The sequence below is a fragment of the Brienomyrus brachyistius genome, unplaced genomic scaffold (genome assembly GCF_023856365.1).
Source record: "Brienomyrus brachyistius isolate T26 unplaced genomic scaffold, BBRACH_0.4 scaffold42, whole genome shotgun sequence".
NCBI classification, from domain to species: domain Eukaryota; kingdom Metazoa; phylum Chordata; class Actinopteri; order Osteoglossiformes; family Mormyridae; genus Brienomyrus; species Brienomyrus brachyistius.
This window is the reverse complement of record NW_026042317.1, coordinates 816613-888701: the sequence shown is the minus strand read 5'-3', so window position 1 is coordinate 888701 and position 72089 is coordinate 816613. Positions and strand designations below refer to the sequence as shown.

The window sequence follows — 72089 nt, the reverse complement described above, 5'->3', positions numbered from 1 at the left end:
AGTGGGGTGGGGGTGGCAAGGGTGCCTGGGCACCCGCCCGTTCTGTCTGACGGGGGCATAACCAGATCTTTTACAGTAGGGTGGGGGTGGCAAGGGTGTCTGGGTAGCTGCCCTTTTTGTCCGACGGGGGAGAACCTGACCTTTTACAGTGGGGTGGGGGTGGCAAGGGTGCCTGGGCACCTTCCTATTCTGTCCAATGGGTGAGCAACCAGACCTTTTACAGTGTGTTAGGCAGGCAAGGGGTGCCTGGGCACCTTCCTATTCTGTCCAATGGGTGAGCAACCAGACCTTTTACAGTGTGTTAGGCAGGCAAGGGGTGCCTGGGCACCTGCCCATTCTGTCTAACGGGGGCATAACCAGACCTTTTACAGTGGGGTGGGGGTGGCAAGGGTGCCTGGGCACCTTCCTATTCTGTCCAATGGGTGAGCAACCAGACCTTTTACAGTGTGTTAGGCAGGCAAGGGGTGCCTGGGCACCTGCCCATTCTGTCTAACGGGGGCATAACCAGACCTTTTACAGTGGGGTGGGGGTGGCAAGGGTGCCTGTGCACCTGCCACTTCTGTCCTATGGGGGAGTAACCAGACCTTTTACAGTGGGGTGAGGGTGGCAAGGGTGCCTGGGCACCTGCCCGTTCTGTCTGACGGGGGCATAACCAGACCTTTCACACTGGGGTGGGGGTGGCAAGGGTGCCTGTGCACCTGCCCCTTCTGTCCTATGGGGGAGTAACCAGACCTTTTACAGTGGGGTGAGGGTGGCAAGGGTGCCTGGGCACCTGCCCGTTCTGTCTGACGGGGGCATAACCAGACCTTTCACACTGGGGTGATGGTGGCAAGGGTGCCTGGGCACCTGCCCGTTCTGTCTGACGGGGGCATAACCAGACCTTTTAGAGTGGGGTGGGGGTTGCAAAGCTGCCGGGGCACCAACCCCTTCGATCCTACCGGGGAGTAACTAGACCTTTTACAGTGGGGTGGGGGGTGGCAAGGGTGTCTGGGCACCTGCCCCTTCTGTCCGACAGAGGAGCACCAAGAACTTTTACAGTGTGGTGGGGGGGTTGTCAGGCTGCCTGGGGACCTGTCCGTTCTGTCTGACGGGGGCATAACCAGACCTTTTACAGTGGGTGGGGGTGGCAAGGGTGCCTGGGCACCTGCCTGTTCTGTCTGACGGGGGCATAACCAGATCTTTTACAGTGGGGTGGGGGTGGCAAGGGTGTCTGGGTAGCTGCCCTTTTTGTCCGACGGGGGAGAACCTGACCTTTTACAGTGGGGTGGGGGTGGCAAGGGTGCCTGGGCACCTGCCCATTCTGTCTGACGGGGGCATAACCAGACCTTTTACAGTGGGGTGGGGGTTGCAAGGCTGCCGGGGCACCAACCCCTTCGATCCTACGGGGGAGTAACTAGACCTTTTTCAGTGGGGTGGGGGTGGCAAGGGTGTCTGGGCAGCAGCCCCTTCTGTCCGACGGAGGAGCACCAAGAACTTTTACAGTGTGGTGGGGGCGTTGTAAGGCTGCCTGGGCTCCTATCCGTTCTCTCTGACGGGGGCATTACCAGACCTTTCACACTGGGGTGGGGGTGGCAACGGTGCCTGGGCACCTGCCCGTTCTATCTGACGGGGGCATAACCAGATCTTTTACAGTGGGGTGGGGGTGGCAAGGGTGTCTTGGTAGCTGCCCTTTTTGTTCGACGGGGGAGAACCAGACATTTTTCAGTGGGGAGGGGGGTGGCAAGGTTGCCTGGGAAACTGCCCGTCTTGTCTGACCGGGCTTTAACCAGACCTTTTACAGGGGGGTGGGGGTGGCAATGCTGCCTGGACACCTGCCCCTTCTGTCCTATGAGGGAGTAACCAGACATTTTACTGTGGGCTGGGGGTGGCAAGGGTGCCTGGGCACATGCCTTTTTTGTCCGACGGGGGCATAACCACACCTTTTACAGTGGGGTGGGGCTGGCAAGGGTGTCTGGGCACCTGCCCCTTCTGTCCGACGGAGGAGCACCCAGAACTTTTACAGTGTGGTGGGGGGGTGGCAAGGGTGTCTGGGCACCTTCCTATTCTGTCTGACGGGGGCATAACCAGACCTTTTACAGTGTGTTGGGGAGGCAAGGGTGCCTGGGCACCTGCCCGTTCTGTCTGACGGGGGCATAACCAGACCTTTCACAGTGGGGTGGGGGTGGCAAGGTTGCCTGGGAAACTGCCCGTCTTGTCCGACGGGGGAGAACCAGACCTTTTACAGGGGGGTGGGGGTGACAATGCTGCCTGGACACCTGCCCCTTCTGTCCTATGGGGGAGTAACCAGACCTTTTACAGTGTGTTGGGGAGGCAAGGGTGCCTGGGCACCTGCCCATTCTGTCTGACGGGGGCATAACCAGACCTTTTACAGTGTTGTGGGGGTGGCAAGGGTGTCTGGGCACCTTCCTATTCTGTCTGACGGGGGCATAACCAGACCTTTTACAGTGTGTTGGGGAGGCAAGGGTGCCTGGGCACCTGCCCGTTCTGTCTGACGGGGGCATAACCAGACCTTTCACAGTGGGGTGGGGGTGGCAAGGGTGTCTGAGTAGCTGCCCTTTTGGTCCTACGGGGGAGAACCAGACCTTTTTCAGTGGGGTGGGGGTGGCAAGGTTGCCTGGGAAACTGCCCGTCCTGTCTGACAGGTCTATAACCAGACCTTTTGCGGGGGGGTGGGGGTAGCAATGCTGCCTGGACACCTGCCCCTTCTGTCCGAGGGAGGAGCACCCAGACCTTTTACAGTGTGTTGGGGAGGCAAGGCTGCCTGGGCACCTGCCCATTCTGTCTGACGGGGGCATAACCAGACCTTTCACAGTCGGGTGGGGGTGGCAAGGGTGTCTGGGCACCAGCCCCTTCTGTCCGACGGAGGAGCACCCAGAACTTTTACAGTGTGGTGGGGGGGTTGTCAGGCTGCCTAGGCACCTATCCGTTCTCTGTGACGGGGGCATAGCAGGACCTTTTACAGTGTGGTGGGGGTGGCAAGGGTGTCTGGGTACCTTCCTATTCTGTCCAACAGGAGAGCAACCAGACCTTTTACAGTGGGGTGGGGGTGGCAAGGGTGCCTGGGCACCTGCCCGTTCTGTCTGACGGGGGCATAACCAGACCTTTTACAGTGGGGTGGGGGTGGCAATGCTGCCTGGACACCTGCCCCTTCTGTCCGAGGGAGGAGCACCCAGACCTTTTACAGTGTGTTGGGGAGGCAAGGCTGCCTGGGCACCTGCCCGTTCTGTCTGACGGGGGCATAACCAGACCTTTTACAGTAAGGTGGGGGTGGCAAGGGTGCCTGGGCACATGCCTTTTCTGTCTGACGGGGGCATAACCAGACCTTTTACAGTGTGTTGGGGAGGCAAGGGTGCCTGGGCACCTGCCCATTCTGTCTGACGGGGGCATAACCAGACCTTTCACAGTGGGGTGGGGGTGGCAAGGGTGTCTGGGCACCTGCCCCTTCTGTCCGACGGAGGAGCACCCAGAACTTTTACAGTGTGGTGGGGGGCTTGTCAGGCTGCCTGGGCACCTATCCGTTCTCTGTGATGGGGGCGTGACCAGACCTTTCACAGTGGGGTGGGGGTGGCAAGGGTGCCCGGGCACCTGCCCGTTCTGTCTGACAGGGCTTTAACCAGACCTTTTAGAGTTGATTGGGGGTGGCAAGGCTCCCTGCGAAACTATCCGTTCTGTCTGACGGGGGCATAACCAGACCTTTTGCAGTGGGGTGGGGGTGGCAAGCGTGCCTGGGCACCTGCCTGTTCAGTCTGACGGGGGCATAACCAGACCTTTTACAGTGGGGTGGGGGTGGCAAGCGTGCCTGGGCACCTGCCTGTTCAGTCTGACGGGGGCATAACCAGACCTTTTACAGTGGGGTGGGGGTGGCTAGGGTGCCTGGGCACATGCCTTTTCAATCTGATGGGGGGGAACCCAGAACTTTTACAGTGTGGTGGGGGTGGCAAGGGTCCCTGGGCACATGCCTTTTTTCTGACGGGGGCATAACCAGACCTTTTGCAGTGGGGTGGGGGGGGGGGGTAATGGTGCCTGGGAACCTGCCTGTTCAGTCTGACGGGGGAGTAATCAGACCTTTTACAGTTGGGTGGGGGTGGCAAGGATGTCTGGGCACCTGCCCCTTCTGTCCGACGGGGGGGTACGCAGAACTTTTACAGTGGGGTGGGGGTGGCAAGGTTGCCTGGGAAACTGCTCGTCTTATCTGACGGGGCTTTAACTAGACCTTTTACAGGGGGGTGGGGGTGGCAAGGGTGCCTGGGCACCTGCCCCTTCTGTCCTACAGGGGAGTAATCAGACCTTTTACAGTGGGGTGGGGTTGGCAAGGGTGCCTGGGCACCTGCCCGTTCTGTCTGTCGGGGGCATAACCAGACCTTTTACAGTGGGGTGGGGGTGGCAAGGGTGCCTGGGCACCTGCCCGTTCTGTCTGACGGGGGCATAACCAGACCTTTTACAGGGGGGTGGGGGTGGCAAGGGTGTCTGGGCACCTGCCCGTTTTGTCCGAAGGGGCAGCAACCAGTTCTTTTACAGTGGGGTGGGGGTGGCAAGGGTGCCTGGGCACCTGCCCGTTCACTGACGTGGGAATAACCAGACCTTTTACAGTGGGGTGGGGGTGGCAAGGTTGCCTGGGATACTGCCCGTCTTGTCTGACGGGGCTTTAACCAGACCTTTTACAGGGCGGTGGGGGTGGCAATGCTGCCTGGGCACCTGCCCCTTCTATCCTACGGGGGAGTAACCAGACCTTTTACAGTGGGATAGGGGTGGCAAGGGTGCCTGGGCACCTGTCCGTTCTGTCTGACAGGGGCATAACCAGACCTTTTACAGTGTGGTGGGGGTGGCAAGGGTGTCTGGGTAGCTGCCCCTTTTGCACGACGAGGGAGAACCAGACCTTTTTCAGTGGGGAGGGGGTGGCAAGGTTGCCTGGGAAACTGCCCGTCTTGTCTGACGGGGCTTTAACCAGACCTTTTACAGGGCGGTGGGGGGTGGCAATGCTGCCTGGGCACCTGCCCCTTCTATCCTACGGGGGAGTAACCAGACCTTTTACAGTGGGATAGGGGTGGCAAGGGTGCCTGGGCACCTGTCCGTTCTGTCTGACAGGGGCATAACCAGACCTTTTACAGTGTGGTGGGGGTGGCAAGGCTGCCTGGGCACCTGCCCCTTCTGTCCTACGGGGGAGTAACCAGACCTTTTACAGTGGGATAGGGGTGGCAAGGGTGCCTGGGCACCTGTCCGTTCTGTCTGACAGGGGCATAACCAGACCTTTTACAGTGTGGTGGGGGTGGCAATGCTGCCTGGGCACCTGCCCCTTCTATCCTACGGGGGAGTAACCAGACCTTTTACAGTGGGATAGGGGTGGCAAGGGTGCCTGGGCACCTGTCCGTTCTGTCTGACAGGGCTTTAACCAGACCTTTTAGAGTTGATTGGGGGTGGCAAGGCTCCCTGCGAAACTATCCGTTCTGTCTGACGGGGGCATAACCAGACCTTTTGCAGTGGGGTGGGGGTGGCAAGCGTGCCTGGGCACCTGCCTGTTCAGTCTGACGGGGGCATAACCAGACCTTTTACAGTGGGGTGGGGGTGGCAAGCGTGCCTGGGCACCTGCCTGTTCAGTCTGACGGGGGCATAACCAGACCTTTTACAGTGGGGTGGGGGTGGCTAGGGTGCCTGGGCACATGCCTTTTCAATCTGATGGGGGGGAACCCAGAACTTTTACAGTGTGGTGGGGGTGGCAAGGGTCCCTGGGCACATGCCTTTTTTCTGACGGGGGCATAACCAGACCTTTTGCAGTGGGGTGGGGGGGGGGGGTAATGGTGCCTGGGAACCTGCCTGTTCAGTCTGACGGGGGAGTAATCAGACCTTTTACAGTTGGGTGGGGGTGGCAAGGATGTCTGGGCACCTGCCCCTTCTGTCCGACGGGGGGGTACGCAGAACTTTTACAGTGGGGTGGGGGTGGCAAGGTTGCCTGGGAAACTGCTCGTCTTATCTGACGGGGCTTTAACTAGACCTTTTACAGGGGGGTGGGGGTGGCAAGGGTGCCTGGGCACCTGCCCCTTCTGTCCTACAGGGGAGTAATCAGACCTTTTACAGTGGGGTGGGGTTGGCAAGGGTGCCTGGGCACCTGCCCGTTCTGTCTGTCGGGGGCATAACCAGACCTTTTACAGTGGGGTGGGGGTGGCAAGGGTGCCTGGGCACCTGCCCGTTCTGTCTGACGGGGGCATAACCAGACCTTTTACAGGGGGGTGGGGGTGGCAAGGGTGTCTGGGCACCTGCCCGTTTTGTCCGAAGGGGCAGCAACCAGTTCTTTTACAGTGGGGTGGGGGTGGCAAGGGTGCCTGGGCACCTGCCCGTTCACTGACGTGGGAATAACCAGACCTTTTACAGTGGGGTGGGGGTGGCAAGGTTGCCTGGGATACTGCCCGTCTTGTCTGACGGGGCTTTAACCAGACCTTTTACAGGGCGGTGGGGGTGGCAATGCTGCCTGGGCACCTGCCCCTTCTATCCTACGGGGGAGTAACCAGACCTTTTACAGTGGGATAGGGGTGGCAAGGGTGCCTGGGCACCTGTCCGTTCTGTCTGACAGGGGCATAACCAGACCTTTTACAGTGTGGTGGGGGTGGCAAGGGTGTCTGGGTAGCTGCCCCTTTTGCACGACGAGGGAGAACCAGACCTTTTTCAGTGGGGAGGGGGTGGCAAGGTTGCCTGGGAAACTGCCCGTCTTGTCTGACGGGGCTTTAACCAGACCTTTTACAGGGCGGTGGGGGTGGCAATGCTGCCTGGGCACCTGCCCCTTCTATCCTACGGGGGAGTAACCAGACCTTTTACAGTGGGATAGGGGTGGCAAGGGTGCCTGGGCACCTGTCCGTTCTGTCTGACAGGGGCATAACCAGACCTTTTACAGTGTGGTGGGGGTGGCAAGGCTGCCTGGGCACCTGCCCCTTCTGTCCTACGGGGGAGTAACCAGACCTTTTACAGTGGGATAGGGGTGGCAAGGGTGCCTGGGCACCTGTCCGTTCTGTCTGACAGGGGCATAACCAGACCTTTTACAGTGTGGTGGGGGTGGCAATGCTGCCTGGGCACCTGCCCCTTCTATCCTACGGGGGAGTAACCAGACCTTTTACAGTGGGATAGGGGTGGCAAGGGTGCCTGGGCACCTGTCCGTTCTGTCTGACAGGGGCATAACCAGACCTTTTACAGTAGGGTGGGGGGGGGGGGGTAAGGGTGTCTGGGCACCTGCCCCTTCTGTCCTATGGGGGAGTAGCCAGACCTTTTACAGTGGGGTGGGGGTGGCAAGGCTGCCTGGTCATCTGCCCATTCTGTCCGACGGGGGAGCAACCAGACCTTTTTCAGTGGGGTGGGGGGGGGGGGGGTTAAGAGACCCTGGGCACGTACCTTTTCTGTCTGATGGGGAGTAGCCAGATTTTTTACAGTGGGGGGGGGGTGGGGGGGGTAAGGGTGCCTGGGCACCTGCCCGTTCTGTCTGACGGGGGCATAACCAGACCTTTTACAGGGGGGTGGGGGTGGCAAGGGTATCTGGGCACCTGCCTATTCTGTTTGACGGGGGCATAACCAGACCTTTCACAGTGGGGTGGGGGGGGGGTAAGGGTGCCTGGGCACCCGCCTGTTTTGTCCAACGGGGGAGCAACCAGACCTATTACTGGGGGGTGGGGGTGGCAAGGGTGTTTATTATTTTACAAATCAAATTTCTTTATTTATTTAAATATATTAATAATACTTTTATTTACTTTAATCCACTGAACCAGGACATAATTATATTTTCCAGTTTTTTTCAGTCTGTTATGTCTCTAGTTAAATGATTATTATACACATTGATTGACAGTCATTATGTCAGTTATGTTCAGCTGCAGTAATACAGTGAATTTAACTTAATCCATCAGACTGTGGTTTCATTATGTTACTCAGTTATGCTTTGGGTGACGCTGAAGCAGGACATTAATAGGACAGAACAGAAAGCCTTTATTGTCACTGTACAGGGAGGGAATACAGTAAATGGACATAAATATATAAAATGCACATTTACAGGGAAAGCCCCCCCCCAATCAGGATTACATTTAATTACATTTTAGTCAGAGAGAAAACGTATAAAAAACAATATTTTTCATGTTTATTCAGCTCACTGAACACAGTCATTTATTTTTTGTCAAACACACAGTACTGTGCAAAAGTCTTAGTCAGTCCAAAGAAATGTTTAAAGCTGTTTATCTGGGTAGCAAGTGTACTTTGGCTTAGAAAAAAATACACAATTTAACATTAGAACGTGTGCAAATTAAGAATAACACAATAAAAACTAGTAATAATTTTTTCTGTTTCCTAAAAAGTTACTGATATCTAGTTGGATGGCTAGATGAACACCGCTTCAGTTCCCAAACATCTCCTCAGGGGCACCTCAGCCGTTCCATGATTTTGTCAAATTTCACCAACAGCTCAGTTAAATAATTAAATATATTGGTTTAAAAAGTCAGTGAGAGATTGACTAGCTGTATGAGGTGTGCTAGTGGCCAAGTCAAAAAATACATGGCTGCACTGGACGGTCACTGCAAATACTAGGATGATTTTAGCAGAGGTTCTGAAATGGCGAAGCTGACACACTTTGACAGGCATCATATCATAGTTTTACACCAACAGGAGGATAATCTAAACATCATTTTATTTGTCTGCCTAAGACTTTTGCACAGTTCTGTACATTTCAGACTAAAAAGGATAATAAAGGTTAAAAAGCAGAGATTTTACCTTTTTGCAGGAGAACCAGCAACACGTCACAGTGACACAGAGGAGTTTCTATAAACCCAAAACCCTGGATAGAGGGACTCAGTGAATGAGGAGGTGAATCTGTACAGGGGGGTCAGTCCATCAGAGGAGACTCTGTAGAAGGACAGAGCACCAGCCCCCCAGTCCAGATACACTCCTACTCTGCGGGAGCCTGAGGGCTGTATGGGTATGAGAGTCTCTTTATTATTGTGCAGGACAGAGTAACTGTCAGTATCACACCACAGACTCCATGACTTGTCATTGTATCCAAGCCCACAGTCATAACTCCATCCTTTCCTCCCGATCCCTTTACAAGTCACTCCTATCAGGACTGCATCTCCATCCCACTCAGCCTCCCAGTAACAGCGGCCAGTCAGACTCTCTCTGCACAGAACTTGGGGCCATCTGTCAAATCTCTCTGGATCATCAGGATATGGCTGCTCTGCCCCCCCTGTCACCTTCCTGTTCCCCCCTGACAGAGACAGGAGTCTGTTTGCTGTGTTGGGGTCCAGCGTCAGCTGGCAGGAGTCTGTAGGCAGGAGGAAGAATTATTAATCCCATCAGGCAGCCTGTACTTTATGTTTCTGTACGATATAAAAACAGCACAGCTTCCCCTAACGAAGCGGGAACTGAAGTTTATGAAACATAAAGAGGGCGCGCGACGGCGGCGGGAAGAGCCGCCAAAATGGGGCGCGAGCTAAACTAACAGCTTAATTAATTTAATTAAAAAATGACAAAGCAGCGACATTCATCAGACATATTCATCACAAGCATATTTACCACAAAACGGCACCAGAGATCAATACTAAAGTCAGTGTCTTTCCTTCAAACCGCTAATTCCGGCGCATCCGGCTCGAAAATGGCCATCGATAACAGAATATTTAAGTAATATTATTACACGTTTAAAGTGATATTTAATAAACATTTGGATCTGGATTCTGATATAAACGATGATTCCGGCACAGATCGTGCATCATAAAAAACAGGAAGGTTTTCATTAATTCAGAAAAATATTGCTCTGAAAAACGGGATTATTATCTCATTAATTCGGAAAAACAGAATTAATTTCCCCCAGATGAATGCAATACGCTTCCATAGAGAACCGCTTACCGCGCGCGTGACTGTAGATGCTGCGCCGCTGCCGCGAGGCGTGAGCCCCGCATCTAGCGCACGCACGCGGCCGCTCTAATCTGTTAAAATGGGCGCCGAAATGAAATTTGATATTTTCCGCCGCACATCCAGTGTGTCCTGGGCGCTAATTTCTTTTAGCACCGTGGATCAGCAGAACTTTTTAATATTCACGAGTGAAGCCCTACACGATTGGCTGGCTGATTAATATTTATGAGAGGGGCACTACCTCATTGGCCAGTTAACATCGACTTGTGCTGCCTGTTTCTTCTACCTAAAGCAGGGGTGTCCAAATCCAGTCCTGGGGGGCCGGTGCCCTGTGTAGCTCAGCTCTTTCCCTGTTCCACCATAAATAATTCAGCTCAAGAGCTGTGTGGTTATTAGCACAAGGAGATGATTCAGGTGTGTTAAATGAGGGGAAACCCAAAAATGTGCAGGACTCTGGCCCTCCAGGACTGGATTTGGGCTCCCCTGGTTTAGGTGATTCAGTGACCAATCAGTAATATTCTCTCATGAATTTTAAGGAATGTTCCAGAACCACCCTGTAAAAATGCAAATTCACATTTTGCACTTGAGGAGAGAGTCCGGTCTCACTGCCTACAGGTGCCTCCTTAGGACAATACTAACGAATCTCTCACAGAAAACACAAACACTCACGGCATCCGCAAAAAGAACAAATGCAAAGGATTCTTTTTTTGTGAAATTAAATATGTATAACTAATTCAGAATATATTTAACCATCCTACACTCCCACACAAACACGAAGATAATACAAGCAGCTATAAAGCATTTGCAAAAAATATTTTAAAAACCGATTAAATTAATTGATAGTGTTTTGGTGATAATTTTGATTTTTTGTTTCCCGTTTGGATGTTTGTCTAAAATGACATGAAACTCACCTAAACACAAACATGGAAATCCATCTACACACAGTGCAAAAAGCCACTCATCACAACAATTGTGTGAATACAACCATAACATAGCATGGTATTATTAATAAAAAACATGCAAAGACACTTACATTTCTGTAAGCCTGCTCTGGTCCTGCACTCTCCACCGTAATCCACACTACAGGAGAAGCAGAATTATATAGTACTGCTGTATCCATTTATTTATTGGTGCCTCTTCTTCACATACATGCATAAGTATCTGTAGCGTGTCAGACACACACTCTGTACTCACTGCAGCTTCTCCAGTTTACAGCTGGGATCCTCCAGTACAGCAGAAAGCAGCTTCACTCCTGAGTCTCCTGGGTGATTGTAGCTCAGGTCCAGCTCTCTCAGGTGTGAGGGGTTTGACCTCAGAGCTGAAGCCAGGGAAGAACAGCCTTCTTCTGTGACTCTACAGCCTGACAGTCTGCAGAAACATGGGAAAAAAATCCACAATAAATAAGATCACCTGACCATTACAAGCATTACTTTTAAGCAAAAGTGACTCCTCTAATAAATATTTCAATAATCACACAAAATTAACATCTTTTGAACATTTTATAAGAACCTATACTTCTCAGAACCAGATCCAGTCGATATAGAATCATTTAAAAATAATCTAGACTTACCCATATTAACCAATGAAACAGCAGATGCCCTTGATGCCAGAGGTGGAGATTTCAGGTCCAGAGAGTACAAATCCAGACCAAGATTTTGTTTCAACCAACCAGATGAATATAAAGAGTCACAGTCACAGAGACTCAACTGGTTTGTTGAAACAAAATCTTGGTCTGGATTTGTACTCCCTGGACCTGAAATCTCCACCTCTGCTTGATGCACCATTAACATCAGAAGAACTCCATAAGGTCCTCAACCAAATGCCTAACAACCAATCGCCAGACCGGATGGTTACCCTGCAGAAATCTATAGGCCATTACAGTGTTATTGAAACCTGATAAAGACCAAACACAGCCCTCCAGTTACCGGCCATTACAGTGTTATTGAAACCTGATAAAGACCCAACACAACCCTCCAGTTACCCGGCACTCTCATTCATGAATAACTTGAAAATCATTACAAAAGCTCTCGCCACTCAGTTACAGACAGTCATTCCTACTATAATCCATCCTGATCAGACAGATTTCATCAAGACAAGACATGCCTCGGACAACATCTATAGATTATTTAATTTAGTCTAGACTGCTCAGCATACCCATACTAAAACCATGATTACATCATTAGATGCAGAAACTGCATCTGACAGTCAGGTGGACATTCCTCTTTAATACATTGCATAGATTTGGCTTCGGAGAATCGTTCACCCACTGGGTTAAAATACTGTACAGCTCAGCCAAAGCTACAGTGTCACAGATGGGATGACATCACCTGCATTCACACTCCGACGGGGAAGACGGCCTGCATGCCCACTCTCTCCTTCACTGTTTGCCATCTTCATAGAAACAATTGTGGCAGCAATACGACAGAACAGTGAAATAAATGGAATTCATACTAATAAGTCAACCCAAAATTATTCTCTATGCAGATGATATCTTGCTGTTTTTATGAAACCCTCAAAATATGACATTTTAATTTTATTAATACCTTTTCAAATCTATCAAACTACACAATAAACTGGAAAAAAACCCATAATATTCTCACTGTCTGAAGATGCCTGGGATTCAGCCGATCAGGATGGTCCATTTCACACTGGAAATATCCGGTACTTGGGTATCTACATCTCCCACAGGCTGTCTGACTTGGTTACCCTCAACTACACCCCCTTATTCAAAACAATAGATGAGTCTCCCACTTAAATCAATAAAAATAAAATTACTCGTCCAGAATAAATTCAGAAAAATTCTTTCAAACTCATTAATGTCACATTTTTGCTGGAAAAACAAAAACTCAAAATCAAACATTCCACATTACAGAAATGTAAATCTCAAGTTGGATTACAAGCTCATTTTTCTTAATTATTACTTAGCAAATCAACTGCAAGACTTAACTAAATGGTCACACTACAGCAGTAACAGCAGCTCATGGTTACAGCAGGAGCAGCTGTACTGTAAAAATCTCAGACATGCAGACTTACTCAAAATTTCATTAAAGAAACAAAATTGCTTTAACAACACAGTGCTGCCATTTCCACAGCACTGACAGCCCAGTGGAAAGCCATTAAAATCACTAACTGTACTCTCAGAGCCGGTAAATACACGCCAATCTGGAATGATCTGGACTTCCTACTTCACAATATCACTATTCACTATCACTCACGGGGACAGAAAGGGATTACACATCTCCACCTCCTTTTCAGTAACAGTCATTTCATGACATTCGAAGACTTAATCCATAAATACGAGTTGAGAATAAGCAATTTTTCTAATATTTACTAACTGAATCCAGCATCAAAACCAAAACGAACCTCACACATAATACACTGAATCCTCCTCAGATGAGACAACATTCTGCAACTTAAAAATAAAAAGAAACCTCTAGAATATATAATCCTCAATCTGCGACAGAGACATTGATATTTGTACCAAAAATTAATTGGAATAAGGACCTTATCTTTTCCCCCAGCTCTGATTTCTGGATGGACATCTGCAACAACATATTCACAGTGACAAATACTGGCCTTCAGTTCAGTACAAAGTAATTCACATAAAACATGTGACTCAATATAAAAAGTAGTCAGTACTGATACCTGCTCACAGTGTACAAGGGGTGTCACAGATAATTATCTGCATACTCTGTGGGCCTGTATACCTGCTCACAGTGCACCATGGGTGTCACAGATAATTATCTGCATGCTCTGTTGGCCTGTATACCTGTTCACAGTGCACTATAGGTGTCACAGATAATTATCTGCATGCTCTGTGGGACTGTATACCAGCTCACAGTGCACCATGGGTGTCACAGATAATTATCTGCATGCTCTGTTGGCCTGTATACCTGCTCACAGTACACCATGGGTGTCACAGATAATTATCTGCATGCTCTGTTGGCCTGTATACCTGCTCACAGTGCACCATGGGTGTCACAGATAATTATCTGCATGCTCTGTGGGCCTGTATACCTGCTCACAGTGCACCATGGGTGTCACAGGTAATTATCTGCATGCTCTGTTGGCCTGTATACCTGCTCACAGTGCACCATGGGTGTCACAGATAATTATCTGCATGCTCTGTTGGCCTGTATACCTGCTCACAGTGCACTATGGGTGCCATAGATAATTATCTTCATGCTCTGTGGGCCTGTATACCTGCTCACAGTGCACCATGGGTGTCACAGGTAATTATCTGCATGCTCTGTTGGCCTGTATACCTGCTCACAGTGCACCATGGGTGTCACAGGTAATTATCTGCATGCTCTGTTGGCCTGTATACCTGCTCACAGTGCACCATGGGTGTCACAGATAATTATCTGCATGCTCTGTTGGCCTGTATACCTGCTCACAGTGCACCATGGGTGTCACAGATAATTATCTGCATGCTCTGTTGGCCTGTATACCTGCTCACAGTGCATCATGGGTGTCACAGGTAATTATCTGCATGCTCTGTTGGCCTGTATACCTGCTCACAGTGTACAATGGGTGTCACAGATAATTATCTGCATGCTCTGTTGGCCTGTATACCTGCTCACAGTGCACCATGGGTGTCACAGATAATTATCTGCATGCTCTGTTGGCCTGTATACCTGCTCACAGTGCACCATGGGTGTCACAGATAATTATCTGCATGCTCTGTTGGCCTGTATACCTGCTCACAGTGCACCATGGGTGTCACAGGTAATTATCTGCATGCTCTGTTGGCCTGTATACCTGCTCACAGTGCACCATGGGTGTCACAGATAATTATCTGTATGCTCTGTGGGACTGTATACCAGCTCACAGTGCACCATGGGTGTCACAGGTAATTATCTGCATGCTCTGTTGGCCTGTATACCTGCTTACAGTGCACCATGGGTGTCACAGATAATTATCTGCATGCTCTGTTGGCCTGTATACCTGCTCACAGTGCACCATGGGTGTCACAGGTAATTATCTGCATGCTCTGTTGGCCTGTATACCTGCTCACAGTGCACCATGGGTGTCACAGATAATTATCTGCATGCTCTGTTGGCCTGTATACCTGCTCACAGTGCACCATGGGTGTCACAGATAATTATCTGCATGCTCTGTTGGCCTGTATACCTGCTCACAGTGCACCATGGGTGTCACAGGTAATTATCTGCATGCTCTGTTGGCCTGTATACCAGCTCACAGTGCACCATGGGTGTCACAGGTAATTATCTGCATGCTCTGTTGGCCTGTATACCTGCTCACAGTGCACCATGGGTGTCACAGATAATTATCTGCATGCTCTGTTGGCCTGTATACCTGCTCACAGTGCACCATGGGTGTCACAGGTAATTATCTGCATGCTCTGTTGGCCTGTATACCAGCTCACAGTGCACCATGGGTGTCACAGATAATTATCTGCATGCTCTGTGGGACTGTATACCTGCGCACAGTGCACCATGGGTGTCACAGATAATTATCTGCATGCTCTGTTGGCCTGTATACCTGCTCACAGTGCACCATGGGTGTCACAGATAATTATCTGCATGCTCTGTGGGCCTGTATACCTCCTCACAGTGTACAATGAGTGTCACAGATAATTATCTGCATGCTCTGTGGGCCTGTATACCTGCTCACAGTGCACCATGGGTGTCACAGATAATTATCTGCATGCTCTGTGGGCCTGTATACCTCCTCACAGTGTACAATGAGTGTCACAGATAATTATCTGCATGCTCTGTGGGCCTGTATACCTGCTCACAGTGCACCATGGGTGTCACAGATAATTATCTGCATGCTCTGTGGGCCTGTATACCTCCTCACAGTATACAATGAGTGTCACAGATAATTATCTGCATGCTCTGTGGGCCTGTATACCTGCTCACAGTGCACCATGGGTGTCACAGATAATTATCTGCATGCTCTGTGGGCCTGTATACCTCCTCAAAGTGTACAATGAGTGTCACAGATAATTATCTGCATGCTCTGTGGGCCTGTATACCTGCTCACAGTGCACCATGGGTGTCACAGATAATTATCTGCATGCTCTGTGGGCCTGTATACCTGCTCACAGTGCACCATGGGTGTCACAGATAATTATCTGCATGCTCTGTGGGCCTGTATACCTGCTCACAGTGCACCATGGGTGTCACAGGTAATTACTGTATGTTCTCTATAGGTGAAAGATCTGGACTGCAGACAGGCCAATTCAGCACCCGGGCTCTTCTCCGACGAAGCCATGTGCTTGTAATAGCTGCAGTATGTGGTTTTGCATTGTCCTGCTGAAATACACAAGGCCTTCCCTGAAACAGACGTCCTCTGGAGGGGAGCATGTGTTGCTCTAAAACCTTTATATAACTTTCAGCATTCATAGTTCCTTCCAAAACATGCAAGCTGCCCATACCGTATGCACTTATGCACCCCCATACCATCAGAGATGCTGGCTTCTGAACTGAACGCTGATAACACGCTGGAAGGTCTCCCTCCTCTTTAGCCCGGAGGACACGGCGCCCTTCATTACCAACAAGAATGTCACATTTGGACTCGTCTGACCATAGAACACTTTCCCTCTTTGAAACAGTCCATTTCAAATGAGTCTTGGCCCACAGGACACGACGGCGCTTCTGGACCATGTTCAGATATGGCTTCCTTTTTGCATGATAGAGCTTTAGCTGGCATCTGCAGATGGCACGGCGGATTGTGTTTACCGACTGTGCTTTCTGGAAGTATTCCTGGGCCCATTTAGTAATGTCACTGACACAATCATGCCGATGAGTGATGTAGAGTCGTCTGAGGGCCCGAAGACCACGGGCATCCAATACAGGTCTTCGGCCTTTGAACATTTGTAATATCATCTATGTTCTGTTGTGAATAAAATATAGGCTCATGTGATTTGAAAGTGTTTTATTTGTTATTTCATTCAAATATAAAGTACTTTTCTAGAATTCTGGTTGTTTGTATGTTTGCTGGGGGCGGCAAGGTGGTGCAGTGGTTAGCACTATTGCCTAACACCTCTGGGACCCGGGTTCAAGTCTCCACCTGGGTCACATGTGTGTGGCGTTTGCATGTTCTCCCCATGTCGTCGTGGGGTTTCCTCCGGGTACTCCGGTTTTCCCCACAGTCCAAAAACATGCTGAGGCTAATTGGAGTTGCTAAATTGCCCAACTGGTATGTGAATGTGCCCTGCGATGGGTTGGCCCCCCATGCTGGGTTGTTCCCTACCTTTTGCCTATTGCTTCCGGGATAGGCTCCGGACCCCCAGCGACCCAGTAGGATAAGCGGTTTGGAAAATGGATGGATGGATGTATGTTTGCAGCAAACTATTTTGTGAATAAAAGCTACCTCAACGCCCACCGCCCCCTTACTTTTTTGCAGTTATTTTTATTAATTATTATTATTACTGTTTGATTCATGTATTGTATGTTTCAGTCATTACAGATATGTATGAAAGTGTGTCTGTGTATGTATGGACATTCACATCTATGTATTAATATACACTGCTCAAAAAAATTGAAGGAACACTTTTTAATATGTGTAGCATCAAGTCTATTAAAGTTCTGGGATATTGATCAGGTCAGTTAAGTAGCGGAGGGGGTTGTTAATCAGTTTCAGCCGCTTTAGTGTTAATGAAATTATCAACAGGTGAACTAGAGGGGCAACAATGAGACGACCCCCAAACCAGGAATGGTTTAACAGGTGGGGGCCACTGGCATTTTTCCCTCCTCATCTTTTCTGACAGTGTTTTCACTAGTTTTGCATTTGGCGACGGTCAGTGTCACTACTGGTAGCATGAGGCGATACCTGGACCCTACAGAGGTTGCACAGGTAGTCCAACTCCTCCAGGATGGCGCATCAGTACGTGCCATTGCCAGAAGGTTTGCTGTGTCTCCCAGCACAATCTCAAGGGCATGGAGGTTCAAATCCTTGAACCCATTGTCAGACCCTATGCTGGTGCGGTGGGTCCTGGGTTCCTCCTGGTGCACGACAATGCCCGGCCTCATGTGGCAAGAGCATGTAGGCAGTTCCTGGAGGATGAAGGAATTGATACCACACGTGTATCACACACACGTACCCTGCCACAGACACTATCACACACACGTACCCTGTCACAGACACTCTCACACACACGTACCCTGCCGCAGACACTCTCATACACACGTATCCTGCCGCAGACACTCTCACACACACGTACCCTGCCGCAGACACTCAAACACACGTATCCTGCCACAGACACTCTCACACACACGTACCCTGTCACAGACACTCTCACACACACGTATCCTATCGCAGACACTCACACACGCGTACCCTGTCACAGACACTCTCACACACACGTACCCTGCCACAGACACTCTCACACACACGTATCCTGCCACAGACACTCTCACACACACGTAACCTGCCTCAGACACTCTCACACACACGTACCCTGCCTCAGACACTCTCACACACACGTACCCTGCCACAGACACTCTCACACACACGTATCCTGCCACAGACACTCTCACACACACGTACCCTGTCACAGACACTCTCACACAAAGTATCCTATCGCAGACACTCACACACGCGTACCCTGTCACAGACACTCTCACACACGCGTACCCTGCCTCAGACACTCTCACACACGCGTACCCTGTCACAGACACTCTCACACACGCGTAGCCTGCCACAGACACTCTCACACACGCGTACCCTGCCACAGACACTCTCACACACACGTATCCTACCGCAGACACTCTCACACACACGTACCCTGCCGCAGACACTCTCACACACACGTATCCTATCGCAGACACTCACACACGCGTACCCTGTCACAGACACTCTCACACACGCGTACCCTGCCTCAGACACTCTCACACACGTGTACCCTGTCACAGACACTCTCACACACGCGTACACTGTCACAGACACTCACACACATATCCTGCCGCAGACACTCTCATAGACGCGTATCCTGCCGCAGACACTCTCACACACACATACCCAGTCACAGACACTCTCACACACACGTACCTAGCCACAGACACTCTCACACACACGTACCCTGCCACAGACACTCTCACACACGCGTACACTGTCACAGACACTCACACACATATCCTGCCGCAGACACTCTCATAGACACGTATCCTGCCGCAGACACTCTCACACACACGTACTCTGTCACAGACACTCTCACACACACGTACCCTGCCGCAGACACTCTCACACACACGTACCCTGCTGCAGACACTCTCATACACGCGTAACCTACCACAGACACTCTCGCACACACGTACCCTGCCTCAGACACTCTCACACACACGTACTCTGTCACGGACACTCTCACACACACGTATCCTGCCGCAGACACTCTCACACACACGTATCCTGCCGCAGACACTCTCACACACACGTACCCTGCCGCAGACACTCTCACACACACGTACCCTGCCGCAGACACTCTCACACACACGTACCCTGCCGCAGACACTCTCACACACACGTACCCTGCCGCAGACACTCTCACACACACGTATCCTGCCGCAGACACTCTCACACACGCGTACTCTGTCACAGACACTCTCACACACACGTACCCTGCCACAGACACTCTCACACACACGTATCCTGCCACAGACACTCTCACACACACGTACCCTGCCACAGACACTATCACACACACGTACCCTGTCACAGACACTCTCACACACACGTACCCTGCCTCAGACACTCTCACACACACGTATCCTGCCGCAGACACTCTCACACACACGTACCCTGCCGCAGACACTCACACACACATATCCTGCCGCAGACACTCTCACACACACGTACCCTGTCGCAGACACTCTCACACACACGTATCCTATCGCAGACACTCACACACGCGTACCCTGTCACAGACACTCTCACACACACGTACCCTGCCACAGACACTCTCACACACACGTATCCTGCCACAGACACTCTCACACACACGTAACCTGCCTCAGACACTCTCACACACACGTACCCTGCCTCAGACACTCTCACACACACGTACCCTGCCACAGACACTCTCACACACACGTATCCTGCCACAGACACTCTCACACACACGTACCCTGTCACAGACACTCTCACACAAAGTATCCTATCGCAGACACTCACACACGCATACCCTGTCACAGACACTCTCACACACGCGTACCCTGCCTCAGACACTCTCACACACGCGTACCCTGTCACAGACACTCTCACACACGCGTAGCCTGCCACAGACACTCTCACACACGCGTACCCTGCCACAGACACTCTCACACACACGTATCCTACCGCAGACACTCTCACACACACGTACCCTGCCGCAGACACTCTCACACACACGTATCCTACCGCAGACACTCTCACACATACGTACCCTGCCACAGACACTCTCGCACACACGTATCCTGCCGCAGACACTCTCGCACACACGTACCCTTCCACAGACACACTAACACACACATACCCTGCCACAGACAGGCTCACACACACGTACCCTGCCACAGACACTCTCACACACGCGTACACTGTCACAGACACTCACACACATATCCTGCCGCAGACACTCTCATAGACGCGTATCCTGCCGCAGACACTCTCACACACACATACCCAGTCACAGACACTCTCACACACACGTACCTAGCCACAGACACTCTCACACACACGTACCCTGCCACAGACACTCTCACACACGCGAACACTGTCACAGACACTCACACACATATCCTGCCGCAGACACTCTCATAGACACGTATCCTGCCGCAGACACTCTCACACACACGTACTCTGTCACAGACACTCTCACACACACGTACCCTGCCGCAGACACTCTCACACACACGTACCCTGCCGCAGACACTCTCATACACGCGTAACCTACCACAGACACTCTCATACACGCGTAACCTACCACAGACACTCTCGCACACACGTACCCTGCCTCAGACACTCTCACACACACGTACTCTGTCACGGACACTCTCACACACACGTATCCTGCCGCAGACACTCTCACACACACGTACCCTGCCGCAGACACTCTTACACACACGTACCCTGCCGCAGACACTCTCACACACACGTACCCTGCCGCAGACACTCTCACACACACGTATCCTGCCGCAGACACTCTCACACACGCGTACTCTGTCACAGACACTCTCACACACGCGTATCCTGCCACAGACACTCTCACACACGCGTACTCTGTCACAGAAACTCTCACACACACGTACCCTGCCACAGACACTCTCACACACACGTGCCCTGCCACAGACACTCTCACACACGTACCCTGCCGCAGACACTCTCAGACACGTGTACCCTGCCCCAGACACTCTCTCACACGCGTATCCTGCCACAGACACTCTCACACAGACGTACCCTGCCACAGACACTCTCACACACACGTACCCTGCCTCAGACACTCTCACACACACGTATCCTGCCGCAGACACTCTCACACACACGTACCCTGCCGCAGACACTCTCACACACACGTACCCTGCCGCAGACACTATCACACACACGTACCCTGTCGCAGACACTCTCACACACACGTACCCTGTCGCAGACACTCTCACACACACGTACCCTGCCACAGACACTCTCACACACACGTACCCTGTCACAGACACTCTCACACACACGTATCCTATCGCAGACACTCACACACGCGTACCCTGTCACAGACACTCTCACACACACGTACCCTGCCTCAGACACTCTCACACACACGTATCCTGCCGCAGACACTCTCACACACGCGTACCCTGTCACAGACACTCTCACACACGCGTACCCTGCCACAGACACTCTCACACACGCGTACCCTGCCACAGACACTCTCACACACACGTATCCTGCCTCAGACACTCTCACATACACGTACCCTGCCACAGACACTGTCACACACACGTACCCTGTCACAGACACTCTCACACACACGTACCCTGCCACAGACACTCTTGCACACACGTATCCTGCCGCAGACACTCTCGCACACACGTACCCTTCCACAGACACACTAACACACATACCCTGCCACAGACACGCTCACACACACGTACCCTGCCACAGACACTCTCACACACACGTACCCTGTCACAGACACTCTCACACACACGTACCCTGTCACAGACACTCTCACACACACGTACCCTGCCACAGACACTCTCACACACACGTATCCTGCCACAGACACTCTCACACACACGTACCCTGTCACAGACACTCTCACACAAAGTATCCTATCGCAGACACTCACACACGCATACCCTGTCACAGACACTCTCACACACGCGTACCCTGCCTCAGACACTCTCACACACGCGTACCATGTCACAGACACTCTCACACACGCGTAGCCTGCCACAGACACTCTCACACACGCGTAGCCTGCCACAGACACTCTCACACACGCGTACCCTGCCACAGACACTCTCACACACACGTATCCTACCGCAGACACTCTCACACACACGTACCCTGCCGCAGACACTCTCACACACACGTATCCTGCCGCAGACACTCTCACACACGCGTACTCTGTCACAGACACTCTCACACACACGTACCCTGCCACAGACACTCTCACACACACGTATCCTGCCACAGACACTCTCACACACACGTACCCTGCCACAGACACTATCACACACACGTACCCTGTCACAGACACTCTCACACACACGTACCCTGCCTCAGACACTCTCACACACACGTATCCTGCCGCAGACACTCTCACACACACGTACCCTGCCGCAGACACTCACACACACATATCCTGCCGCAGACACTCTCACACACACGTACCCTGTCGCAGACACTCTCACACACACGTATCCTATCGCAGACACTCACACACGCGTACCCTGTCACAGACACTCTCACACACACGTACCCTGCCACAGACACTCTCACACACACGTATCCTGCCACAGACACTCTCACACACACGTAACCTGCCTCAGACACTCTCACACACACGTACCCTGCCTCAGACACTCTCACACACACGTACCCTGCCACAGACACTCTCACACACACGTATCCTGCCACAGACACTCTCACACACACGTACCCTGTCACAGACACTCTCACACAAAGTATCCTATCGCAGACACTCACACACGCATACCCTGTCACAGACACTCTCACACACGCGTACCCTGCCTCAGACACTCTCACACACGCGTACCCTGTCACAGACACTCTCACACACGCGTAGCCTGCCACAGACACTCTCACACACGCGTACCCTGCCACAGACACTCTCACACACACGTATCCTACCGCAGACACTCTCACACACACGTACCCTGCCGCAGACACTCTCACACACACGTATCCTACCGCAGACACTCTCACACACACGTACCCTGCCACAGACACTCTCGCACACACGTATCCTGCCGCAGACACTCTCGCACACACGTACCCTTCCACAGACACACTAACACACACATACCCTGCCACAGACAGGCTCACACACACGTACCCTGCCACAGACACTCTCACACACGCGTACACTGTCACAGACACTCACACACATATCCTGCCGCAGACACTCTCATAGACGCGTATCCTGCCGCAGACACTCTCACACACACATACCCAGTCACAGACACTCTCACACACACGTACCTAGCCACAGACACTCTCACACACACGTACCCTGCCACAGACACTCTCACACACGCGTACACTGTCACAGACACTCACACACATATCCTGCCGCAGACACTCTCATAGACACGTATCCTGCCGCAGACACTCTCACACACACGTACTCTGTCGCAGACACTCTCACACACACGTACCCTGCCGCAGACACTCTCACACACACGTACCCTGCCGCAGACACTCTCACACACACGTACCCTGCCGCAGACACTCTCATACACGCGTAACCTACCACAGACACTCTCATACACGCGTAACCTACCACAGACACTCTCGCACACACGTACCCTGCCTCAGACACTCTCACACACACGTATCCTGCCGCAGACACTCTCACACACACGTACCCTGCCGCAGACACTCTCACACACACGTACCCTGCCGCAGACACTCTCACACACACGTACCCTGCCGCAGACACTCTCACACACACGTACCCTGCCGCAGACACTCTCACACACACGTATCCTGCCGCAGACACTCTCACACACGCGTACTCTGTCACAGACACTCTCACACACACGTATCCTGCCACAGACACTCTCACACACGCGTACTCTGTCACAGAAACTCTCACACACACGTACCCTGCCACAGACACTCTCACACACACGTGCCCTGCCACAGACACTCTCACACACGTACCCTGCCGCAGACACTCTCAGACACGTGTACCCTGCCCCAGACACTCTCTCACACGCGTATCCTGCCACAGACACTCTCACACAGACGTACCCTGCCACAGACACTCTCACACACACGTACCCTGCCTCAGACACTCTCACACACACGTATCCTGCCGCAGACACTCTCACACACACGTACCCTGCCGCAGACACTCTCACACACACGTACCCTGCCACAGACACTATCACACACACGTACCCTGTCACAGACACTCTCACACACACGTACCCTGCCACAGACACTCTCACACACACGTACCCTGTCACAGACACTCTCACACACACGTATCCTATCGCAGACACTCACACACGCGTACCCTGTCACAGACACTCTCACACACACGTACCCTGCCTCAGACACTCTCACACACACGTATCCTGCCGCAGACACTCTCACACACGCGTACCCTGTCACAGACACTCTCACACACACGTACCCTGCCACAGACACTCTCACACACACGTATCCTGCCACAGACACTCTCACACACACGTACCCTGTCACAGACACTCTCACACAAAGTATCCTATCGCAGACACTCACACACGCATACCCTGTCACAGACACTCTCACACACGCGTACCCTGCCTCAGACACTCTCACACACGCGTACCCTGTCACAGACACTCTCACACACGCGTAGCCTGCCACAGACACTCTCACACACGCGTACCCTGCCACAGACACTCTCACACACACGTATCCTACCGCAGACACTCTCACACACACGTACCCTGCCGCAGACACTCTGACACACACGTATCCTACCGCAGACACTCTCACACATACGTACCCTGCCACAGACACTCTCGCACACACGTATCCTGCCGCAGACACTCTCGCACACACGTACCCTTCCACAGACACACTAACACAAACATACCCTGCCACAGACAGGCTCACACACACGTACCCTGCCACAGACACTCTCACACACGCGTACACTGTCACAGACACTCACACACATATCCTGCCGCAGACACTCTCATAGACGCGTATCCTGCCGCAGACACTCTCACACACACATACCCAGTCACAGACACTCTCACACACACGTACCTAGCCACAGACACTCTCACACACACGTACCCTGCCACAGACACTCTCACACACGCGTACACTGTCACAGACACTCACACACATATCCTGCCGCAGACACTCTCATAGACACGTATCCTGCCGCAGACACTCTCACACACACGTACTCTGTCACAGACACTCTCACACACGCGTACCCTGCCGCAGACACTCTCACACACACGTACCCTGCCGCAGACACTCTCATACACGCGTAACCTACCACAGACACTCTCATACACGCGTAACCTACCACAGACACTCTCGCACACACGTACCCTGCCTCAGACACTCTCACACACACGTACTCTGTCACGGACACTCTCACACACACGTATCCTGCCGCAGACACTCTCACACACACGTATCCTGCCGCAGACACTCTCACACACACGTACCCTGCCGCAGACACTCTCACACACACGTACCCTGCCGCAGACACTCTCACACACACGTACCCTGCCGCAGACACTCTCACACACACGTATCCTGCCGCAGACACTCTCACACACGCGTACTCTGTCACAGACACTCTCACACACACGTATCCTGCCACAGACACTCTCACACACGCGTACTCTGTCACAGAAACTCTCACACACACGTACCCTGCCACAGACACTCTCACACACGCGTACCCTGTCACAGACACTCTCACACACACGTACCCTGCCACAGACACTCTCACACACACGTGCCCTGCCACAGACACTCTCACACACGTACCCTGCCGCAGACACTCTCAGACACGTGTACCCTGCCCCAGACACTCTCTCACACGCGTATCCTGCCACAGACACTCTCACACAGACGTACCCTGCCACAGACACTCTCACACACACGTACCCTGCCTCAGACACTCTCACACACACGTATCCTGCCGCAGACACTCTCACACACACGTACCCTGCCGCAGACACTCTCACACACACGTACCCTGCCGCAGACACTATCACACACACGTACCCTGTCGCAGACACTCTCACACACACGTACCCTGCCGCAGACACTCTCACACACACGTACCCTGTCACAGACACTCTCACACACACGTATCCTATCGCAGACACTCACACACGCGTACCCTGTCACAGACACTCTCACACACACGTACCCTGCCTCAGACACTCTCACACACACGTATCCTGCCGCAGACACTCTCACACACGCGTACCCTGTCACAGACACTCTCACACACACGTACCCTGCCACAGACACTCTCACACACACGTACCCTGCCACAGACACTCTCACACACACGTATCCTGCCTCAGACACTCTCACATACACGTACCCTGCCACAGACACTGTCACACACACGTACCCTGTCACAGACACTCTCACACACACGTACCCTGCCACAGACACTCTTGCACACACGTATCCTGCCGCAGACACTCTCGCACACACGTACCCTTCCACAGACACACTAACACACATACCCTGCCACAGACACGCTCACACACACGTATCCTGCCACAGACACTCTCACACACACGTACCCTGTCACAGACACTCTCACACACACGTACCCTGTCACAGACACTCTCACACACACGTACACTGTCACAGACACTCACACACATATCCTGCCGCAGACACTCTCATAGACGCGTATCCTGCCACAGACACTCTCACACACGTACCCTGCCGCAGACACTCTCACACACGTACCCTGCCGCAGACACTCTCAGACACGTGTACCCTGCCACAGACACTCTCTCACACGCGTATCCTGCCACAGACACTCTCACACACGCGTACCCTGCCTCAGACACTCTCACACACGCGTACCCTGCCTCAGACACTCTCACACACGCGTACCCTGCCAGACACTCTCACACACACGTACCCTGCCAGACACTCTCACACACACATACCCTGCCACAGACACTCTCACACACACGTACCCTGCCACAGACACTCTCATACACATGTACCCTGCCACAGACACTCTCATACACATGTACCCTGCCACAGACACTCTCATACACATGTACCCTGTCACAGACACTCTCACACACATACCCTGCCAGACACTCTCACACACACATACCCTGCCAGACACTCTCACACACACATACCCTGCCACAGACACTCTCACACACGTACCCTGCCACAGACACTCTCACACATGCGTACCCTGCCACAGACACTCTCACACACACATACCCTGCCAGACACTCTCACACACACATACCCTGCCACAGACACTCTCACACACACGTACCCTGTCACAGACACTCTCACACACACATACCCTGCCAGACACTCTCACACACACATACCCTGCCACAGACACTCTCACACACACGTACCCTGTCACAGACACTCTCAAACACACATACCCTGCCAGACACTCACACACACGCGTACCCGGTCACTGACACTCTCAAACACACATACCCTGCCAGACACTCTCACATACATGTATCCTGCCGCAGACAAATGGCAAATGACAAATGGGACCAAACTGTTTGTCCGTTATAAGCGAAATTCCATTGTATGTGAGTCCGCTATATGCGATGCTTTTTCTGCAGGTTCTTAAAGGCGCACGGCCAGCGGACCTTGTCTGTTACAGATGATATTCCGTTATAAGCGAGTTCGTTATAATGGGATTATACTGCACCTCCAACTCCACCTAGCAGACATACCTATGAGGGGATTGAGGTATGGATTGATTCTGATCATGTTTGGACTAAACACCCCGGGATTCAAATACATCGTCCACCGTGATTCACCCACAGTATTGTTGTGCCACAGGTGAACTGCACAAACATGTTTTTTCACTGATCACTTATATAACTTGTTTCTCACAGAAAGAGCTAGAACACCTATCTTGCCTTTCCCAGCGGAAAGGGAGGCTTATCTTTTCTCTCCCAGGGGAAAAGGGAAAGCCTTGCCCAAAATGCTTCATAACCGCAAGCGCAAAACAGCCTCACCTGGACAGGAATTGGAGAATAAACAGCATATTCCCTGAGGAAGGGGGTGAGCCTGGCCAGCTCGCCCTGTCCCCGCACGCGTACCGCTCCAGATTTAGCATAAAGGAAGGGGGAGAGCTCAGCACTGACCGGAGATCAGCCGTGGGATAGAACGCGCATCGCCCGGAACTTCTCAGGAATTATGTGTTGGTCTCCTGCCAGGACTGAAAGGGGCTCCCCAGTCCGTGTGTGAAGGTGGGTGATTATAGCACGTCCGAGTGTAGATGGCTTGTGGCTACTTTTTCATTTTATTAATTAGTGGGATTACCTATCATCCATCCATTTTCCAAACCACTTATCCTACTGGGTTACGGGGGGTCCGGAGCCTATCCCGGAAGCAATGGGCACGAGGCAGGGAACAACCCAGGATGGGGGGCCAGCCCATCGCAGGGCACACTCACACACCATGCACTCACACACGCATTCCTATGGGCAATTTAGCAAGTCCAATTAGCCTCAGCATGTTTTTGGACTGTGGGGGGAAACCGGAGTACCCGGAGGAAACCCCACGACGACATGGGGAGAACATGCAATCTCCATACACATGTGACCCAGGCGGAGACTCGAACCCGGGTCCCAGAGGTGTGAGGTAACAGTGCTAACCACTGCACCACCATGCTGCCCCCGATTACCTATCAATGCTTATGAAATATATCATAATTTTGTGTATATTTTAAGAAATATTTCTGAACGGACCAAAGCGAACCTGATTGTTCCTTCGACATCCCTATATCCCCCTCTCACATTAAAACAATATTCTAGGTGGGGTCTTACCAAGGAATTGTATAATCTTAGCATCACTTCATTTAAATTAAACTCCACACACCTAGAGATGTAACCCAACATCCTATTGGCCTTTTTAATTGCTTCCCCACACTGGCGAGAGTGGGACATGGAAGCATCAACATTCACACCGAGGTCTTTCTCATAATCAGCTACCTTTATTTCAGAGGAACCCATAAAAAATCTGTACTTTATATTTCTGCTCCCTGCATGGATTACCTTACATTTATCTACATTAAATTTGATCTGCAAGGTATCAGCCCAGTCGCTAATTAAATCAAGATCCCGTTGTAGCCTCTCCACTGCTAGATCAGTATTTGCTACATCATCCACCTTGGTGTTGTCTGCAAATTTAACTTGTTTACTGTATGTATTGGTGTCAATATCATTAATGTAAAATAGGAACAATAGTGGTCCTAAAATTGAACCCTGCGGTACCCCACTATGAACGCAGGCCCACTGTGACATTGTGCCTCTAATAACTACCTGCTGCTTCCTGTCTGTTAACCAGTTTTCAATCCAAGATGCTACAGTTCCTAAAATCCCTGCAGCTTTGAGCTTAAGCAAGAGCTGTTTGAGGGGGACAACATCAAAGGTCTTCTGCAAATGTAAGTACTTTTTGTGACCAAGTTCTATTTTTGCTTCCTCAAAGAACTCAAGTAGATTAGTTAAACAGGATCTACTTCTCCTAAATCCAGGTTGGCTACCCCTCAGAATGTTATTTGTATCCAGGTTATTTGTATCCATAACTTTTCCAGTTATGCAAGTTAAAGTAATTGGCCTATAGTTTACTGGATTACATCTACCCCCTTTTTTGAATATGGGTGTTATATTAGCATACTTCCAATCATAAGGTACCACACGTGCAAATAAGGATTTCGGAAACAGTAAAGTTAAAGGTTGGCTAATAATAACCCTCATCTATTTTAAAACTATAGGTAAGATGCCATCAGGACCCTGTGATTTATTTATTTTGAGCTTAGCTAGGTTTTGTACCACATCAGCCTCAGTTATACATACAGTCCCTCCACAATTATTGGCACCCCTTTGTACAAGGGGTAAGAAAAAATCCACCTTCTGGTGAAGTTGCTTCATCTCACACGGAAAAAAATGAGAAAAATCCAACCTTTATTTAAAATCAATTTATTTGAAGGAAAATCAAACCCTTCATCAATAAATAATTATTTTTAACAAAAACACATGAGCCACGATTATTGGCAGCCCTGCAAATTATAGTGAACACTGTGACGCCCGCTCCGTCCGCTCCTCGTGTGTGCCACGCCCCTAATTACCCACGTGTGATTCCCTGATTGTGCCCAGTCACGTCATGTTCTTTTCTGATTAGTTCCCTGTATTTAAGTCTCTGTTGTACACTAACCCGTTGTCTGTCATTGACGTTACCTGCCATTTGTCCCTGCCTGCGTTTCCGTCCTGCCCTATTCCCAATTAAACCCTCGTTTGCCCCGTTTACCGCCTTCCTGCCTGGTCCTTCCTGCCCACCTGCCTTACCCGAATTTACGTAGCGTGACAAACACAATGTAACTGAAGCATGTTTCCCATGTAAATTATACATAATTGAGTTGATTGAAGTGAATAGGAACCTTCAAGCTGTAATCCATGACTTCCTGAGTAACTGGGGTACAAACATGAGGAGACACAGAGCCCAAATTCCAAGTCATCCATGAACATGGGAAAGATAAGAGACACACAGACCAAATGAGGGAGAAGTGTGCTGACCTTCATAAGTCAGGGAATGGGTATTAAAAAATAGCTACTCGCCTTAAAATGCCCATTTCTACTGTTAGGGCAATAATTAAAAAGTGGACATCAACTGGAACTGTTAGAAACCTGCCTGAAAGAGGACCCAAGTTTATTTTGCCCCCACATACAGTGAGGATGATCGTAAGAGAGACAAAAAATCCCCAAGGATGACTGTTAGTCAATTACCAGACAAAGTAAAATCTTGGGGTTACCACGTCTCCAAAAAACCATCAGATGCCCCCTTCATGCTAACAGACGTTTTGAAAGTTATGACAGAAAGAAGCTTTTTCTGTCAGTTACTTAAAATGTTAGAGCCAGGAGTTTGCAAAACATTATACAACTTTGACTGGAATGAAATTCAATGATCAGATGAAACAAAAATGGAGCTTTTGGGCAATAAACATTTAAGGTGGGTTTGGCGTAAAAAGAAGGATGGTTATAATGAAATGAACCTTATCCCAGCTGTAAGATATGGTTGAGGTTCTGTGATGTTGTGGAGCTGTTTTTCCTCCAAAAACCCTGGAAACCTCGTTAGGGTACATGGCACTATGGGGTCCATGAAATACCAGGACATTTTATATCAAAATTTGGCTGCTGCTGCCAGGAAACAAAAACTGGGGCTTCATTGGATCTTCCAGCAGGACGGTGATCCTAAGCACATGTCCAAATAAACATAAAAATGGTCAGCTGACCGCAGAATCAAGCTTCTGCCATGGCCATCTCAGTCCCCTGACCTGAACCCCACTGAAAACCTGTGGGCTGAGCTGAAGAGGAGAGTGTACAAGAGAGGGCCGAGGACCCTGGGTGATCTGGAGAGATTCTGTAAAGAGGAATGGTCTCAGATGCCCTGCTCTGTATTCTCCAACCTTATAAAATGTTATAGGAGACTCAGTGCTGTTATACTGGCAAAGTCAGGCTGTACAAAGTATTAAAAGCAGGGCTGCCAATAATCGTTTTTGTTGAAAATAATTATTTCTTGATGAAGGATTTGTTTTTCTTTGAATAAATTTATTTCAATGAAAGGTTGGATTTTTCTCATTTTTTCAGTGTGAGATGAAGCTGCTTCACTAAAAGGTGGATTTTTTTCTAACCCTTTTTACAAATCTTTACAAGGGGGGCAATAATTGTGGAGGGACTGTATATTGTTTATATAGGACACTGTATTTGTACTAAATGGTGGTAATTTAATCATGTCCTCTACTGTGAACACCCGTGTAAAATAATCATTAAACTCATTTACTATATTAATTTTCATTTTCAATTATAAGGCCGTTACTATCCTGCAGATGAGTGATTTCAGCTTTTAGAGCTCTTTTGGAGTTAAAATATTGGAAGAAACTTTTAATGTCATCCTTAACCTCCAATGCAGTCTTACTTTCGACATTCCACTTACTGTAGCGAATCTAATGTTATTTTTTAAGTCAACCCCTAGACTTAGATACTCCTGCTTTATTTTGAAATCATTAGTTATTTTCTACCTTAGTATTTCCAGCGTACAGTGTGAAATACCCAGTAATACTCACCTCACTACCCCCAGTTTACAGTGTGGAATACCCAGTCAGACTGACCTCAGTATCTCCAGGTTGCAGTGTAAGTCCCCCAGTCCAGCAGAGAGCAGCTTCACTCCTGAGTCCTGCAGGTCATTGTCACTCAGGTCCAGCTCTCTCAGGGGTGAGGAGTTTGATCTGAGAGCTGAAGCCAGTGCCTCACAGCATTTCTCTGTGAGTTCACACCGGCCCACCCTTAAAAAGATTAAACACTTTTAAATCCACTTTTTACACTGCAGCACTGTATTCAAATGAGGAGGATAAGGGTCATGACATAATGGATTTTCAGAAAACAATTAAATTATTAAAAATAATTTTAACAATCATTCCGATTCTATTTGGTGTCCATTATTTTTTTGTCCATAACACGTTAAAGTCAGCATGTTTATCTGTAACAGTGCTGTTAACTTTGCTAACCAACACAAATGTTTTGCATGGATTATATGTGTCACGCCCAGCTCGTGTGATCCTCGTGTGCCACGCCCCCTCATTAACCACGTCTGCTGCCCCGATTCTGACCAGCTGTTTCCTGTTATTTCGGCTTGTCTTGTGTATTTCAGTCCGTGTTCAGGTCTGTTTCCCTAGATCTGTCATTGATGTTGTGAGCCGTGTTTCCTCGTCTGCCCTTAATAAACTCCGTTTGTCTTCACGGCTCCACTGCCCTGTCTGCCTGCTCCTCCGCTCAGCGGACGTCACAATATGGTTGAATGGATGTTTCCTGCTTCCCTGCTTAATTATTTCTAGCATGGATCGAGGGCTGATAAGATTGTGGGATATAAGGACGTAGGAGAAGAAAACAGAAGCTGTTTGTGTTTGTTTATTATGTAACTGCTGAAAGGCATTGTGGGTTTTCTTGCTGTCCAGTTACTTTTGTGTAAAATGCATATTTTGTACTCACTGCAGCTTCTCCAGTTTACAGCTGAGATCCTCCAGTACAGCAGAGAGTAGCTTCACTCCTGAATCTCCTGGGTGATTGTAGCTCAGATCCAGCTCTCTCAGGTGTGAGGGGTTTGACCTCAGAGCTGAAGCCAGGGAAGAACAGCCTTCTTCTGTGACTCTACAGCCTGACAGCCTGCAGAGAAAGACAGAAACTCCCCAGTAAATAATATCACCTCACCATTATAATTATTAAATAAATGTGATGCTCTAATAAATAATTCAAGAATTACAGTTTAGTGTCTAAGACAAGGCAGGACCCCTCCTCTCTTTCCCTTAGCTAATTGCTCACTATCTCCTCTTTATAGTGTGGAATACACAGTAATACTGACCTCAGTATCTAAAGCGTACAGTGTGGAATACCCAATATTACTGACCTCAGTATCTCCAGTTTGTGGTTTGGAATACCCAGCAATACTGGCCTCAGTATCCCCAGTTTACAGTGTGGAATATCCAGTAATACTGGCCTCAGTATCTCCAGTTTGCGGTGTGGAATACCCAGCAATACTGGCCTCAGTATCCTCAGTTTACAGTGTGGAATATCCAGTAATACTGGCCTCAGTATCCCCAGTTTACAGTGTGGAATATCCAGTAATACTGGCCTCAGTATCTCCAGTTTGCGGTGTGGAATATCCAGTAATACTGGCATCAGTATCCCCAGTTTACAGTGTGGAATATCCAGTAATACTGGCCTCAGTATCTCCAGTTTGCGGTGTGGAATAACCAGTAATACTGGCATCAGTATCCCCAGTTTACAGTGTGGAATATCCAGTAATACTGGCCTCAGTATCTCCAGTTTACAGTGTGGAATATCCAGTAATACTGGCCTCAGTATCTCCAGTTTGCGGTGTGGAATACCCCACAATACTGGCCTCAGTATCCTCAGTTTACAGTGTGAAATATCCAGTAATACTGACCTCAGTATCTCCAGTTTACAGTGTGGAATACTCAGTAAAACTGACCTCAGTATCTCTAGTTTACAGTGTGGAATACTCAGTAATACTGACCTCAGTATCTCCAGTTTACAGTGTAAGTCCCCCAGTCCAGCAGAGAGCAGCTTCACTCCTGAGTCCTGCAGGTCATTGTCACTCAGGTCCAGCTCTCTCAGGGGTGAGGAGTTTGATCTGAGAGCTGAAGACAGCACTTCACAGTGTTTATCTATGAGATCACAGCTGTTCAGCCTGAAACAGAAAACACTTTAAGACACAGACATATACACATCCGACACATTAGTAAAATACAAAGCATTACAATAAGCATTTGTTTTCATTATAATTAGCAGCACAGCTTACACTTCAAAATGAATTATAGTCTGCAGAGTGTTCTGTGCGTCCTGACAATCTGCTGCAGTCACATGATCACTAATTGTGAGTCAGTGCACCTTTGCTCAAAACTAGAGGTAAAAACATTAAGTACAAGCTATAGGAATACATAGGAACACATCAACAGCAAGATGGACGTGAACCTCCCATAACAGTCAGACCAGTGCTTCCAGTGCAGTCCTTAGCCATCTTTCTGCCAGGTGTCCCTACACTCGACACGTATCACTGAAAGGAGGAGATGTGAACATTCCCAGCAGCTAATGCAGCAGCAACTGGCACTTGGATTCCTGATCCCATGAGTAAAATCCTTTCTCTCCCTGTATTGTTATACCTGGGAACATGTCAAATCACCAATTATGTCTGGGTGATATGACGATATTATCAGTAATGAGCGTAATCAGACAAGTATCCCGGTGTCGATATCTGACCGTGACTAACCGGCGATTATCGTCTTTGCTGAGGAAATACGCTTAGGCTACATACAAAGCAAGAAAACAGAAAGATTCATGATTTGCTTTCAGTTCAGCTTTCTAGCCAAAGATTCTGAAGCAGTTAAAAAGAAACATTGCACAGAATTTCACAAGCATTGTCCAATGCAGTAACCATGCGTTCGCCATTCTTGTAAGTTCAGTATTGTCACATCACCAACTTCTATCTCTGAGTCAGCAGCCAGAATGTCAGTCATTCAAGTGCAGCTTTCTGGTGGGAATTTTGAGCTTCCCTACTCAGTTTTTCGTATCTTAGTCTCAGGCACTGCTTTAAGTGTGTCCCTGGCCCCACCAGGGCTGTGATTAGGATTGGTTGCTAACTGTTTAATGAAGGTGGTTAAAAGTAAACTCTCTCTCTCATCTATCTATCTGAATCAATCAATCATTATTTATATAGCGCATTTTAGCCACAGCGTTTATAAAGAATTTTGCAAACATTTAAAAAGAAGAAAAAGAAATTCAAATAAGCTCAGAATAAATAACAATAAGTGCAAAAGAAATAAAAATAGAGTAAAAATGTTTTAAAAAAATAAAATTAAAAACCATCATAAAGGACTTTAACCACCCATGTCCTCTTTAAGGTCCCCTCCTCAAAGGGGCCTCTAGCCCCTATGTCTTCTGGGGGAAGCGACCGCCCCCCCACAATTACTGATATTAATAAAAGCATAAAATAATACAACTGATTATCATAGATTGTTATATGCGTTGGTGAAAAGATGCCTTTTCAGCCTAGTTTTGAAAGTACTGAGACATTCAGTAGCTCTCAGGTTTTCTGGGAGAGAGTTCCAGAGTTTTGGCCCATAGTGACTAAAAGCTGCCCCCTCCCTCCCCAGCCTGGTTTTAGGAATAATCAGTAAATTACTGCTGGATGATCTGACTGATCTGCCTGGGACATACATTACAGTCTTGTTACTGAGGCAGGACAGAGCTAAACCACGTAAATATTTACAAATTAGCAAATGAACTTTAAAATCAATCCTAGAAGCCAGTGCAGGGATGTGAGAGCAGGTGTGATGTGATCCCTGTGACTGGTGCGTGTTAACACTCCGCCAGCGGCATTCTGGGCCCGTTGTAGATGTGATCCCTGTGACTGGTGCGTGTTAACACTCCGCCAGCGGTATTCTGGGCCCGTTGTAGATGTGATCCCTGTGACTGGTGCGTGTTAACACTCCGCCGGCGGCATTCTGGGCCCGTTGTAGATGTGATCCCTGTGACTGGTGCGTGTTAACACTCCGCCAGCGGCATTCTGGGCCCGTTGTAGATGTGATCCCTGTGACTGGTGCGTGTTAACACTCCGCCAGCGGCATTCTGGGCCCGTTGTAGATGTGATCCCTCTGACTGGTGTGTGTTAACACTCCGCCAGCGGCATTCTGGGCCCGTTGTAGATGTGATCCCTGTGACTGGTGCGTGTTAACACTCCGCCAGCGGCATTTTGGGCCCGTTGTAGATGTGATCCCTGTGACTGGTGCGTGTTAACACTCCGCCAGCGGCATTCTGAGCTCGTTGTAGATGTGATCCCTGTGACTGGTGCGTGTTAACACTCCGCCAGCGACATTCTGGGCCCATTGTAGATGTGATCCCTGTGACTGGTGCGTGTTAACACTCCACCAGCAGCATTCTGAGCTCGTTGTAGATGTGATCCCTGTGACTGGTGCGTGTTAACACTCCGCCAGCGGCATTCTGGGCCCGATGTAGATGTGATCCCTGTGCCTGGTGCGTGTTAACACTCCGCCAGCGGCATTCTGGGCCCGTTGTAGATGTGATCCCTGTGACTGGTGCGTGTTAACACTCCGCCAGCGGCATTCTGGGCCCGATGTAGATGTGATCCCTGTGCCTGGTGCGTGTTAACACTCCGCCAGCGGCATTCTGGGCCCGTTGTAGATGTGATCCCTCTGACTGGTGTGTGTTAACACTCCGCCAGCGGCATTTTGGGCCCGTTGTAGATGTGATCCCTGTGACTGGTGCGTGTTAACACTCCGCCAGCGGCATTCTGGGCCCGTTGTAGATGTGATCCCTGTGACTGGTGCGTGTTAACACTCCGCCAGCGGCATTTTGGGCCCGTTGTAGATGTGATCCCTGTGACTGGTGCGTGTTAACACTCCGCCAGCGGCATTCTGGGCCCGTTGTAGATGTGATCCCTGTGACTGGTGCGTGTTAACACTCCACCAGCAGCATTCTGAGCTCGTTGTAGATGTGATCCCTGTGACTGGTGCGTGTTAACACTCCGCCAGCGGCATTTTGGGCCCGTTGTAGATGTGATCCCTGTGACTGGTGCATGTTAACACTCCACCAGCAGCATTCTGAGCTCGTTGTAGATGTGATCCCTGTGACTGGTGCGTGTTAACACTCCGCCGGCGGTATTCTGGGCCCGTTGTAGATGTGATCCCTGTGACTGGTGCGTGTTAACACTCCACCAGCAGCATTCTGAGCTCGTTGTAGATGTGATCCCTGTGACTGGTGCGTGTTAACACTCCGCCAGCGGCATTTTGGGCCCGTTGTAGATGTGATCCCTGTGACTGGTGCATGTTAACACTCCGCCAGCGGCATTCTGGGCCCGTTGTAGATGTGATCCCTGTGCCTGGTGCATGTTAACACTCCGCCAGCGGTATTCTGGGCCCGTTGTAGATGTGAAACAGTAGATGTGAAACAGACAAGAGGGCATTACAGTCATTTATTCTACTAGAAAGAAAAGCAGGTATTATTTAATACTGCCAAGACCCCATCCACTCTGCAAACAAGTAAACCAACTTCCTTTCATTCTAACAACCTAAGCAGTTCTGTTAGCCTGCTTTATGACTTTAAGGTCGTGTTTCCACAAACTGTGCTTGCTTTGCAGAACAGTATTTCCCTTTTAAGGTTACCCATTTTAAATCTGGTGTAGGATCACACATGTACATATCACAAAGCTTAAATTCCAGGTGGCCTGAGACAAGGCCTACCCTGGTACGAGAGGCACACATTGGCCTAGGCCTCAAAGGGGGGTTCGTGACCCCACACACACAGACACACTTAAACACACACAGATAACAAGGGGGGCCAGCACTCCAACTTTTATTGCTCAAAGTTTTAACGACCTACGGACAGCAGAGTGGACCTCAAGGACAGGGGTCCCTCAACTTGGCACACAACCCCCTCCCCAGACATCCTGCCTTACATACCACTCACCCAACAGACCAACACCCTAAAGAAAGTTTCTTTTAAGTTTGGTTGTTGTACAGTATATCTGTATATTTATTTACCCATAACTACTAGTCTCAATATACAGAGAGGTTATGTTTGTAATGTGTCCTAACTTTGAAAGACTCTTTTTCTTTGACTGACAAACCTTCACCCCCTTTTCTTTTCCACATTCCTCAGCAGCCCTTATCTGATCCTTGTATTCTACCATGCCTATCTAAGGGTAGGATGTGCTGCTGACATGAGAATATGTCATATAATGTCCGTATAAAGGGTAACCTCTGATTGAGGTGCAACCTAGACCACTTAGACCAGTGATTGCTGTGAGTAATATAACATAATGACATAATATAGTAATCATTAATTAATCATTACAGATGGTATTCGGTGTGAACCGCTAGGCTGATATGGCATGTTTGGTATCAACCACTTCAGCCTCTGTTCATTGAGTGCTCACAATAGTCCCTGCCTCTGTGCGATTTGGCTACAAAGCTCTAAAACCTCAAACTCGACTGAAATATTGTGAGACTCCCTCTCATTGGCCGTGAGAGGAGCTTCGCTACCGATCGTTTACATTACCTGGTGATGCAGCAACACCTTTATAACTTCCAGGCTGGATACTGTAATGCCTTCCTTTCTGGGTGCCCATCTGGATCCTCACATAAACGTCAGCTGGTACAAAATGCAGCAGCCAGAGTTCATACAAACACTAAAAAAAATTATTATATTAGCCCTGTTCTATGCTCCCCCTGGGCTGTGCTGCCTGGAGACCCCACATTTTCAAGATATCCTGCCTACCCTGCTGCCTGTGACGTCTCCACTATCTGTGACGTCCTTCTGGCCTGCTGCTGCCCCCTGGAGGATGGGCTCCCCCTTTGTATCTGGTTAGGGTTAGGGCTTCCTCTGCTGCCCCCTGGAGGATGGGCTCCCCCTTTGGGTCTGGTTAGGATTAGGACTTTCTCTGCTGCCCCCTGGAGGATGGGCTCCCCCTTTCAGTCTGGTTAGGGTTAGGGCTTCCTCTGCTGCCCCCTGGAGGATGGGCTCCCCCTTTCAGTCTGGTTAGGTTTAGGGCTTCCTCTACTGCCCCCTGGAGGATGGGCTCTCCCTTTGTATCTGGTTCCTCCCAAGGATTCTTCCTTCTATGTAGCTTTTCCTTGCCACTGTCCCCTCTGACTTGCTCACTAGGGGCTTTGGGCAGGGATGCTGTAAAGTGCTTTGAGATGATGTAATGTTGTGAAAACACACTATGCAAATAAAACTGAACTGAACTGAAATTGCATTCAGTGTTTAGGGGGAGGACTCAAAATGATTGTTTATTGCGATATCTTTAAACTAAATACACATTTTCTTACTTATCGCCCAGCCCTAACCAACAATACACTAATCGGAGAGCTATCAGTCCTGTGAAATAGGCTTTTATAAAAAATGTTTGTTTGAATGATTTATGAATAATGATACTTCATTCACCCCCATGGGGAAATTGTCTTTTCGTCCCTCCCATCTTGCTCTCCGAGAGACACACAGACACATATACAGGTGAGAGGAAGTTTGGGGGTCGCAGCGCAGGATCGGCCAGCATCCAGCACCCCTGGAGCTCAAGGACTCAGCGATGACATCACTCTGCCGGCCAAGAGATCTGAACCAGCGACCGTCCGCTCATGGACACAGAGTCCAAACCCAAAGAGTCACGCACCACACCCAGTATTTACAGAAATGCTTCCTACAGCATCCAGAACTGAAACAAATATGAGTGGTTTTCCCACTATTAATGAAAACTGGACCATTCTGTATGATGCTGTATCTTTGGTTATTTGTTACACAAAGGAAGGTCGTGTAAATCTTGTCTTTTTTGTTTTTACTACATCACTACCTTCAGTTAATATAAACTAGATTAAAAAGGAACCTTGTTGATAAAAGAGGGGAAATAAATTACATATATACATATTCATTTTATATTTTAAACAATGTTTATCTATGTCTGCCGGACTAGATGTGTCCTCACATCCTCAGCCAGGTGCAGCTGAGGCCAGCAGAGGGCGCCAGTGAGCAGCCAGAGACAGCAGTCATACAGAAGCTCCCAGCTCTGGGCTCCATCACATGAACACGCCTGCTGACAATAACACTCACATACCACTTATACACCCTGTGGATAAAGAGCCCTCACTGTTTCTATAGCAGGTTAGGATGCTGTGCCTGTGATCAGAAGGCAGACTGGATGGGAATGGAAACGTAGTAACAAACAAAAAGTGACATCACTACCTTCAGTCATTATAAAGTCTGTGGTCAAGATTAGCTACTGCTATACAAACAGATATAGCTATGATTATCAAAATAAAACCCATTTATTAATGCATGAGGAGAAAGATATAATATATATTACACATTTCAAACAATATTCATGCATTACTGCCAGACCAGACATGATTTCCCATCCCCACGTCACTTACAGAGCCGTCCTGGAGTTCTTGACCACAGGCAGCAGCCTGCAGTGCTCTTCATCTGATCTGATGTATTTCTTCAGGTCAAACACATCCAGCTCCTCATCTGACATCAGCATCACAAAGGCCAGAGCTGAGTACTGTGCAGGTGAGAGGTCATCTGCTGAAATGTTTCCTGAATTCAGGTATCTTTGTACTTCCTCTACTAGAGAATTGTCACCCAGTTCAGTCAGACAGTGGAACAGATTGATGGTCCTTTCTGGAGATAAATTCTCCTTTATTTTCCTCTTGATGTACTGGGCTGTACCCTTAATGGTATGTGAGCTGATTCTTGTCGGCCCCAGTAGTCTTTGTAACAGAGTCTTACTGGAGTCTGTTGAGAGGCCCAGCAGGAAGCGGAGGTAGAGGTCCAAGTGTCCATTCTTGCTCTCTAATGCCTGATCCACTGCAGTCTCCAGCAAGTCAGCTGATGAGTTTGACAGAAACACATATAAAGCAGCGAGATACTCCTGGATGCTCAGATGCACAAAGCAGTACACCTTCTCCTGGTACAACCCATACTCCTCTTTAAAGACTTCTGTGCACACTCCAGAGTAAACTGAAGTTTCAGTGACATCAATGCCATTCTCTGACAGATCATGCTCATAAAATATGAGATTGCCTTTCTCAAGGTTGTCAAAAGCAAGTTTACCAAGTTTTAAAAGGAATTCCTTGCTGTATTTCTTAAGCTTAGTTTCATGGTTTTTCATATATTTGTCATTTTTTAAACTTGTCTGAAAGATCAGGAAGTGTGTGTACATTTCAGTCAGAGTCCTTGGAATTTCTCCACTGTCAGTCTCGCTAAAAAGCCTCTCAAGCACAGTGGCTGAAATCCAGCAGAACACAGGTATGTGGCACATGATGAAGAGGCTCCTTGATGATTTCACATGTGCGATAATCCTGCTGGCCAGGCTCTGATCATTAAATCTCTTCTTGAAATACTCCTCCTTCTGGGCATCACTGAACCCTCGTATCTCTGTCACCTGGTGGACACACTTAGCAGGTATCTGATTGGCTGCTGCTGGCCGGGAGGTTATCCAGAGGAGAGCGGATGGGAGCAGATTCCCCTTAATGAGGTTAGTCAACAGCACATCTAGTGACGTTTTCTTTGTTACATCAAACCAGCTCTCATTGTTCTGAAAATCCAGAGGAAGGCGACACTCATCCAGACCATTAAAGATGAACAAGACTTTGGAGCTAAACAGGTCAGTGGATTGAAATGATTTCAGTTCTGGGACAAAGTGGTGAAGCAGTTCAATCAGACTGTATTCACCCTTAATCAAATTCAGGTCCCGGAAAGGAAGAGCAAATATGAAGTGAACATCCTGGTTTGCTTTTCCTTCTGCCCAGTCGAGAATAAATTTCTGCACAGAGACTGTTTTCCCGATACCTGCCACCCCTTTCGTGAGTACAGTTCTGATCGGTGTCACACGCCCACATAAGGGTTTAAATATATCTTTGCACTTGACTGTAGTATCTTCTGTTTGCCTTTTCTTGGATACTGTTTCAATCTGTCTCACTTCATGTTCATCATTGACTGTTCCAGTCCCACCTTCAGTTATGTAGAGTTCTGTGTAAATCTCACTTAGAAGTGTTGGCTGTCCTTCCTTAGCTTTCCCTTCAAATACACACTCAAATTGCTTCTTAAGTTTAGCTTTGATATCCTGTAGCATGAGCTGTCCTGAAAAGAAATGAGATAAAAATGCACTAATTCTCACCGTGATCCTGACCAGTATGAGGAAGAATATTTTCCAAAAACACACTTTTTTACACATACATATCCAGATATTTCCCTGTGACTGTGAATGTGAAACTGAAAGTTCTATCATGAGTATTTTACTGGAACACCGAATACAGGACCGTGAATAAGCCTTAGGCAGCCAAAGGAAATGTTTAAAGCCATTTATCTGGGTAGTAAGTGTATATCTGCTCAGAACCAAAAAAAACACAAAACCCCTTTTCATTTCCCAAACCTCTCCTCAGGGGCACCATGTCATGACCCGGCTCGTCGGCTCCTCGTGTGTGCCACGCCCCCTGATTACCCACGTGTGCTTCCCTGATTGTTTCCAGCCCTGTCTGATTACTTTGCTTAGTCTTGTCCTATTTAAGTCCTGGTCTGACCTGTTCCCCTTGTCCATCATTGTGGATTCGGTGTGGTGTGTGTTTCAAGCTCCTGTCTCGTCGTAAATAAACCCCAGTTTAGCCCTGATCACTGCCTGCCTGCCTCTCCTTACCTGCCGACCCGCACGATCGCCGCTTCCCGCGAACACGATCGTGACACACCACAGCCAGTCCATGTATTTGTTAAATTTCACGACCAGCTCACTTCATTAATTAATTAAATTAGTTTAAAACTCAAGAAGATATTGATCAGCCACATGAGGTGTGTTAGTGGTCAAGTAAAAAAATACGTGGATATACTGCATGATTTCTGTAAATATTAGGGTGATGTTGGGAGAGGTTCTGAAATGGCAAACACATTTTGACATACATATTATAGTAGTTCTACCCCAACATGAAGACCATTTAAACATACTTTTCTCTGCCTGCCTAAGGCTTTTGCACAATATTGTACATGTACATAATGTTATAAAGCTCTTACTCTTGTCCAGCAGGTCAGCAAGATCATTTTGCTTCATGGTCCTCAGGATGTACAGTGTGATCTTCAGAGCTACCTCTCTAACACTGGTCTTCTGCATCTGACCATCACAGTCCAGGTCATTGTCCTCCTCCAGTTGAGGCTCAGAGCATTCTGGGTAATTCTGATCTAGGTGCCTCACAAACGTCTTCAGTTCCTCTTTTAGGAACTTCATGGCTTTTTCCTCTAGCGACTAAAATAAACAGTCAGAGTTAATTATTGCTACTTACACCAAACCTTTTCAGAATTTCACTTGTGAATCATAGATTAAAACATATTTTCTTTAAGATGATGAATTTCTTATTATACAGCTGTATAAAATATAAGCTAATTGACATAACAGCCAAGAAAATATATATCAGCAATAAATACAAACCTTCAATATGGATGATAAACCCGATTTATCATGTAGATCTGCACTGCATTCTTCCATTTGATCTCTGTGAATTAGGCAGAAACATAAAGACCTCAATTCATCTACAGAAATGTAACAGAAAGACTGAAAAGTTCCCCATTAAAACTGCTGTTACTGCAGATAAAGAATAACACTGTGGTATATTACAACACCACTTCCAAAAAGTTTGGACATTGTGCAAATTGTAAATAAAAACAGAATGCAATGATATGGAAATCTCATAAACCTGTATTATATTCATAACAAAGTATAGAAAACATATCAGATGTTTAAACTGAGACATTTTGCTATTTCATGAAAAATATTGGCTGATTTTGAATTTCATGACAGCAACACGTCTCAAAAAAGTTGGGATGGAGGCAATAGGAGGCTGGAAAAGTTAGTGGTACAAAAACCCAACAGCTGGAGGAACAATTTGCAAATAATTAGGTCAATTGGCAACAGGTGAGTAACATGACTGGGTATAAAAAGAGCATCTTAGAGCTGCAGTGTCTCTCTGAAGTAAAGATGGGCAGAGGGTCACTATCCCCCTAATACTGCACTGACAAATAGTAGAGCAATTTCAGAAAGAAGCTCCTCAGTATGAAACTGCAAAGAGGTTGAATATTTTATCATCTACAGCACATAATGTAATCAAAAGATTCTGAGAATCTGGAGAAATTTGTGAAAAACCAGACTAGATGCCTGTGATATTTTGGCCCTTAGGCAGCACTGAATCACAAACAGGCATGATTCTGTAATGGAATCACTAAATAGGCTCAGGAATATTTCCCACAAACATTGTCAGTGAACACAATTCGCGCTGCCATGCACAGATGCCAGTTAAAACTATCATTCAAAGAAGAAGCCGAATATGAAGATGATCCAGAATCACCGACGTCGTCTCTGGGCCAAAGCTCATTTAAAATGGACTGCGGCTGAGTGGAAAACTGTTCTGTGGTCAGTCGAATCTAAATTTGAGATTCTTCTTGGAAACCAGGGACACCATGTCATCCGGACTAAAGAGGAGAAGAACCACCCAGCGTGTTATCAGCACTCAGTTCAAAAGGCAGCATCTCTGATGGTGTGGGGGTGCATTAGTACATATGGCAGGGGCAGCCTGCATATCTGGAAAGGCATCATCAATGTTGAAAGTTATATCCAGGTTCTAGAGCAACAGATGCTCCCATCCAGATGACGTCTCTTTCAGTGAAGACCTTGCATTTTCCCACATGACAATGCAAACCACACACTGCATCAATTACAACATGATGGATTCTTAGAAGAAGGGTCCGGGTACTGAACTGGCCTGCCAGCGGTCCACATCTTTCAGCCTTTGAGAACATTTGCTGCATCATAAAACGAAAAATATGGCACAGAAGATCTAGGACAGTAGAGCAAATAGAATCCTGTATCAGACAAGAATGGGACAACATTCCTCTCCCAAAACTCAAACAACTGATCTCCTCAGTGCCCAGACATTTACAGACTGTTGTTAAAAGAAGAGGAGATGCCACACAGTGGTAAACATGGCCTTGTCCCAACTTTTTTGAGACGTGTTGCTGCTGTGACATTCAAAATGACCTTATTTTTTCCTTAAAATGATGCGTGTTCTCAGTTTAAACATCTGATGTGTTTTCTATACTTTGTTATGAATAAAATATACGTTTATGAGATTTCCATATCACTGCATTCTGTTTTTATTAGCAATTTGCAGAATGTCCCAACATTTTCGGAATCGGGGTTGTAGTTTGGAAAGATGTATCTGCCATGTTAAGCTTTATTCACTGGGGCGGCTTCCTGATTCTCTCATGACAGCAGAAGAGAACCAGTGACATCAGGCTCCAGCACACAGAGACACAGCAGGCAGGAAGGACAGTTTTCTATGCAGCCCTTTGTACCCAGTAAACACTGCTCTTGTTTTACACGCTTTCCGACTCATTTGGTCAATATCGTTCATCCATTCATTTGGTCTTCTTAAATATATCGGGTGTGCGTATTAAGTGAGACTATGCAAGTCTATCTTGTAAAAGCCTTGGACAGGAGGGATGGTCTGTTGCTCGCCTCTAGTATAAAAGAACTGGCTGATTGTGGAAGAAGACGGTGAAGACAGAAGATGCCGAGGTCTTTTTATTAAGCTACACATATTAAAGTGCTGCCCACTGACCAGCCCCAGCTAGGAGCCCAGTTTACTTTTATGTTATGGCCTGACTATAGACCCAGAGAGACATGCATGCTAGTGGGCTGTAACACTGTTACCTCTCAGGGCTCTTTCTCTTACACCCCACAGGGGGGCGCATTTCATGGTTTGCACTATAAATGTTGCCACTCACAGCTTCTAATATCCTGAGGCCCCAGGGCACTGGCCCCACTGGCCCGGTCCATAACCCAGCCGAGGCTCCAGGGGGCGCTATCTTGGGACACCTTCAGCCACCGGCTCATTCCCCCACCGTGAGCTAAGAAGCGCTACTGGGGATCTTTCCTGCCTGCTGCCGTTAGACACCACAATGCCTGCTGTCGATGTGCAGCCCCCACAGCCAGCCTTAATGTCCCATTTTTAACTATTTAAAATTTTTTATCTATATTTATGTATTGAACTATACTGTATGGTATTTTCAGGATTTTTTCTTTGTGTACTGTACACTTTTTAAACTTGTTATCCTACAGAAATTTCATTTACTTCTAAAAATGTTTACTTATATTTGCACTGAATCAGCAAAATTTAATTGTCACCTTTGGCAAACAAACCAATAGTCTTTCTCTTTTTTGTCTGATGATACTGGTTCATTATTAAGCCACATTGTTCCATTAAACATGTTAAACTAAAGCCTTCGTCTGAGCATAATCTAACGAAATCATGAGAGTGCAATTAATTTATTAAAACATCCATCTCGCATGTTGACAATCTATTGTCGAGTCATTCTTTAATGGACATGCAGGGGGGAAACAGGCAAACCAGTTTTTTCCAGCTCTGTGCTGAGGACTGAAATTAAAAATCCACTTTGCAATTAAATAATTTCCAATTCCAGCTCGCAGAAAGTCAGGTTTTACAGTAATCCTCATCCATTTACCTCAGATGTTATTTATATAGAATACAGACAAAACTTTTGTTTAAATTCTCAAGGTGAAGGAATCTGTTAAAGGTAAAAATTGGTGCATTCATTATAAATATGTTATTTCCTCATAGCTTGTATGAGTCTCTGTGCCATTTGACTGAGAGTCTGAATGTCATTAACAGTGTTTGTTTAAATGCACATTTACCTTTGATCTGTAGGAAAAGGTCCCTCTCTGAAGTTGAGTGGGGGGCCCATTGACCTGTCACTCTTCAGGGAAACACAGCTAGGTACAGGGGAGTCTGCTCTCTTCACCAGGACACTGTGGGCAGCGAGAGGAAACAAACCCTCATGGTATAAATATAATTCATACAATGGGGACGGCATCACACTGCTGTTTAGCCTTCTGCTCTGCCTTCATGTACTTTGATATGCTGTGAAGCTCTTCATGTAAACAGACTTATTTACAGTCAGCTTTTAAGGAAATTATCTCATCTAAAATTTAAATATTATATGAAACTTTTAGTATGACCATTAAAAACCTCCATAACTAGACTAGACTGATGTTCCTTTTTACCTGTTTATATATGTTTTTGTTTGTTTGTTTAGTTTTGTTATGTGGCCATTTTGTATAGGAGGGATGGTCTGTTACTCACCTCTAGTATAAATTAACTGGCTGATTGTGGAAGAAGACGGTGAAGACAGAAGATGGCGAGGTCTTTTTATTAAGCTACACATATTAAAGTGCTGCCCACTGTCCAGCCCCAGCTAGGAGCCCAGTTTACTTTTATGTTCTGGCCTGACTATAGACCCAGAGAGACATGCATGCTAGTGGGCTGTAACACTGTTACCTCTCAGGGCTCTTTCTCTTACACTCCACAGGGGGGCGCATTTCAGAAGCAGATCCATTCATTTTTATGCTGATCCAGACCAGATGATTCCTGCTGGGGCCTCTGTGAACATGAATGGTAAGTAGATAAATACACAATATCCAGTACTCAGTATTTTTACATCAAACTGATGAATTGTGTCTCCATTCTGTTATGTTCCATGTGTAGAATTACACATAGTAAAGAGGTTTAATGCAAACTTTCAATGCCACATTTTTTATAAATAATTATATGTATAAACATCCTCTCCTGGAGATGACACCTTATGGTGGTGGAGGGGTTTGCGTGTTCCAGTGATCCCAGGAGCTAACTGGTAGGGTCACCGAAGGCAAACAGGTCCTGGGTGAGGAACCAGACGAACTGCAGCTCATTAGACCCCTTATGATGAGGAAAAACATAGATTCACGGTTTCCCTCCCCCGGATGTGGGTCACCGGGCCCTCCCTTCCCCCCCCCCCACAGCCAGGCCTGCACCCATGGGGCCTGGTCGGGCACAGCCTGAAGAAGGCACATAGGCTCCCCCTCCAGTGGGCTCATCACCTGTAGGAGGGGCCAAAGGGGTCGGGTGCAGTGTGAATTGGGCAGTGGTCGAAGGCGGGGAATTTCACTGGGATCCTCAGCTGCAGAAGTTGGCTCTAGGGACATGGAATGTCATCTCTCTGGTGGAGAAGAAGCCTGAGCTGGTGAGTGAGGCTGTGAGGTTCTGACTAGACTTATGGATGGAATTTCTAGGCACAGCCAGGGCACTGAGGGTTTGGTGACCTCAGGATTGGGTCTCTGCTTTTTGCAGATGATGTGGTTCAGTTGGCTTCACTGGACTGTGACCTTCGGCTCTCACTGGAGCAGTTCGCAGCCAAGTGTGAAGCGGCTGGGATGAGGATCAGCACCTCCAAATCCGAGACCATGGTCCTCAGTCGGAAAAGGGTGGAGTGCTCTCTGGGTCGGGGAGGAGGTACTTCTCCAAGTGGAGGAGATTAAGTATCTCAGATCTCTCAAGATCCAGGAAAATAATCACAGATCCCACACAGCCTGGACACAGACTCTCTGACCTGCTGCCCTCTGGCAGACGATATAGAAGCCTGCAGACCAGGACACCCGACACAGGAACAGCTTCTCTCCCCTCGCCATCTCCCTCCTAAACAGCTGATCTGTCACACTGCTAAACACCTACAGCACTGCAACTGCACTGTATGTACAGTCTGTGGGATATATTTCTGTAATATTTGTATTTTCTGTATATAAGATTTACGTTGCTTACTATATCGTATTGTTCATTTACACACTTTATGTATATATGTGTGTGTATGTATATATGTACACATATATATATATATATATATATATATATATATATACACAGTATCCATAAATATATTTACATTTATAAATAGTATAAACATATTATACGTACAAATAACTTTTATACATTTTTTTTACATTTACCTTTATATTTATAAATATAAATCCATAATACATATTCATATTGTAGATTGTTGTTTTTACACTGTAGTGCTTGAGACCATCGACCGGAATCTAATTCCTTGTATGTGTTCGCTCACATACTTGGCCAATAAACCCGATTCTGATTCTGAGACTGATTTCCAAGGGACCTAAAAGTATGACAAGTCCAAATCGCTATTACAACAGTTCCGAATATACTTTAACCATGTCGAAGTCACAAAGATGTTCCCATTTTTTTCCTCAACTCGTTCTCACACTGACAAGAAAAAAAATTAATCAGCTCTACAAGTATCCGCTTGTCAGGCAGACGACGACTCCCATTCTATTGCGGGCGGCGCCGATTCTGTGCTGGACCGAATTTTGGCTCGTATCGATGGTATTGAAAAATCTCTAAACGCCTTGGACGATATAAAATCATCAATTTCCTCCATTGAGAGATCTCTTTCTAGCTTATTACTGTTAATGATTTGTTGTGATTGGTCGGCTCCACTACTCACGGTTTGGCGGAGTAAGTGACACCACCTTCTGTCATTCAGCTGCGCTGTGGGTTGCGTTTGACTTATTCTTTACCAATTATTAAAATCAGACTTGCGTACTATTTGCATTAAACAGTTTAAATACGACTGCAAAGTATGACTACAATTAAGATCAGCACATTTCAGATTGGAGAACACAGAACAGATCCGTAGTAAAACCTTTGATTTAATAAAATGTTAAGCATAGAGTTTAACCCGGATGTTTCGGCACACTGGCATTAATCCCCAACACTTAATAAAAGAAAAACTTAATATAGCTTCAAAATATTACAGCCTACGTCCCGGTCCATAGTTACGCAGCACAGTATATTAGGCGAACTCATGGCTGAGCGCAAGTAATTAAATATTATTGATGTTAATTTGAAAACTCTTCAGGCAAGATCTTTGAAAAATCTTCTGATACACGTACCTACTGTGCTGTACGGACGTATATTTAATGTTTAATTATATTGAAATTTTTAAATTCCGCTGTATATGTAGGCTGTGTTAAACATATCAATTTTATTATTAATTTAATCTTACCTTGAAACATAGAATATCTTTACATTACTCCAGAATCTTGATAAAATGTTTCTTGATAAAATGGCGACTCTGCCTTTAAAATGTCGACACTTAATTTCACTTTCGTTTACAGGCAGGAAATGATCAGCTCAGTCTCATGCAAAAAATGGACACGGACTCAGCGGCACTTCGTAGGGTTTTGGGGGGATATTATCTATGTGTCTATGTTGCACACTTGGACAAGGTGAATAAATTACAGGCATGCATAGGGTTCTTTTTCAATAATGTGATGATTTTTACTTCACCGGAAAAACACTGAAACACAAGCACAAAAACCCGCTTGTTAAACAGGACTGTATGCGGCGATCCTTGTCGAGTGCTCTGCATGACGCATGCGTTCTTTGCACTCCACTCGCGCTCATTCCATTTTTACACATACAATTACTTTTAAACATTTATGTCGATTCGCTTCGAAACAACTACTTAACACACAGATAAACACATTCGTTCTTATACATATAAACAATCAATAATCCCACAATTTACTTTCCTCAATACGCACACTGATAATGTTCGGGCGAGCTCGTACAACTGTATGGTCTGAGTAGCTACAGGTTTTCCCTTACTGATATTCATTAATATTTCTGTATTACTCATTCGTAACTGTTCTGATCGATTTACATTTATCCTAAAACAGTTACGTGAGTATCACACAGTAAGTTTCACTTTGCCCCTTCTTTTGAACAGTTTCGCTCACCTGAAACACAAGCACAAAAACCCGCTTGTTAAACAGGACTGTACGCTGCGATCCTGGTCGAGTGCTCTGCATGACGCATGCGCTCTTTGCACTCCACTCGGTGGACCCCCCCGCGAGCTGGCCAAAGTGCCTGTGTGTGCTCCGCTCCTGTTACCCTGCCTGCCTGAATCGCACCACAGTTGTCCCTGCCCTAAACCCATCAGCCACGCAGTACATTACACTATCACAAGAGATGAACAATGCAAATAACAGTGCAAAATAATAACATTGAACACAATATTTAGCATATGGGAAACTAACAAGGGGTCCACATCTATTAGTAACAATAACCGTAATTCGGTTAGGCCACTTAAAAAAAATAAAAAAATGGTTCTCGTCCCCTCCCGACCCGCCGAAATGCCTCTGACCCGAATTTTTTATTTTTTTTTTCTTTTCGTAAAAATCGCATGGAAAATGCCCAAGAATGACGAAATTTGAATTTCCCGCGCATTCCACATCGACGATTGATCCACATTGTGTAATCCTAGTCTTGGAATGGTTTCATAAACCTAAATTTGTCTCTACCTGAGATGGGCTGGTGCAAAGATTTAAATCTGGGGTAGTGATGTGGTACATGTTCTTAAGTACTTGTTTGTAGAGTTGCATTTCCTTGTTCAACCATTCAGGTTCCTGTATTTTGTAAATTCCTCGTGTTTTAACATGTTCTAATACACTTTCTTTCTAGATATATATTTTAAAATCTTGGTTGTTCATTTAGAATGGGAATGACAAACAGAATATTGGTTTCAAATAGTATCATTTTTATTTATGAGATACACATGGATCAAGGAATTTACATTCTTGTATTTTCTTACATTTAATATATTTGAAACGCAACAAACTGGAAGAACTGAGGAGGCGTACTAAGTAGGTCTGCTCTCTTCGGTATGTATTTTCAAATATGTTTTTTCTTACATATTTGAAAGTCCAAACAGTCAATCAAAATTTGTAAAAAGGACGAGAACCATTTTTTTTTTAAGTGGCCTTATAACACAGATTCAGGATGATCGTGCGTGTTAAAAGCGGTACTGCAGTATAGTGATGTGTCGGTCGCGAACGAAACGGCTCTCGGAGCCGGCTCTTTGAAGTGGACGATCGGAGCCGGCTCCTGCCTGTGAGCCGGAGTCAGAGCCGCTTTTTTTCTTTCTTTATTTTTTTTTCAAGGCGCACGGATTGGTCAACCGCACGATGCGGTTGAGCTCTGAGCAAGAAGGGGAGGGGCGATGCTACAGGATGCGTTCGACTTGGGCTTAAGTCTTAAGTCGTCTTGCTCTCGTGAAGTTTTTGTACCATGTGACATGGTGACGTTTTGCAGCGCCGGCCGAAGTTGGACAAAAAGAAATCTAACCATGATGTATTGCTTTAAGCCAGTGCCGTAAATAGCTGCGTGAAGTCGAACGCACCCATAGACAAATACAGCAATCACACGCACAAGACAGAGAAACAGGAGGGAAGGAGACGCGTGCGACAAAATGAATGACTGCAGGAAACGGAGTAAAATTTGGATACATTTCAATTACATTGATAATACAAAGGCAGAGTGTAGAGCGTGCAAGGTGCAACATGAGAACTGTACATCCATCAGTGCAGTGGGAAGTAAACAGGCAAGCAAATGAACCTGCTACTAATGAAAGTGACAGTTTGTCTACTGCAACTGTTGAAAGTGCCAGTTTGTCAATGTCTACACCGTCATCCAGTACAGCACCACAACCACCTAGACCTACAACCTAGAGCTCTATGAGACAGTTTGTGCAAAAAGCTATGACTCCAGTAAAACAGAAAACAACTGATGAGGAATTGGCTAAAATGATTGCATGCGATTTCCAACCATAGTAATTCCATCCATCCATCCATTTTCCAAACCACTTATCCTACTGGGTCGCAGGGGGTCCGGAGTCTATCCTGGAAAAAATGGGCACGAGGCAGGAAACAACATAGGATGGGGGGCCAGCAGGGACGGATTATGGGTTGTGTGGGCCCCTGGGCAAAACGTTCCACACACATGTGACCCAGGCAAGACTTGAACCTGGGACCCAAAGGTGTGAGGCGACAGTGCTAACCACTGCACCACCATGCCGCCCCCCATAGTAATTCATTTCACTAATAATTTTACATTATTTTTGGTAATAAATTCATTTAAGCACCAAAAAAATCTGAAGAGCCACTTGGGAGCCGAAAGAGCCGGAATTCCCATCACTACTGCAGTAACACTTAAATCATTAACAGTGGCGATTTGAGAAATTTAGAAATGGGGGAATCCAAGCTATTGGGGGGGGGGGGTCAAAGACAAAACTGTGTAATTTTATAATTTCATGAAAATATATTAACTGGTGTAGCGAAGTAAAGGTCAAACTAAACACTTGAATCACACTTTAAAAAAAAATTCCAATACTCAACAAGTACAGGTAATATATTTTACAGACAGAATATTAAACAAAACAAAAACAAAAAATGATATTCAGACAGAGTTATTACAAAGTAAAAGATACCATCTCAATACCAAATATGACAGAACATTTTAGCACTATGTCTATACATCAGGTAAAAACGCATCAAATCAGGATACAGTTCTGATTGTTTTTTATTTTTAGACTTTCTGATTAGATTAATATAATTTATTAGGTCTAATTTGTGAACAAGGAAAAATAGGTTAGATTATTGTATTTACATTTATGAATATTAAATTAGTAGTATTAAATTTATCTGTATTGTCACGCTCGGCTCGTACGATCCTCCTGTGTGCCACGCCCCCCTCGTTAACCTCACGTGGAACCCCGACGTTATCAGATGTTTCTTGTTTCATTCAGTCCTGTGTATTTAAGTCCACATCAGAGTACGTATCCCCAGTTCCGTCATTGACGTCGTGCTCCGTGTTTCGCCTCGTCTGTTTGTTCTACCTAATACGCCGGAGTTCCTGATTCTCCGCTCCCTGCTCGCCCGACGGCGATCGTGACATGTATTCTTCCAGACACAAAAACCCGCAAAAAACATCTTTACAAGAAAACTGAAAATTATGACATACATTTGTTTGTATCATGTTAAGCATATCAGAGTAGAATTTTTCAGAAAAAGGGCAAGACCAAAATAAACGAACATTAGTTTTGCAGTCACACATTCACAGAAAGAACAGCTGGTGTCAATCTCTCTCATCCTTTTAGATTGAAAATATTTGGACGGATAAACTTTATGTGACAATTTAAAGGTGACTTCTACATTACTTGTTAATAAAAACTTACATGGTAAAGTCCACACATTTTTCCAAGGTATATTATCCACTATGCCATTCCAGTATGAAACAACATATGGAACGAAGGTGTAGTTTTGGGTAAAGAATGTCCTGATTTTTTAACTATTATTTCTTGAAAAGCATGTATAGAAAAACACACCTTACCAACAGCAGATTCAACAGGATCCATAGATGGAACAAAATTCTTCAACAACATAACTACTCCATCAGGGATTGTATCAAAAACAATGGCAAACTTTAGCGCTTATTGGGATTTCAAAAACTGACAGAAACTCTGAATAGCTATAAAGCTGCCCAGCTCTGCTAAATAGTTGACTTATTAAAAGTACACAGCAAATGTGCCAGTGTTAAATTAACACTGCATGGTGTCTATATGGGTTCACACCATACCAGGAGCTGCACAGAAAAGGGCATCACAACTGTCCTAACACCTTTCCACATATGCTAAACATTCAAGAGCAGGACCGGCAATCAAATACACCCCCACCCCATTAAAACATATACCACTCTGGAAACGTGTGCTGTCGGTTTCCAAGAGATTTTTGCTGACTTCACACCAACATACTATAAACCCATCAGCACCACAGCTCTCTAACCTTCAGGATCAGCCAGAACTGAGCCAGCAAACCTTCAATATAAACCAAGAAACAGCTGTAAGGTCCTGTTTGGTCAGAGTCTTTCTCATGGTGGTGGGTAAATGTGGGACGGCTCTTCTGGTCCTCATGACTTCTTGTGCGCATATTAAAATGGGGCAGATATGTGGAGGTGGAGACTCAGTGACTTACAGTAACACCCTATGGTGTAAATTGAACACTATTTGAGTTAATAAGGTTTAACACTGTAAAAACAACACGCAAGGCACTCTGTAAAGTGTGAAAGATAACACTGGACCCAAATAAACACCATGCAGTGTTAATGTAACACTGGCACATTTGCTGTGTAGTGAGCGGCATTTAGCAACCAGCATCAAAAACATTTTACCTGTATTTTGTTAGTTTATTTTAAATAAGTCGCCCCCGGTTTATTTAATTACATGTATTAGCTATAGGAACTAGTGCCCGGTATTTACAGTAGTGACATACATTAAAAACATTTTAAAACTTTGGTAGAATAATGCCTTAGTTATTTTAATAAACAAGCTTTTCCAGTAAATGTTTGTTCACACTCATGCGAGCGCACGCACACACAGACACACGCACACACACACGCACGCACACACAGACACACGCACACACACACACACGCACAGATAAGATAAGATAAGAAAAAACTTTATTTATCCCGAAGGAAATTCTTTTGTCCTTTACATGCTCAGTGCAACAATAGGAATAAAGGTAAGGTAAAGAAAATAATAGTGCAAATAACTATGAGTAATACTTTGTATTATAACTATATAAATACTCCTAAATACTCATACTCTGTACAAAGTAAAAAAATAAAAAACTGTAACTAAGCTATAACAAATATAAAATAACAGATTATTAGTGCATGTGGTAATGAAAAGTGTCTTAGTGTAGTGCCTTGAATAATTGAGATAGCAGCGTGTGATGATGGATAAAACAAACATTCAATACCAAACAGATGTGTAATATTGCACAATCCAAATAAGGATTAATGACAGTTCTGAAAAAATCACCTACAGAATGAGGAAGAGTTATACAGTCTTATTGCCACAGGTAGAAAGGATTTCCTGTGTCGTTCGGTTCTGCATTTGGAGGCAGTTAGTCTTTTGCTGTGGGAGCTCTGATGACCCATCATGGCTGCGTACATGGGGTGGGAGGGGTTGTCCATGATGCTGAGAAGCTTTTTCAGCATTCTCCTCTCAGACACCTCCGCCAGGTTCTCCAGTCTGACCCCCAGGACACAGGCACAGACACACACACACACACACAGACACACACACACACACACACACACAGAGACACACACACAGACACACACATACAGACACACAGACACACACATACACACTCACAGACACACAGACACACACACAGACACACACGCACACACACACAGACACACACACACACACACAGACACACACACAGACACACACACACACACTCACAGACACACACAGACACACACACAGACACACACGCACACACACACACACACACACACAAAACCCCAGACACGCACACAAGTGCACACCCCAAGGACTGTCCTGTAGAGTTTGATAATCAAACTCAATCAAAAATCACCAGGCATATATACAATGTACTGTAGTTAACATTTTTTCTTAATATGTATAAGGATCATTTTGTTAAAGCAAAAGGAAATGCTGTAGGTGATGTCAGACACCGGAGACTTGGCGGAAAATCTGAATGAACAGCGAGGACAGCAAGGGGAATTTGGAATCTCTTCAGGAATACATCGACTGGTACTTTGACATTATAGTCATGAAGAAGAACGCAAATGCATCTTCTCCAGCCAAAAGTGAGACGCCGTCCTCCAAAAGAAGTCGCCCGGCAGACTCCCCTGGCACAGCATCGCCGACTGGTAAAGACTTTGCCGACATCCTGGATTCAATCGACAAGCGATTGTCCAGCTTCGACGCGAGGTTGGCTCTGGTCGAGATTCTACATCAGGAATTCAAATCCCTGAGGGAATCTATGGAGTTCAGCCAGCAGCAGGTGGAAACTCTCTGTTGAAAACGGTTAAGTCTCTAACTGAAAATGTGACCCATCTAAATGAAGAAAATAAAAAACGAAAGAGACTGTCATCGATCTACAGGCCCGTAACATGAGCGATAACCTGGTGTTTTCAGGCATCTCGGAATCTGCCGAAGAGGACGCAGAAGTTACTGTTAAAACCTTTATGAAGACCCACCTGAAAAACATCTGCTTTGAGAGAGTCCATCGGCTGGGAGCCAAGAGGCCTGGTGCACTGAGACCGCATCCTATTGTGGCTAAATTTGAACATTTTAAGCAGAAGGAGCAGGTGAAGAGCCGCGGCAGGGAGCTGAAAGGAACGGACTTTGGCGTAAACGACCAGTTCCCCAAAGAGATCCTGGAGCGACGCAGAGTTCTGTTCCCAATCCGAAACCACTCCGACCTCATAGCGCACACAGACACATAGGACACGGACACACACACAAGCGCGTACACGCTCGCTTATACCTCATTCATTTGCATGTGCAAATGTCAGTTTCACAGTTATAGATCCAGAGGGTAGATTTATAATCATTAAATTATCTATACTTAACAAAAAGTTGTATATTGTTAGTATACAGTATATGGTACAAATGTTGATAACCCCTCATTGTTCCACGTTTTCTTTACCGCACTCTCTGAACACCTAGATTGCGCACTTGTTCTGGGGGGCGACCTCAACTTTGGACTAGATAAAGAAATGGACAGGCTCAGTACAGCTGCTCAGCGCAATTGGGAATCTACAAATATAGTTAAACAGTACATGAGCGACTACGGACTTTGCGATGCATGGCGTTCTCTTCACCCCACCCGTAGGGAATATACTTTATTCTCACATGTCCATCACTCTTACTCTCGTCTGGATTATTTCCTAGTCAGTAGCTCACTGCTGAGTGACATTTCAGACACAGAGATACACCCTATAGCTGTCAGTGATCATGCTCCTGTTTCTTTAACCCTAATAAATAGGAAGGCCACTCCACCAAGTAGAAACTGGAGATTTAATACATCATTGCTTAAAGATGGAGACTTTATTAACTATTTAAAAAAAGAGTGGGCCTTATATTTAGACTATAATGACCTGCCTGGAACATCAGCATCTGTTCTCTGGGAAGCAGGCAAAGCTGTGATGAGAGGTAAAATAATCTCATTCTCATCACATAAAAAGAAAAAAGAAAACAAGTGTATCCAGGAATTAGAAGAAACCATCAAATCCTTAGAAGAAGCCTGTGTATCATCCCAGGAACAGGAAATGCTGAATAAAATACGTAAAGCAAAACTAGAATTAAATGAAATTATTAATAAAAAAACTCAATTCTTAGCACAAAGGCTTCGCTGACAAAATTATGAACATGGTAACAAATCAGGTAAATTTTTAGCTAATCAGTTAAAAATAAATAAGAAAAAACAGCTATATGTGCTGTTAAAGATTCAAATGGGGATACAGTATATGACCCTGACAGAATAAGCAACATTTTCAGGGACTTTTACAAATCTATTCACCACAGATAAACCCATCTAAAGACGAAATTGATCAGTTTCTTGATAGTATAACCCTTCCGAAATTATCAGACAATCAAGCGATGGCACTGGATTCTCCGCTGACACCAGGTGAACTCCAGGAAGCCCTGAACGGTATGCCCAATAAAAAGGCTCCAGGTCCAGATGGATTTCCAGCAGAATTCTATAAAGAATTCTGGACAACTCTGGCACCAACATTCCACAGAATGTTGCAAGAGACCAGGGAAAATGGTAGGCTACCACCAAATATGAATTCTGCCAACATTAGTCTCTTGCTAAAACCAGGCAAAGACCCTACATTGCCTACCAGCTATCGTCCAATATCCCTTATTAACGTTGACCTTAAAATAATCTGCAAAGCTCTCTCAAAAAGAATAGAGAAGATAACCCCTTTCATAATTCATCCTGACCAGACTGGTTTCATAAAAGGGAGGCACTCATCAACAAATACACGAAGATTACTTAACCTGATAGACTATTCATGCAATAAAAACCTTCAAATTACAATATTGTCTCTAGATGCAGAAAAAGCATTTGATACAGTTAACTGGAATTTTTTATTTGCAGCTTTACGCAAATTTGGTTTCGGAAACTCTTTCAAAAACTGGTTAAAAATATTATATAGTTCCCCAACAGCATATGTCAGGACGAATGACCAAACATCCTCCAGTTTCTGTCTCAAGAGGGGCACCAGGCAGGGATGCCCTCTCTCCCCCTCGCTATTTGCAATTTTTATTGAACCACTAGCAGCAGCAATTAGACAGGCTATAGTGATCAAAGGCATTAAACGCAGGAATATAGAACATAAGGTAAGTCTTTATGCGGATGATGTGTTACTTTTTCTCCAGCATTAACAAAGCACTCTCTTTGAGGAAATTATATTAATAAACTCTTTCTCAAGAGTCTCAGATTATTCGATAAATTGGTTAAAATCTACAGTTCTCCAATTAATTGCTCCTTCCAGAATAATTCTCCCACTCCACTGCAGTCTGGAGATATTAAATATTTAGGTATTAACGTTTCACCTAGGCTGGCAGATTTAACTAAACTAAACCATACCCCACTTTTTAAAAAAGTAGAGGATGATCTGGTTAGGTGGAAATCCCTACCCATATCACTTATGGGAAGGGTCGCCTCAATAAAAATGATGGTTTTGCCAAGAATTAATTATTTATTTGAAATTATCCTGAGCAAACCACCACCTGACTGGTTTAGATCTCTGGACTCCACCATCTCTAAATTCCTCTGGAAAGATAAACCCCCATGTATTAGCTTAAAAACACTGCAAAGGACTAAGGACAAAGGAGGACTAGATCTGCCTAACTTTCACCACTATTTCTTAGCCAACAGGCTCCAAAACATCTCAGGGTGGTTAAAACATACCCTCTTAGATGAGCCTTGGCTAGACGTAGAACAAGCACTATGCAATAATATAAAGATTTCGGATCTACCATTCATTAGCTCAAACATTAAACGACACGAATACTTCAAAAGCATCAGTATCAGCTCTTCTCTGACAGCGTGGTGGGAGTTTCTAAAAGCGACTGAGTCTTCATTAATCCCATGCAAACGTACTCCCATCTGGAACAACCCTAATGTACTACTAAATAATAATATGATAAACTTCCCAGATTGGAGTTGTAAAGGTATTAAATACTTGGAACATATATTCGAAGGAATAGACTTTATTCCCTTTGACATATTAGTTAAACAATATGGGATTAACAAGAATAGATTTTTAGAATATAATATAGTAAAAAAGAAATTAAGGTCTAATCAAATCAAATTACAAATACCACCAAGTGTGGCAGAATTCCTTAATCTCAAAACCCCCAAATTACTGCCTAAAATATACAGGACACTTTCTGAAATGTACCATTCCAGCCTCTCCTTCAGTCATGGGCGACCTAGATCGTGTCACTACAGAGATTAACACAACCCACATGGCTTTCACCACCTTATGCATTGCTAAGAAGACTGTCCTTATCCATCCATCCATCCATTTTCCAAACCGCTTATCCTACTGGGTTGCGGGGGGTCCGGAGCCTATCCCGGAAGCAATGGGCACAAGGCAGGGAACAACCCAGGATGGGGGCCAGCCCATCGCAGGGCACACTCACACACCATTCACTCACACATGCACACCTACGGGCAATTTAGCAAGTTCAATTAGCCTCAGCATGTTCTTGGACTGTGGGGGGAAACCGGAGTACCCGGAGGAAACCCCACGACGACATGGGGAGAACATGCAAACTCCACACATGTGACCCAGGAGGAGACTCGAACGCGGGTCCCAGAGGTGTGAGGCAACAGTGCTAACCACTGCACCACCATGTCGCCCCTGACTGTCCTTATGAACTGGAAAAATAAAAATAATCTTAATATCAACCAATATAGAGACAGTTTGTTGAACCATATTAGTCTTGATACAGCTTCTGCCGCCACACTAGATCAATCTCTCTGGGCTCCTTTGATCAGCTCCATCACCTAGTGGGGGTGGGGGGTCACGGTTTTGTCCCACTTTGGTCATTGCTGTTCCCTGGGGGTGGGTTGCTGGGGGGGTTCGGCGATGGGACTGCGGTCCTGGCCTGGATGGGGCTTTGGTGGCTCTTGGGTGGGGTCCTTCTGGCGGCTGCAGGCGGCGCTGCTGGGGGAGCCTGTGCCGGCGGACGTAGGTTACCGGCCTGGTGGCCGTGCTGCTGCTGGGTAGATCCGGGGCGGGCTTGGGGTTCTGGGGGCACTCTGCCTCTGGGCTGGGGTTCCGGCTTGGCTGGGGGGGCTTTGGTCCTGGTGGGTGTGTTGCTGGGGTGTGGGTTGGTGCATGCAGGGGGGCATCTGTCTGCAGGGGGTCCCTGCTTTTGGGGTATCCACTCTGCGGGGGGGGGGGGGGGGGGGGAATCCAATGAAGGAGGAGGATGGACTCAACCTGGATGTCTTTCGTCTTATGCAATCTGGGAGTTAACAGACTGTTGGGGCGGGGGTAGTTTTTCCTCTGTGGTGGGTTCTGGTGAGCTGCCCTGGGCCCCGGGGGGCCCGGTGGGGCGCCTTGGGCTCTGTGGGGCCCGGTGGTGCCGCTGCCTTGGGCCACAGTCTGGATGGGCCTGGGCCCCCCTCCCTGGACGGATTTCGGGGAACGGGGAGTGCCTATGGGGGTCAGCGTGGGAGCTGGCTCCGGGGGGGGGAGGTATTTTGCCCCCCCCATTCCTTTCCTCCCCATCCCTAAATGCTTCCCTCCTCCCGCTCCATCACACCACCACACATGTAGGGCTTTGAGGTGTAGGTGCGTTGCTGGGATGCAGGTTAGGTATTCCTCCTCTGTCCCCTCGCGACCACCTGTACCTCATTCATACACTACAACGTAGACACTCTCATTACTGACTCTCTCATGACACATACATTTAGGGCGTTGGGGATGGGCACACAGAATGGCATCCAGAGGGCGGTCTGTTCATTCAGCCTTACCTCTGGTGCCAGGGCCCACATCTCAATTTTAATCACACATAGACATTGAGGGCTCTGGGGAGAGGCCGAGCTAACACCAGCTGTTGGTCGGCAGGGGGTGGTTAGTGCCATGCCCTTCACCTGTTTTAAAAGCACTTTAGAACAACACACACCAACACCACATCTGAGCGGGCGAAGGAGGGCATGGGGTCTTTTCACACCCCCGTTCCCTGTTCGCCATTTGGGGCTGAGAGGAAGAGCTGGCCGTCTGGTCGGGGTCTGGGCTGGTGGGCTTCTCGGCTGCTGCGGGGTCCGGGGTGATCTTCTGGTCTCCACGCCAGAGGAAAAATAGGGGTCCATATAGAGTATATATGGGGAGTGAGAGTATGTGTACAGTGTTCATTTTTGTGTGTCTCTGTGTTGGGTGAATGTGTAAATATTTGTTTATGTGTGCATGAGGGTGGGAACGTATGCTTGTATATGTGTGCGCCTGTTTGTCTATACGCATGTGTCAGATTGGGTCCTAGACTCCACCTGAGAACATCTCGGGCTCTATTCCCCCCCGCCACACTCCCTGCCGGTGGATGGGGCCCCCGGCCGCTGGTGCGTTGGTGGTTCTCGATGTCCGGGGCTGGATGCTCGGGTGGGTGCTGGCTCACCCTCGGCGGTTGCCTGGCGGGGTCCGGCACTCCTGGCTCTGTCGGGCCCTTGCTGGGGGGTGGGGGGGCCCTTGGATCTCTGGGCCCGGGGCCCGGTCTGCCCTGGTGGGGCCGGCCACCGGCAGAGCCTGCGGGCTCGTCGCCATGGCCCCCTGGGGCTCCTGCACTGTGGCTGCCGGATGGCCTCCCTCCGGAGCTCTCCTCTGCCCTTTTCTGGGTGAGGGGCTGCTATTCTCCCTGCGGTGGTCCTCTGGGGGCTCCCATGCCCTGGGGGGCCTCTGGATGTCTGGGGTCCGGGTTCACACTCAGGAGTACAAACAGGTTTTCACAGACACACACAGGTGTACAAACAGGTTCTCACAGACACATACAGGTGTACAAACAGGTTCTCACAGACACACTCAGGAGTACAAACAGGTTTTCACAGACACACACAGGTGTACAAACAGGTTCTCACAGACACATACAGGTGTACAAACAGGTTCTCACAGACACACAGGTGTACAAACAGGTTCTCACAGATACATACAGGTGTACAAACAGGTTCTCACAGACACACACAGGTGTACAAACAGGTTCTCACAGACACATACAGGTGTACAAACATGTTCTCACAGACACATACAGGTGTACAAACAGGTTCTCACAGACACACACAGGTGTACACACAGGTTCTCACAGACACATACAGGTGTACAAACAGGTTCTCACAGATACATACAGGTGTACAAACAGGTTCTCACAGACACACACAGGTGTACAAGCAGGTTCTCACAGACACATACAGGTGTACAAACAGGTTCTCACAGACACACACAGGTGTACACACAGGTTCTCACAGACACATACAGGTGTACAAACAGGTTCTCACAGACACATACAGGTGTACAAACAGGTTCTCACAGACACACAGGTGTACAAACAGGTTCTCACAGATACATACAGGTGTACAAACAGGTTCTCACAGACACACACAGGTGTACAAACAGGTTCTCACAGACACATACAGGTGTACAAACATGTTCTCACAGACACATACAGGTGTACAAACAGGTTCTCACAGACACACACAGGTGTACACACAGGTTCTCACAGACACATACAGGTGTACAAACAGGTTCTCACAGATACATACAGGTGTACAAACAGGTTCTCACAGACACACACAGGTGTACAAGCAGGTTCTCACAGACACATACAGGTGTACAAACAGGTTCTCACAGACACACACAGGTGTACACACAGGTTCTCACAGACACATACAGGTGTACAAACAGGTTCTCACAGACACATACAGGTGTACAAACAGGTTCTCACAGACACATACAGGTGTACACACAGGTTCTCACAGACACACACAGGTGTACAAACAGGTTCTCACAGACACACACAGGTGTACAAACAGGTTCTCACAGACACACACAGGAGTACACACAGGTTCTCACAGACACATACAGGTGTACACACAGGTTGTCACAGACACACACTGTCTTGTTCTGCTGTTGCTTCTGTTCATTGTGATTCGTACAGATGTTGGTTGTTGTTTTCTCTCATCAGCAGGTATTAAAGCAGATTATCTGTGTTTTTTTTCTCTTTTCTCTCCCTCTATCTCTATCTCCCCTCTTTTCCGTTTTCTTCCTTCTTTCCCTCTCTCTCCCTCTCCTGAGGAAATAAAACTAAATAAATTAATAGAAATAAAGCAGTCCTCCGCAGAGGGGGGAGGGGAAAAAAATCTTTTAACTGAACAAGTAATGTTATATTTTAGAAGATCCATTTTTCAAACTGCTTATCCTACTGGGTCGCGGGTGGTCCAGGGCCTATCCCGGAAGCAATGGGCACGAGGCAGGGAACAACCCAGGATGGGGGGCCAGCCCATCGCAGGGCACACTCACACACCATGCACTCACACACGCACTCCTATGGGCAATTTAGCAAGTCCAGTTAGCCTCAGCATGTTTTTGGACTGTGGGGGGAAACCGGAGTACCCAGAGGAAACCCCACGACGACATGGGGAGAACATGCAAACTCTGCACACATGTGTGTGAGGCAACAGTGCTAACCACTGCACCACCATGCCGCCCCCTATTTTAGAACAAATAGACTGTGATATAACAAATCATAATTATGATCCACTAAATGAAAAATAGGCCAGCTATCCCTTTCTATCCAATGATTATTGAATATAATTTCAGTCCTCCGTAAAAATATCTATTATTCCAAAGAGGACTATTGCGAGGAGCGAAATTATGTGATTACAACATTTTATAATATTGTGACACCTGTTTATGATAATTAAATAATTCAATAGGTAGTATGATAAACTCAAAATCACAAATTAAAGAAATTGAGATTACACTTTGCTTGAGGGGACACAGATACTTAGTAGTAACACCGTTACCACTGAAGTACAAATCATTAACAAATATAGTTGCTACTTGAGGTGAAAGTCATGTTTGTTGACATCAGTATTTCACTTGTGTTATTTGTTACATGTTCCTTCAGTAACTTTCATAGTAGATATAGTTCAATGATATGTTATGTCTTAGGCCTTAAGCAAGAAGAGATTATTTTAAATACTAAGTGTCTTTGCCTCATGAGAGCTGCCTGCGGTTGGTTTCGCAGACCCTGAAGAGAGATCAGACTTTGGAGAGACGAACAGCAGAGTAAGGAGGGGGATGAAGGGATTTGAAGCTGCCCCACCTGGTGCACAAAGGCCTGTAGTTATGAAGCAGTCACAGTAGGCCGTACACAATATCTTACACGGTAGTACAAATGTAGGAGTAGTTCTTATGTTAATCATATTAATCATATGTTAACCATGTACAGTATTTACAGTGATTCAATGACTATGTGTCAATCATTAATCAAAGGATAAGCAAATATTTACAGTAATTCAATGTCAATATAATCAATTTCTACAGTCAGACGGCAAACTGTAAGGTGCACACATGATGGGAGAGTTCTACAAGCTAGGAACATGTGAGGACTGGACAGGGCACACACAAGACATGTTGTTTATGGGTAAACATACATGCCACGTTCAGGAAAACAACTGACCATAACAAGAACAATACAAGGGCTATTTACAATTACACAGACACAGAGCTACATACACGAGCGCTCGCAAGGCATGCTGGGATGCACGGATCTCCCTGGTGCTACACTACACTGAATCCTGCCCATATCCCCCACCACGCGATCACGAATATTTTCAGCGGCAAAAAGTACCCATCGGCCATTCCCCCCTGTTTGAGCACCCGTCTGAAAAGCCTGTGAATGATGAAGCCTGCGCACTCATAATAAATGCCACATTTGAAGTGTCACTATTGAATACATTTACTGTCATTTTGTGGACCACGGTAAAAGAGCACTTCATACAGTCATAAAAGTGACCCTATCACAACCCTGTCCATCCAACAACCCACCAAAACTCAATCTACTGCAGACTCCTCACAAATGGTAACACAAATAAACAGTTAACACTAGAAGCAGCGTGTTGGTTTCACCTACTTATAGTGCGGCTAGGCGGTCATAAGGGCACTAGCTGTAAGTCTTTTTATAAGGACACTGTCACTGACACATAATGACCGCTAGATGGCGCTTTTTGCACCAAAGAAATAGTTTGGTTATAAGATCAGGGTGCGTTAGGCCAATGAGTCATTCATTTCCATGTTGATAGTTTCTGACTGACTCGACTGAGAAAATCATCTGAAAAAGACTAGTTTCATTTTTATTTGATTTGTTGGTTTGTTACCATTTGACTTTCCCATTTGACTTTCTTTTGTATTCAGATTCACCCACTTCAGAGAACTTGGATTTGGAAAATTTATGGTCTATAATATATGAAGACTTTGCATTCTATTTAACACTATGAGAAAATTACATAGCACAATAAATCACAACAGTAACCATTTTAAGCACCTGCAAAGGAAAGACTATATGATTATATTCCATAGACATCGATTCATTCGTTTGTTCGTTCATTCTGACAATGTTAAAACGTTAACATTAAAGCATTAAAAGTGTGGAAAGCAAGAAAGTGGCGTGTGGCTGCTCGGTGAGAACAGGATCAAAGATTTCTGTAACTGTGCTGCTTGTGACATTTGCGTAGTGAATTTCCTAACAAGCAGCTGCTTGTGATTAACAACTGATTGTTTTCCATTGAAGACCTCAGAGAAGATGTAAAACATAGTCATTCTTTTTTGGTTTATACTTTCATAAGGTTTTCGGATTTTTAAAACAGTACAGAAGCTAACAGTTGGATAACAGCTTTCCCAGTGCTTGTGAAGTTGATGCCCTTGCAGTGTAGCGTTATACTCATGGATGCAGAAGGTATAATCAAAGCTCAACACCTAGCCTGCTAAATGTGCCCTTGAGAGGTAAAGTGGGCTATCCCACAAAAACAAGGTTTTGAGAAAATGAGCTCCAAAGTTGAATTTTTGTCTAAAAATCAGTGTGCCTATACCCTACAATTGATATATATCATAGGTAGCACAGAGGTATGACTTAGATAATAACAACTTATCCAATTGAAAATATTCAATAAAAAGGGGGTAGGGGTCAAAAATGTGGGATAGCCCACTTTACCTCTCAAGGGCACAAATAGCCAAGATGCAACACCCCCTCACAGAGTAACACAGTTCATTGTTAGATGATTTGGCTGAAACTAATTCATATCACGAGTAGCCTACCACCATATATTATGAGTCTCAGCTGAAACTAATTCATATCACGAGTAGCCTACCACCCTCTATTATGAGTCTCAGCTGAAACTAATTCATATCACGAGTAGCCTACCACCCTCTATTATGAGTCTCAGCTGAAACTAATTCATATCACGAGTAGCCTACCACCCTCTATTATGAGTCTCAGCTGAAACTAATTCATATCACGAGTAGCCTACCACCCTCTATTATGAGTCTCAGCTGAAACTAATTCATATCACGAGTAGCCTACCACCCTCTATTATGAGTCTCAGCTGAAACTAATTCATATCACGAGTAGCCTACCACCCTCTATTATGAGTCTCAGCTGAAACTAATTCATATCACGAGTAGCCTACCACCCTCTATTATGAGTCTCAGCTGAAACTAATTCCACACATATAATAGAAAAATGCAGGCACAGCTTGTTAATGAATAAATATGCATTGTATTTTGTAAAAACAATGTATGTCGCAATGGATTTTTGTCCAGAAAGCTGTGTGGAAGTGTAAGCTTTTGCAATAAATAGCGTAGGGTCAGCATTTTTACCATTTATTGAAAATGAATCACAGCATGGGGCAGCATGGTGGTGCAGTGGTTAGCATTGTTGCCTCACACCGCTGGGACCCGGGTTCGAGTGTCTGCCTGGGTTACATGTGTGTGGAGTTTGCATGTTCTCCCCATGTCGTCGTGGGGTTTCCTCCGGGTACTCCGGTTTCCCCCCACAGTCCAAAAACATGCTGAGGCTCATTGGACTTGCTAAATTGCCCGTAGGAGTGCGTGTGTGAGTGACTGGTGTGTGAGTGTGCCCTGCGATGGGCTGGCCCCCCATCCTGGGTTGTTCCCTGCCTCGTGCCCATTGCTTCCGGGAGAGGCTCCGGACCCCCCGTGACCCAGTAGGATAAGCGGTTTGAAAAATGGATGGATGGATGGATGGATAGTTTAATATGCTGTTACAGTTAGATTTCACTTTTTCTAATCATGTAGATGGCAGAATTTTATGTGGTGGAATTTCCTGAGCGGGAAGAAGTAGCAGTGGTGAGCAAACACTGGATGAAGGGGGAGAAGAAGTGTCCGTGGCCAACATTTGTTTCGCCAGATAAAATAAGAAAAGCTGCAACCAATCAGGTAAAACCTGACATTTCCTGGCAGTGTTATGCAGGTGAAATTGCCTATTCAACAGGTAAGTTTTTGTGTGTCAGTGAATTAACCTTGACCATTTGTTAACACCAATTTGTTAGTATACAGCACCATTATATTGAGGCATATCACCCACTCAGCTCCAAAAAAGTTTTTGTATTTCATTCACTGATTGTATTTGTTTTTCTCGGCATATTTTTATGTAGAAAGTTGTGAGAAAGCCAAGAAAAATGCCAAGGTGATAGAAGAGGACTCTTCATTTTCCAGTGATCCAGAATGACAGCTGCAAAGCGGAGATCGTTGTAGAAGGTACAGTCATTTTCCTGCACCATTTCATTGCAATGAATTAAGCGCAGATTTCAGGCTTAGAATTTCTGCATTATACAATCAAAATTTATACTCTCTGCAGTTTATCTAATTAGCATCTGTGTTTTCTGTGTATGTTGTCTAAAGATTGTAATTTTCTATTATGGCTGTGTGATATGTCCAAACTCATGTGACATTTTAGGTCATTTCATATCTCGTTGATACATACCAGGATATAGCACATTTTCTGTAGGTTCAAAGCATAGTTTATGTAAAATGATTACAAGGATAGCCTTATGTCTTGTTAACTTTTATTTGTCTAATGTATTATTCAAATGTATAAAATAGCTTAAATGTACTACCACTAACTGTGATTTGCAACACAATGTAATAAATGATAGAATATTTAATAAAACAGTTAGCATTTTTCTGTCATCACATAATATACACCTTCATTTTGGACAGCCCTATTTATGATTGTATTATGCACTAGGGTGGCCCTTATAAATGGAAAAAAGGCTAAAGAATAACCAAGGACGTCGGACTGAATCGCAGACAGCAGACGAAGAAGGCTTCACAGAGACATTCTGTGATTTATTTGACATTGCTCACCAGATGCATTGTCATTAATTACTGCTGAAGAAGACAAAGCCTTTCTGCTTGCACAACGTGAACAAGGCCGAAAGGGTGTCATGGCAGGCGTGGATGCATCGTCGGTAAAGAAAAAAGCAGAACTGAACATTAACCGGATAAACGCTGTAAGTGGGAAGAAAAACAGAAAGCGGAACTAGATTTGTTGAACCAAAGTATTGCGCTCTCCTCAAGTCACTCTTAATCTTTTTGGCCAATTTCTGCATTATAGAATCAGAATGTATACTCTCTGCAGTTTAATCCATTAGCATCTGTGGTTTGTGTGAATGTTGTCTAAAGACTGTAATTGTCTATTATGGCTGTGTGGTATGTCCAAACTCATGTAACATTCCATTGGTAAATTCAATTCAATTCAATTTATTTTTATATAGCAGTTTTTACAACAAAGTTGCCCCAATGCGCTTTACAGGAGTGTGTTGTGAAACATCTTTAACAGAGATAACGACAGAACACAGAAACAGTGAAAATGGAAAAATGAAAGAGAAAGTCAGATGACAGTGGAGGGCAGGAACCAAAAACTCTCAAGTGGGGAGAAAAAAACCTCTGGGGGTCCAAGGTCAACTGGCAGCCCCACCCCCCTGGGCATGCTAATATTACTGGACGAGGGTAGAGAAGTAGCTGGATTGTTTGCTAAGAGCAAGGTGTAAACTGTGATCCGGTCCTAGTTAAAGTCCATCAGTGAGACAGTCCTCCACATAGGCCTGTGTCGGGTGGCAGGATGGAAGCTGCACCGACATCGTCATAGATTGCAGGTCACATCTGTGATGGCACCCTTCCGTAGACCCTGATGGCAGCTCAGAAGGTGCCCCCTCGGGCACCCTCCAGACGTGTGGGAAGGAAGGCAGAGAGTGCAGGTGTCAGAGTGCACTGATACATTAATGGACAAGCACGGTAGGTAAAAATGGCACGTACAGCAGCATCAGCAGCCATAATTACGGTGTTAAGTGTTAACTTGTGGGTAAGCTAAGCTGAAGTAATAGGTCTTCAGTCAAGATTTAAAGACAGACCGATTCAGCATCCCGAACATAGGCTGGTAAGCCATTCCACAGTATAGGGGCCCTGTAGCAGAATGCTTTACCACCAACAGTCGCTTTAGTTTTATTAAATAAAAATGCAGAACTGATCATTAACCGGATAAACGCTGTAAGTGGGAAGAAAAACAGAAAGCGGAACTAGATTTGTTGAACCAAAGTATTGCGCTCTCCTCAAGTCACTCTGAATCTTCTGATTCAACATAAAGAGTGTTTGGACGTGCGGCTGTAGAAAACAAAATAAGCTGAAAGAGAGGAAGGAACTTACTGACTGCTGATGTTGTAGAATCACTTGGCTGCACCAAAACAAGTTTTCGCAGTGCAGTGCACACACTCTCCCCTGCTGTTCATGCAGAAAGTCGACGACTTCAATATCAACCACTCTTCCATTTAACATGTAAAAGCATCATTTTCTCAGAGCAAGTGAACTGAAGGCAAACAGTGGACCACCTTCCAGTCATTGTGTCTGGGTCTGGAGTTGATTGACTTCTTCTCTTTTCCAAACTGAGCGCTAGCACTGGTGAAGCAATGGCTACTGCAATGCTGGAAGAGGTTGAGTCATGGGGAATTAAGGACTCAGTCTTGATACCACAGCGAGCAATACTGGGCGAAAAAAATAGTGCCTGTGTGTAGTTTGAAGGCAAGATTAATTCAGACCTGCTGTATTTGGCTTACCGTCATCACATTCATTAACTAATGCTAGACGACTTCCGAGCAGAAGTCACACGTTTCTCAGTTGCAGACTGCATAACTCTGTGATGACTACAGAGAACTACTTGAACTAGCCATTGTGTTTCTGGGTGCTGTGCCTCCCCGTGTTCATATTACCAAACCTGGTGCATTGCATTGAGCTCGCTTCATGGCCAAGCTGATATATGCATACAAAATATTCTTGTTTCGAACAAAAAGGCTTGGCAGATCTCTGCACATTTGGCCTTCAGGTCTACCTCCAATTGTGGTGCAATTGCGCCCATATTGTGTCACAGTAAAGAATTTCTTCCTCCTCCATACAAACCAGTACATTAAAAAGTTCATTATCCTGAAGCAAGCTATAAACTTGGATTTGATTTTGTGCACTCTTGAAAGAAAATGTAAAAGAAGATAAAAATATAACCATGGGGGGGAGGGCACAGTGATGCACTGATTAGCACTGTTAACTCACACTGTGTTGTTGGGGGGTTTTCTCCAGGTACAACAGTCCCCCCCAGCTAACTGCATTTATCAAATTGTCAATAGATGCACATGTGTGAGTGAATGCTGTGTGACTGAATGCTGTGTGAGTGAAACACACCTACACTTGTACATACAAGAATGGCTGCATACGAGGTTGAGCGATCAGTATCTTTATTATTATTACTTTTTAGAGTAACTGATAGGAATTAAAATATTTGTGTATATGTGTATGATCACATGTGTGTATGTTGCATATATATAATAACTATTTGTAACGTTATTACGATTATTATTGTTGTTGATATTATTGTTGTTATAACTTTTTATTGTTGTCATCATCAGCCTGCTGTTACTGTTTTGTCGTTTGATGTCCTTTTAATGAGTGTTATGTGTGTTATGCTAATTTGTTATCTGCATTCCCCTACACTTCGTTTTCTCCATCCCACCTTTATTATCCATCCATTGTCCAAACCACTCATCCTACTGGGTCG

At 46.6% G+C, this 72089-nt stretch overlaps 3 protein-coding genes and 3 long non-coding RNA genes across 8 annotated transcripts in view; 2 read left to right on the top strand and 4 right to left on the bottom strand.

The window, feature by feature from the left end:
• Nucleotides 1-7939: 7939 nt before the first annotated feature.
• LOC125722819 (stonustoxin subunit beta-like) lies at nucleotides 7940-11865 on the bottom strand. The gene is made up of 4 exons (XM_048999003.1): nucleotides 11849-11865; nucleotides 11062-11235; nucleotides 10901-10947; nucleotides 7940-9280 (listed from the first exon to the last, which is right to left on the bottom strand). Exons 1-4 carry the CDS (start codon nucleotides 11863-11865, stop codon nucleotides 8760-8762), a joined length of 759 nt encoding a protein of 252 aa, XP_048854960.1. The 3' UTR covers nucleotides 7940-8759.
• A 1901-nt stretch (nucleotides 11866-13766) lies between these two features.
• LOC125722789 (uncharacterized) lies at nucleotides 13767-16037 on the bottom strand. Its single transcript, XR_007386582.1, has 4 exons — nucleotides 15373-16037; nucleotides 15249-15310; nucleotides 14381-15124; nucleotides 13767-14194 (listed from the first exon to the last, which is right to left on the bottom strand). It is a non-coding gene; the product is annotated as an uncharacterized LOC125722789 (long non-coding RNA).
• A 2031-nt stretch (nucleotides 16038-18068) lies between these two features.
• Nucleotides 18069-30501, bottom strand: LOC125722818 (keratin-associated protein 4-9-like). Its single transcript, XM_048999002.1, has 4 exons — nucleotides 30495-30501; nucleotides 22845-23423; nucleotides 19839-21265; nucleotides 18069-18710 (listed from the first exon to the last, which is right to left on the bottom strand). The coding sequence occupies exons 1-3, from the start codon at nucleotides 30499-30501 to the stop codon at nucleotides 20823-20825; spliced, it is 1029 nt and encodes a 342-aa protein (XP_048854959.1). The 3' UTR covers nucleotides 18069-18710; nucleotides 19839-20822.
• Nucleotides 30502-31802: 1301 nt separating this feature from the next.
• LOC125722762 (NLR family CARD domain-containing protein 3-like) lies at nucleotides 31803-48410 on the bottom strand. Its single transcript, XM_048998961.1, has 9 exons — nucleotides 48316-48410; nucleotides 47738-47839; nucleotides 47095-47208; nucleotides 43816-43879; nucleotides 43404-43632; nucleotides 40772-42482; nucleotides 34345-34518; nucleotides 33300-33473; nucleotides 31803-32596 (listed from the first exon to the last, which is right to left on the bottom strand). Exons 2-9 carry the CDS (start codon nucleotides 47797-47799, stop codon nucleotides 32413-32415), a joined length of 2712 nt encoding a protein of 903 aa, XP_048854918.1. The 5' UTR covers nucleotides 47800-47839; nucleotides 48316-48410; the 3' UTR covers nucleotides 31803-32412.
• Nucleotides 48411-63318: 14908 nt separating this feature from the next.
• On the top strand, nucleotides 63319-64003 carry LOC125722805 (uncharacterized). Of its 2 annotated transcripts, none has more exons than XR_007386615.1 (3): nucleotides 63319-63413; nucleotides 63540-63603; nucleotides 63924-64003. It is a non-coding gene; the product is annotated as an uncharacterized LOC125722805 (long non-coding RNA). The 2 variants fall into 2 exon arrangements; XR_007386614.1 differs by having other exon boundaries at nucleotides 63892-64003.
• A 3884-nt stretch (nucleotides 64004-67887) lies between these two features.
• Nucleotides 67888-72089, top strand: part of LOC125722792 (uncharacterized) — a 5962-nt gene continuing 1760 nt past the window's right edge. The window contains exons 1-3 of one of the 2 annotated variants that reach the window (XR_007386590.1): nucleotides 67888-68480; nucleotides 68644-68746; nucleotides 69237-72089. The exon at nucleotides 69237-72089 is cut by the window's right edge and continues 1760 nt beyond it. This is a non-coding gene — a long non-coding RNA (uncharacterized LOC125722792). The remainder of the gene's footprint in view (nucleotides 68481-68643; nucleotides 68747-69236) is intronic. The other variant, XR_007386591.1, reaches the window with a different exon arrangement.

Excerpts from the sequence above, each read along its gene's own strand:
- LOC125722819 (XM_048999003.1), bottom strand. Across the intron at positions 10,948-11,061 it reads TGTAAACTGGAGAAGCTGCA|TGTGGATTACGGTGGAGAGT; the intron begins GTGAGTACAGAG and ends CTTCTCCTGTAG. Across the intron at positions 9,281-10,900 it reads CAGAGCAGGCTTACAGAAAT|ACTCCTGCCAGCTGACGCTG; the intron begins GTAAGTGTCTTT and ends TCCTGCCTACAG.
- LOC125722762 (XM_048998961.1), bottom strand. The coding sequence starts at position 47,799 with ATGAATGGATCTGCTTCTGAAATGCGCCCCCCTGTGGAGTGTAAGAGA. Across the intron at positions 47,209-47,737 it reads AAGAGAAAGAGCCCTGAGAG|TGTCCTGGTGAAGAGAGCAG; the intron begins GTAACAGTGTTA and ends CGCTGCCCACAG. Across the intron at positions 42,483-43,403 it reads TGCTGACCTGCTGGACAAGA|GACAGCTCATGCTACAGGAT; the intron begins GTAAGAGCTTTA and ends ATTTCTTTTCAG.
- LOC125722818 (XM_048999002.1), bottom strand. Across the intron at positions 21,266-22,844 it reads TGTGAGAGTGTCTGAGGCAG|GGTACGTCTGTGTGAGAGTG; the intron begins GTTACGTGTGTG and ends TGTCTGTGGCAG.